This window comes from Polypterus senegalus, chromosome 8, assembly GCF_016835505.1.
Source record: "Polypterus senegalus isolate Bchr_013 chromosome 8, ASM1683550v1, whole genome shotgun sequence".
In the NCBI taxonomy this organism is placed as follows: Eukaryota; Metazoa; Chordata; class Cladistia; order Polypteriformes; family Polypteridae; genus Polypterus; species Polypterus senegalus.
The window spans coordinates 152,467,747-152,526,718 of NC_053161.1; the positions used below are offsets into that span (position 1 = coordinate 152,467,747).

Sequence of the window (58,972 nt, forward strand, 5' to 3'; positions counted from 1 at the left end):
CTGGAAAATAATGATTCACTTAATTAGGGTAGGAGCCCAATGAAAATAGGAAGTTGGTTTGAACAAAAACCTGCAGCCACAGGGGGGGTCACCACACTGTAAAAAATAATGTTAAATTTACGGTAAAAAACTGCCAGCTGCTGGTCGCCAGGATTTTACCGCAAAAAAGAAGGTAACAATATTTTTTGGTCAACGGTACACTTTAAAAAATAATGTTAAATTTACGGTAAAATACTGGCAGCTGGGTTGCCAAAATTTTACTGTAATAAATAAGGTAACAATATTTTTAGGTCTGCAGTATAATTTTATAGCAAAAACTATGTGGTCCTTGCAACAAACTCAAACAGAAGGGAATGTTTAACTCTAACCAGAAATTCATGTTGTGTAATAACTATGACAATCAATAAACAAAATGTATTAGCAGAGTCAAACCCCAGTACACAGTTTGCATCAGTTACTTAACAACCAACCAATAACAAGCATGTACTATTGAATTATACACATTGAAAACAATTCAATGTTTAAGGAAATTAAGGCGCGTTGCCTGGTGGGGAAGTAAAGTTTTATCTTTTGTGGTGTATGGTGTCCTACTTATTAAATACAACCCACCATAAATCAGCTTCCATAACCTCAAAAAACCTTCAGCACGTGGGGAAAAATAATTCTGTTAACTTAGGTTAAGTTTTTTTCCCTACTATTCAAAGGTATGCGGTTCACCAGGAACAATATTGCAAAAAGGGGCGTGTCCTTATGCAAATATCGTAACCAGTTTTACTGAAACAGTGATTTACAGTTTTACATTTTACGGTTGTTTGCCTTCGTTGTTTAACGGTTTTACACTGTAAATTTAACAGATTTTTTTCAGTATAACTGTAATGCATTAATAAACGGTATTTAGCATATTTTGAAGGTAGAAAAATGTTGATTTTACAGAACTTGGCTGTAAAAAATGATGAAATTTACTGTTTAAGATATACAGGTAATTTTCAGTAGAACATAAGGTAACTTTCCCTTTTTTCAGAAAAGGTCTTTTACCTTCACCATTTACAGTATTTGTACCATTAAATTTACTGACATTTTTTACAGTGCAGGACCGAGTCTGGAAAAACACTGCTTTAGAGGATTATAGTGGTTTGCTTGTAGCAGTGCTACTTTGAGTTAAAACTGCATCTCCCAGCAGTCCCTGCTGGGGTCAAAAGTGGTCAGAGGGGTTTAAAAGGAGGGCAGGCGGCCAAGGTAAAAAAAAAGTTGGGTGGTTGTTGTTGTTGTATTTTGTGTTTCATTTACCTGTCGGACTGCCTTCTGTCAATTAAGCCATATTTAGTCGCTGTGTCCTGGATTGTATTCGTTGTTGGGGTCTGGGTCGTCTGTCTACCTGTTTGCTGAGGACGGATTGTGGATTCACGGCTTTCCTGCAAGTATAGGAGCGCTCCTGAACCATCCATTCGTCTTCACCCTTACAGTGTCTACTGGTAGGACTGGTTTTTTTTTCATTCCCTTACAACATGCCAATCTCTGGTCTTACTCTCGTTATCTCTCATTACATCCGGTGTGGTATTACATGGACTTTGCTGTGTGGAGTTGTGTTTTTGTGTTTAATGTAATATCGCCGTAGGGGTACTGGGATGGTATGTGGTATAGCGGGTCCGCGGCTTCCGAAAAAAAGTCAGTTTTTTTTTTGTTTAATCCGTATAGCCGTGTCGTTCTCAGTGGGCGCGATTGCACGACCGCGGGGAGTTAATGATGTGATTGGAGTGAGTCGCACCTGCACGTGTGGGTGCGGTCGTTCTTGTTTGCCTCATTGGCTTCCTGCGGTGTGTAATTAAGACGCTGTGCCCACGGAGGCAGAGGTGTATATATAAATCATGGGAAAAGAGAAAGGGATAAATCGTGGAAAAAAGAGAAATGGAAGGAGGTTAAAGGATAGCAATGTCAATCTAAGCTGGATGATCTGGCAACCTGCAAAGAGAGAGACGGAACGAGCGGGTGCCCCGCGAAGGAGTGTTAGATGGAGGCGCTCTTGGGGGCTAGTTCGCCCCACTGACAATTAGCGAGTGGGGTGAGCAGGAGAGGTCATCCCGTTGGATCTGAGGAGCGACTACCAGTGCGCGAAATATCACGGGAGAAGAGCCAGCCTCGTCGGTCTGGCAGTGACGTCCGTTTGGAGGCCAAGACGGAGGTTGACAGAAGGAGCTCGTGACTGTTGGGTCTCCGCGGCTGCGAGTAATGGTGAGACGGGGAGAGAGTGATGGAGGTGGGCCAGAGAACAAGAAGGGAATGAGAGACTGCATTTTTAACTCCTACATTTTTAACTTCAGATTTTAAAGGATTTATTGTTGGTTTTAACCCCACTGGACAGTTGATTTTATGGATTTATTTATGGAACTTTGACACTGCACTTTTTCCTTTTTTGTTTTGATTGTTTTTAAATAAAAGCACTTAATGGGGTATATCCCCTGGCCTTGAAAGATTTGTCCCTATTTGTCCGTTCATCTCGGTGACATTATCGACGGTGTTGGGTTCAGGATTCCCGAACAGACGAGGAGAACATGGAAGAGAACCCACATCGTCACATGGTGGTATTGTTTTCATTTATATTATTTAAATTCATTTTATTTAATTGTTGTTAGTTCCCTGTGTGCTTTATTTTGTCTCTGTTTGCGAGTGTGAGCGGGTCGGGCCAAGGCTGGGAGTGTCCCTGGGATCCTCTATAAAAATAAATAAATCCGCTTGAAGGTGTGAATCTTAGCAGCACCGGAGCACTACATGCTTACAATGATGAACAAGTCAAAGTATCTCAGTTTGTCACTACAACGCTTTAATAAGAGCAAAAGCAAATTAAGAAATGAAGGGAGAAGAAAGGATCATACTGCCTGAAACTGGAATGTGGACACAAACCAACAAGCAGAGCTTAACATAAAATGTGGATTAGCCAGATAAACAAAGGACAAAACAGCCCAAGCTAACTCTGCTCACATTTCATTACTCTTTTGCTCTGTATTTTCGTATCTACTCTCATTTATATTTTTAATAATGTCCTCTTTGAAAAAGAACTTTTTATTCCTGATGGGGACATTTTGTTTTATGAAAAATATTACTATTTAAATCATTCTGTCTTATCAAGTTGCACTTTTAGAATTCAACTTGCAAAGCACATTAAGTTGATTTCATGTATGCCTAAAGAAAGGCACCAAAAAAGTGGAAAAAATAAATTGATAAAAAAAAAAGTATTTTTGGACCATTGCTCTCTGGAACAGGACATTCACTTCAGTGCATCATGAAAAGCTGTTCCTCAAGATTGGAGTAGTCGCCTGGGCTAGTATTCCTCCTCTTCTAGCTGTACATCTGTAGCTTTGAAGAGTAATCTTTAATGCTAGATTTCTTTGCTGCACACCAAACAGAAATACAGCTTTGGTGCCAGAGTCCAATCTTGCTATTGGCATTTTATTAAAATGACCGCCGAATTGATTTCCACATTCAGGATGGAAGTGAATGCGTGTGCATTCTTGAGTGCTTCTGAAGATTGCTGCTACGGGAGAATCTCTTGCCACAGTCCGAACAGCAATATGGCTTATCACCAGTGTGACTTCTTTTGTGGCACTGAAGGTGACTTATTTGCGAGAACTGCTTGCCACACTCAGGACAACTATATGGCTTCTCTCCAGTGTGAATTCTTATGTGAGTGCGAAGGGTGCTGCTATCAGAAAATTGTTTGCCGCATTCAGAACAGCAGTGTGGCTTCTCTCCGGTGTGAATTCTTGAGTGACTCTTGAGGAGGCTGCTGAGAGCAAATTGTTTGCCACATTCTAAGCAGCTATATGGCTTCACAGTGGAATGAGAGCGGGCATGTTTATTAAGGCTACGATGACTGGAGAACTGTTTGCTGCATTCAGCACAGCAATATGGCTTCTCCCCAGTGTGAATTCTTTTATGTTCCAGAAGACGATAGCTGCAGGAGAATTGCATGCCACATTCGGGACAGCAATATGGCTTCTCTCCAGTGTGAATTCTTTTGTGATTCTTAAAATTGCTATGATTGGAGAATTGTCTGCCACATTCGGAACAGGTATACGGTTTCTCTCCAGTGTGAATTCTGGAGTGCTCCTGAAGATGGCCACTACGGGAGAATCGTTTTCCACATTCAGCGCAGCCATAAGGCTTCTCGCCAGTGTGAATTCTTGCATGTCTCTGAAGAAGGCTTACTTCGGAAAACTGCATGCCACATTCAAGACAGCCGTGAGGTTTTTCTCCAGTGTGAAACCGCCTGTGCTTCTGAAGAGCCTGGCTGTATGCGAAACGTTTTCCACATTCAGAACAGCAATGAGGTTTCTCCCCAGTGTGAACTTTCATGTGGTCCTGAAGAGTACTGTTGCGGGAGAATCGCTTGCCACATTCCAAACAGAAATGTGGCTTCTCACCGGTGTGAATTCTGGTGTGGTTGTGAAGACAGCTGTGATCAGAGAATCGTTTCCCACAGTCTGAACAGGAGTACGGTTTCTCTCCAGTGTGAATTCTTCTGTGGGTCTGAAGACTGCCACGCTGGGAGAATCGTTTGCCACAGTCGGGACAGATGTATGGCTTCTCTCCAGTGTGAATTCTTAAGTGGATCTGAAGAGTGCTATTGCTGGAGCATGCTTTACCACATTCAGAACAGCAATGAGGCTGCTCTCCACTGTGGATTCTCATGTGTACCTGAAGGGTGCTACTGTACAAGAATCGGGCACCACATTCTGGACAAGAATACGGCTTTTCTCCAGTGTGAATTCTTTGGTGCTTCTTAAGAGTTGTTTTGTATAGGAATTGTTTGCTGCATTCAGAGCAGTCATATAGTTTCCTGCCACTGTGCAGCCTCATGTGTAGACGAAAGGTGCCATTGCTGGAAAATCGCTCGCCACATTCAGAACAGCAAAAGGGGTGAACACATGAATGATCTTTACCAGTAGAACTATCCTTGCACTCTTGGCGGGCATTTGCAGCTACAGGGCTTTTATTCTGCACTTGTTGAGGAGCACTTGCAGCATCTGTCTTTGTTATATTCTCAGCAGGCAGAGACGTATTTGGCAAACAAGTCATTATTAAACCCTCCAATCTGGATGTCTGTTTCTTCACATTCTCATCTTGCTCTTTTTGTGGTGTTCTGTACTTGGGCGAGGTCTGGAAAAATGAAGTGGCCAAGCTGTTGCCGTCTTGTAAATCTGCAGCAAAACACAGACACACATACAGTTATTCAAGCCACGTAAAAACAAAGATAAAACTTTAGAAAGAAATTAGACAAAAGGCAGTAAATTAGTGTTCAAAAGCTTCATTGTGTTCACCCTAACCCATCTGACAGAGTTCCAATCTGGATACTAACCTGGCATGGGTGCTCGGATTAATGTTATAATTTAGTGAGCAAGTCAAGCAAAATGACCCCTTCAATTGGCGAACTACAAATATTACAATATGCAAGCTTGAGGCAATTCAGGCAAGATGCAATTATAGGATGTAATTGTTATATTCTACAAAGACAGTTATTGGGATGACGTCACACCTCACACAAAAGGATAGACAAAGTATCGTATTAGTGTTCATACATCACACAGTTTGCAAATATACAAAGAAAAGGAATTTTAATATTTAGTTGGAAGTGCCCCCCCCCCAAAACTAATGACACATCAGATGCTTTTCTTTTGTATTCATCAAGAAAAGTGCAGGTCTTCTCAGAGACAAGGTATTGTACATCAAACTTGTGGTGGATTAGAATTTTTATCTTCTGCTTTTTAAAGTAACATTTCTGGAAACTTGTTGGCACTGATTTGTTGCATTTTGCACATTTTTATAGCTATGATGGATGTATGTTACTAGCTCTCCAGTTTCACTTTGGTTATTGCAGCCAGGCTGTTTACATCTATGATATTATGTTGCAACCACATACTATAAATGCTAGTGTCACCATCCATGACAATACCGGATACTCTATTGAAATTAACTCACCAATAAAAGAAGTGTTTCTCAAATTACAGTGAGCAGAATGATAAAGGTGAATTTGGCACTAAATGCAAGTTCTCTGACTGTTGAGGGCACGTTTATATGTTGTGCGCCCTAAAGTATGTACAGCTTAGGAGTTCCAGCCGACTGTATGGAGCAATTACCCTGCTAAAAACATAGGGTTAGAATAGGTGGGGAAAATGCATGCATCGGGGGACTGCAATAGGAACCGGAGAGTGATTAGATAAAATTAAACTGGATCAAGACAGGTTGTTTAGACAATCTGGCCATTTCAGATTTGCCTACATTCTATCTACAGCAGTTAGTGCATGAGCAAAATTAGCACCTTAGTATTTGAAGAGAAAGTCTATTTTTTTATGTAAAGTGCCAAGTCAAAAACCTATTCAAGGTCAAAACGGAGTCAAACTGATCCATCAGCGAGGACACAACAAGCTTACAATCAAAAGGTCAGGAACAAGAGCAAAGAACTGGGAAACCAAAAACAAAAAGGTCTTGAAAGTCAATTTTTTTCTGTAAACTCTAAATACAAAATGTCATTCAAGATGACCTGTTAACCTCACACCAACTGACCACTCTGTTTCAAGACCCTAGAAGCCACGCACCTGGCAACTACGATCCACATTATGATGATAGAATCTACAAGATGGTGGCACTCAAAGGATAATCCAAATTGCTTTGCAAGAAAACACTTCCTCAAAATGCATTAAATGCATCACACCTCAGAATTAGCAACCAGTTTTGTTAAACTTGAGTTGCATGTATGGAATGTTTTGATTTTAGTAAAAAAAAAAACAAAAACGAACATCTCCAATTACCAAAACTCAAATGACACACAACCTATCCAAAACTCAAGGAGGAAATGGAACAAAAATAAAAAAAAGATGAAAAGTACCAGTTATAACCAGCCACATTTAGTCCCATGGCACCCAGATCACCAATTCTGACCTAGATCAAATACTTAGCAGAACTTCTGTTGAGGCGGAGAACAACGTGTTCATAGCTGATGACTCCATAGTTTGGAATTCTAACATTGCAGTACTATGTTAATCCAGCTGTTAAAGTTAAATGCCTTCCAGTGTTCTGGGATTAAAACTAGCTAGAGCTATTTGAAGAGAAACCAGGAGAAAAGATGTAGCAAAAGCCAGGAAGGGTTGAAAAACTACAAAAGCAGTTGTGCAGTTGCCAGATTGTAAGCCAAAAATACCAGCAAGAGTCGAGATCACAGAAAATGTAAAAAAGCGATTTTTATTTTTTTTTTGGGAAAAAAAAAAGATACATTTGACAAAAAGGGTTTTGGAATGTGTTACTTGGATAAGGAAGTGAAGTTTGACTAACAATTTAACAGGTTTAAAAGTCTATAAAGGCATACCTCTGACAACATGAGAGCTACCCTAAAGACAAATGAACAAAATGGCGATGATGGCAATAAAAACAAAAATGGAAGTAAGCTTCTGATTGAAAAAACTAATGACAGATTCAGAATCCACTTCCAAAATAAACCTCAAAATTAAAAATATTAGAACTGTCAAAATAAAAAAATATATATATATATATATATATATATGCGCGCTACCGTGGCTGTTTGTTTGTCTGTCCAGGATTTTAAATCACCTGTAGCTAAAACTGTTTGACCTGTTGACCTGAAATTTGATGCACATATACTACATGATATCTACTGTCTGCTTTCGGGGTGATGATTTTTATTACTTTTTTTTTTTAATTTTAATTTATTGTAGAATCAACTCTCGGCAGCGGGCAGCCATGCGGCACAAGCGTACATGCACCATTCTCATCCCTACCACCTTCGCCGTCACTTCCCCTACCCCTTCATATCTTTAATCATTCTTGAGGCAGATTGAAGACTTAAGTGCCAGCTTAAGTGAAAAATTAAACTATAATAATATAGATATAATTTTAATAAATAAATAAATGTGCTGACAGCACTCCATTATACTCTGAAGTTAAATATGGTGTCCCGCAGGGCTCAGTAATAGGAAATTTAATGTTCTCACTTTACATACTTCCATTGGGGTCTATCGTTAGAAAACTGAACGGTAATTTCCACTCATATGCAACCAACACCCTGCTGTACTTTTAATTTGGACCAAATAACATTTCTCCATGTTGTCCTTAATTGTGTCAATGAGTTAAAGCAGTGGATAAATGAGAACTACTTGTCTCTGAATACAGGAAAACAAAAAGGTCTTTTACTGGTAGTAATGAGGGTGACCACCACAATATTCTGTCACTAACCATTAATTCAATCTTAATTTTACTAGAACAGCATGCAGTTTAGAAGTTACCTTTAATATCTGTATCTCTTTTAAAACACACATTACAAAACTATCCAAGACATTTTTTTCTTCATCATAAAGCAGGGACAATAATATTTTCTACATATGAAAGATAATGAAAACATAATTCACTCATTTACTTCCAGCAGGACGGACTACTGCAATGCACTATTCACTGGCTGTTCAAATAATCCTTTATGCAGCTTTCAATTTATTCAAAATGTGGCTGCAAAAACGACACAAACCAAAAAGAATGAACACACAACTCCAGTTCTCAAGTCCTTACACTGGCTTTAGTTAAGCTCAGGCCCGACTCCAAAATCCTCCTTTTAACTTATAAAGCCTTACATGGTCAAGGCCCGGCTTGCTTATATGAACTTACCATTACTTACCAACCAGAGTACAAAATAAGATCAAGATGCTGGCCTATTAAAGATTCTAAGAATTAATAAAATAACAGTGGAGGTCATACTTTTTATTGACAGATCCCTGAAGCTGTGGAATGATCTGCCTGCTTCTATAAGACACGCCCCTTCAGTCTCAGCTTTCAAATCCAGGCTGAAGACTCACTTCTTTATCCAAGTATACCCTGAATAGACCTGCTGACTAACTGTGCATGCTGCATCGGTTTGTTAATCATTACCTTAAACATACAAGTAATACAATAATTATAAAACTGTAAGTAACTCTCCTCTGCTCTGTTTCTCTTCTTGCTGTCTTGATGTTGCAGTGGTGCCACAGCTCTACCAAACACGCTGTCTTCCTGACCATGGAAAAATGCCTGCAGGATTGGAAACCTTGGAATCAAAGGACAGAAAGATTCGGTCATCAGATTGCACCGCCCAGCTTCGACTCTACTACAGACTCCCCAGAAGAGGTGGATAACCATGACCATTACTGTGTCAGTGATACAGTAAGTGAACTCTGATACCCCGGAGGTTTGTTGTTCCCATTGATGCTCTACTGTCAACTGGCCAGAGAACAATAATTATTAATGGACAGATATATCTTTGGCCTCCACTTACTATCAGTTTTAAAGTGCTTTGTCTTTGAGTGTACTCATTCTGCAATTTTGTACCTTTTTTGTCCGGTCACAATTCAAGGAGTGGATGTAGAGGTGGTCCTCTTTTACAAGTACTTGGTTGGGGGACTCCACATCAATGACAGGCTGGACTGGTCTCAGGACACAGAGGAACCAGATCAGAACAGGCTCTTTTTTTTTTTTTTTCCTTAGGAGACTGTGCTCCTTTAATGAGGGTAATGACATGCTTCACATCTTCTATAACTCTGTGATGGCTAGTGGGATTTTCTACACTCTGTTGTGCTGGGGTGGTAGCATCACTTCAAGAAAGGTCCACCGAATCAACAAGCTAATGAAAAGGGCAAACTCAATTATAAGACGCACTGTGGAGCCCTGGAGGAGAGAATTGAAACAAAATGGAGTGCCATCATGAACAATACTGCACATCCTCTCTCTTCGACACTCTAACACTGAGGACTTTCAGACAGTGCATTATTCAGTAGAAGTGTGTCAAAAAACACGACGGGCGCTCCTTTATACCAACGGCAATACGCCTGCATAATGAACACCTCACTGGGACTGGGATAGATAAGTCAGAAGTTTTCCTTCTGTTAAAATTTCTCATTTGTCCAGACCAATGTGTGCATACGTACATTTATTTATTAACTTACTAAATATACCCATTTATGCATTGTTATTTATAGAGCTTCTATAAAAATGCAAATTACTCCCGGGGACAAAAAGTTCTGTAAGTAAAGTTTGCAGTTGCATTTTACCTCAGAATGTCACAGCACTCTGCGGCTGCACTTAGCGAAGAGTGCCATTCAAAAATAAGCTGTTGGCAGCAGAACAGCAAAAACGTCCGAGCGCTGGATCAGTTTACCTTTATTTTGACTTTTAGTAGAGTATATGAAACTAAAAGGCACTTGCAGTAACATATTAATATTATTGGTTTTTGTTCTTTGACTAGGATTTTGTCAAGGAAACCCATTTTCACATTTGCTTATACTTCAGTGATTAAGTGTTGTGTCAACACCACCTCTGAAAAATCACGTGCTCGAGGAGATCAGTGGAAATTAAGAGGAAGTCAAGACTGAAGCCTGGAAGCACTTCTTTAACAGACAGACTTTAGAACAAACTACTAAGACATGGAGTTGAAGCAGAAACCTTGACACCATGAAGAAGAATCTGGATGAGATATTGGGCCAGCTGAGCTATTAGTTAAACAGGCTGGATGGACTGAATGGTCTGTTCTGCCCCACATGCTGTTAACTATAACTGCTTTGTTGAGCTGTGCGCCCCCTTTATCTTGTCACTTATTAACTCACCCGTCAGTCACATCCCACACGCACAGTGGTGTTATACATGTCTATGAAACTCCTGTAAAGTATGAAGGTCCCATAATACACATTTAATTACAATACACCCCATGTGTCTCACGTAGGCACCCTTTGATGTCTTGTTTCGGTCACATCCGAAACGTATCTCTAAAGGTGTCCAAACTTTTCACTAAAAAACATATGAAATAGCTGGGTCACCCACTAGATGGGTTGCTTCACCTCCAGTGTATTAAGTTAGTTAAATCAATCAATCAATCAAATGTAGGTAAATTATGCTTCATAACTGAATATGCTTAAAGAAAAAACAGCATCATAGCTCTCCATTAATTGGTTTTGATGTATTGTATTACAAAAAGTGTTGGTAGGTTATAACAGCAAACTGTTTCTTAGTGAGGATGGCGATCCCCTTTTACACCACTCGGGGGAGAGAGAATAAGGGGGAAAGGGATCTGTATATTTCAACCTTGCTATGCAAATAAGTTATTGAAGTTGTTAACATATCAACTAATGCCCGTTAGAAAAATTTATCAACTTTATACTGGTTTAATTATGTAAGTAATTTGGCTTAATAAACACGTGATCAGTAAGATCAACTGAAAAAGCTAGGTCTGCCAGCCATAGAGGGTCACTCAGCTCATGAAAAGGTCGGTCCTTCTCTTTAAAAAAAAAAAAAAAAAACGGGTCGATTTCCGGTTGCAGGGAATAAAACCGCTGCAGCACAGGGCCACACACGTCAGAATGGTAGAGGAGGTTCCCATATTCAGCATCGATATCAGATAGGATAGCTAGCGTGAACGTCTCTGTGGTAGAGCCCTCATACTCAAATGATGTTGACAGTTTTCACAACAGTGTTCATCATATCGCCAAGATGGACTGTCTTTGCACATCGGCCTTCTTGGTGCATTTTAACAGCCTTGCCTCCACTCTCTTGCACCTTAGTGCACACCCATAGATGCCATTCCTTTGCGCTTGGCAGTCATTGCTGGAGCCCCATCTGTTCTAATGCCACATAGCTTGTCCCATTTGCTGTATATACTCGCGAAGAAGTCGTGACAGTATAATTTCCAGTATTGTATAATGTCACTCGAATAAGTCGAAAGCGGGAAACTCACGCTATTAGTCTAAGAGATCATGATATGCTAATGCCTACCTGAGAGTAACCACGAAGCACACGGCCTTTTTTTCTATGTGGGTGTGGCAATGCGCTGTATCAGCATGTGCTCCTAACCTCTCTCACTCTATTGTGCCTACGTCACCACGCGGGAATACCTGAACTATTCCGAAGCGACGTTTGCACTGATTTCTACCTCACGCCCTCATACAGAGCAACCCTTATCTACGATGGAGCGTTCAATCAGAATATAAAGCTGGTTTTGAATTAAACGTCGTTGAAGTAGCTAAAGAAATTTTGTAACTGCGCTGCTGCAACAAAATTCGATGCGCCTGAGAAACTGGTGAGATTGGAGGAGGCAAGAAGATGTTAAAAAAAAAAAAATTAAGTGTCATATTTTATGATCGATGTTTCGGGTTTCAAGATCCGACTTATATGCGAGTATAAACGGTAAGTCCCATCTTGTCAAGTGCATTTGACACAGCTTCAAAAATGTCTTTACCCGATGTTGCTACCTTTAGACACCAAAGATCAAGTAGCTACTCTGTAAAAGTTATCGTCAACTCCGCACAAAAAAAAATTAATAATAATCAAACAGCTGTGTGGTGTCTGTGGCATCTGTGCTCTCATCACATGCTATCGAGTAAAAATCAAAAGCACAGGCTATATCTGACACTTGATGTTTAAGTATAGCTGACAAATCTTTTCGTTTCTGGACAAGCGAACGCTGTTGAATTCCTGCATTTTCTCCGGGCTAATTATTCCTGCGATTTTATGAAATCACCAAATGAGAAAGGTTTCCCGTGACGGGCAATGAGCTGCGCTACCTCATAACTGGCTAATGTGCCATTTTCTTGTGTTTTGTTGGCACGAAAAAATCCTGTTGTTGAGCTAGCAGACTAGCTGCCATTTGCTTAAATTTCTGTTCTTGCTCTGCACCAGTGTAGGTCGGATGTTTGGTTTCGTAGTGTCGTCACACATTATACTCTTTCATCACTGCAATAGTTTCATTGCAAATCAAACAGACACACTTCCCCTTGACTTCTGGGAGGAAATATTAATGTTCCCACCTTGTCTGAAATTTTCTGCATTCAGTTGTTATTGTGTGTTTCTTTGGTTCTGCCATTTTTGATCACCCGTTTTGTGAAGACGCTGCCTTGATCAAGACAGTAGCTCCACCTTGTGTTAAACCTAAGAAGTACAATATAGTTGAGAACAAGTTTCGTGTGTGGGCCATATTTCATGATATTTTTAGAATTTGCTGCGGGCCAATTAAAAATGGACCACAGTTTGTCCCACATGCCATAGTTTGAACACCGCTGCTCTAAGGTATACAAACCCCTGGGTCTGGTTAGTGGTGGTAACGCAGCAATTTGGACCTCTGTCTGTCTACACGCTTCTCTTTGTCTCGATCCGACCATGGAAATCAGTCGCCTTGTGTCTTTTAAAGCTTTATTGTTTAATGTATACTGTCTGCTATGTATTGCTTTGTAAATCTTATGCATTGTCTTTAGTTCTACACCTGTAAATACCCGTAGGTTTCTTTTGTATATACAGTATTTCAGTTTACGACGAGGTACGTCCAGTAAAACCCTTCAAGAAAACTCACCCTTGTCATTTTTATGTGGATGTGCTGAGCTGTTTAAGCTCCCTGTGGCCACGTTGCATAGACAGCATGTAGTGAGGTAGAAAAGCAAATAAAAATACAAAAAAAGAACAAGGAACGAGAAATGCAAAGTAATTCACACAAAAATAAAAAAAAGAGTAAGCTAAACTTGAAAGGCTCTACTTGGAAAGAAGCTGTCTATACTAATGTTCAAGGACTGTACCCGGAGGATTGTAAGGCGAGCTCAAGAACGGATAAAACGCATGCCTAAAGAAATCTGTCACTCTAAAAGTTTGTTTAAAAATATTTAGTGAAAATTTAAAGCAAACAATCCACACAAGAATAAAGAAAAAAGTTGTTATACATGTAGAATAAAAGGCAAAAAAAAAAAATGTATCTTTTCTAAACTTAGCTTTTCTTGTAAAACTTTAGTTGTTTCTACAGGGTGGTCCAGATCTAATTACACAGATCCAGATCGTCTGGATGATTTTGATTTATGCGGGGATGATTCCAGTTCAGCACAAAGATGATTCTTCAGGTCGTCAGTTCCCACACTTCGATGGTCCGGGATTTTTCAGGCGATTTTCTATGTAATAAACTTAAGTTATAACATAATGAAAATTGTATAATTAGATCTGGACCACCCTATATACTTAAAAATTCGTAACTTCTTCTGTACGCTTTAAAACGTACCGTGCAGCACTTTCAATTAAGTGCTTTGTCTTGCATGTTACTTGGCACACAAAACACGCACACAAGGCAGAGTTTAAAACCATGTGCCCTCTACGCCTTACACAGCAGGGCAAAGCTGATCACAAACTGAGACTAATGTTTAGTCAGAGAAGCTACAAATGGCTAGACTATAACAATTCAATTCAACTTATGGGGGTTATAGGAACCTCCCACAGATTATGCACTAACATTGAGTAAAACATTTATGTATCTTATGTAACTAGGAAATGTAACGTTTATCCACTGGAGAACGGCGCATGAAGCGAAAGTCACCGTATTTGTAGATGAGATACTGTGACTTTACTAACGCAACCAAAATTGTCATAACGAAATAACGAAAACAAGACACAAATAAAATTCTTATAAATTAAGTTGACATAAAGAAAAAATAGAAATTCAATTTCCATATAAAAATGTACAGAATAGAAAAATTATACAGGTACTTAACCCCAACAACCCTACATTAAGGTTTCAGCCCTGACGGAGTCGCAGTACTTGTATTTTATTATGACCTATTTCTATATTTACCACTTACAGTAAATACCAGTTGTAAGCCTATGAAGCTTACAGGCACCCTATAATGGTGCCAGTTTCCTGTGGCAATTGGAGGAATAATAAAAACCACCTCATTTGTTACGGTGTAAGGAATGAACTTAAATATGTTTATTTTAGAACAATGTGGACCAGTTTCCGATTCATTTAAAATACCTTTATGGCAATTCAGGAGAATGTTATGATAAAGAATACCAAAAGCAGCAGTAAGTAATGGAGAAAGGTCACAGCAAGTTATTCTGTGTTGGCATTCATGTCAAGGCCTTCTGTTGAAGCAAAGCAGAGTACAGCCATTTAACAATCACGTCATTTGTTTGGTTGTAATGTAGGAATAACGGTATACCCTCTAAGGAGAAAACATTTTGAGATGAGCGAACACTTTATGGAGCGTTACTTAGCAGAGACTAGGCGTGTGCAATATATATCATTTACAATTAAATCTTAATTGCTGTTTTAACGATGTCCGAGATTAAATTATTGAGTATGTAACTCGCTTTGCAAAAAAAAGAAATGGAGTTCATTCACTAATGCAACAGTATAGACTACTGCACGTGTACAAAGTGAGTTGCGTAGGCGTGCACGTCCAGCAAGCCGCAAGTTAGCGTCACTCCCTGCCTCAAAATGAGTGAGCAAACAGCGCCAGATGATAAAACAACCTCGCCATCTACGTCAGAGTTAATTACCAGATGTGGTTCATTCTCACTCGTATGGCAGTGGTTTGGTTTTGAAAAGACTGATGTTGCTCAAAAGACAGCAATCTGCAAACTATGTGGTCAATTGGTTGCCGTTAACTCTTTTAGGGCGGATGTCGACTTTTGTCGACAGGAGGGGTTGAGGGCGAATGTCGACTAAAGTCGACACCCAGGGATAGAGGGTGATAATCAGCTGTTAATGGCGACAAATCTCACTGTCACGTCACAGGCATTCTCTCTGTGCTTGGAGGAATGCTAGACTCGTTGACTCAGCAACTAATCCTAGCGTGTGCGTGAGTTGCGAAATATAAACAATGGCAAGATGGCATCGACATGTGACAAGGGAGCGAAGTGAGTGCAGAAAAGAAAACACTCGGCAAACAATGTTTTGCGCATTATCGTGGAGTCGGACTCTGATTTTTCAGAATCGGATTTTATTGACAGTGATCAGGAGATCGAGCAAGAGAGTGAGAAGCCGGCATCAGCTGATCAAACACCAGCCGATGCCGCGCCAGCGGATCTGCTGCCAGTTGAGCGCTTCGCGCAGCCGATGCATCTACAGCAAGGTTCGCGTGGGATAAATACACAGACATCGATCCGTTGAGAGCCGATCTGTCTGCTGGACTTCAGAAGACGGCATGGCTTGCTGTTGGACATGACAGATCACCAGCTGCTGTACTTCAGGCTGCTCTCTCCTGATGCTGCTTTTCAGCTACCATCAGACGAGATACAGGTAGGCAGAGAAATTTTTTGAATCGCGGGCTGCATTTGCATCGTATTCTTGTTTTTCAAAATGTTAACCCACAACAAAAGACGAGATGAAGCGTGCTGTGGTATTACAAATAGAGATGGGACAGAACTGGTGATATAACTTCAGGGAGCATTGGTCCAAACGTGCTTTGTCCACTGGTGACTTTGGACAGGTTATGCAGCATGGTGATAGGTACGTGCTGCTGTAAAGTTTTATTCACTTCTGTAATAAACAGAAGCAAATCCCATGGGGTGTGCCAGGCTATAATGCCATGCATAAAGTTCATAAAGTTTCAGAAGATGCAAATGAGGTGACAATACAGTTTTCATGCGGGCAGAAAACTTGGTGGCAGTGGAATGGCACAATGGCAAAAGGGTGACTTGTCTCTCTACAGTACACACTAACAATATATGTGAGAAAGTGCAGCAACAGACAATTGAAAAGTAGGCACCACGTATTGTAAGCAGTGCAATGTGGCAATGACTGAAAAAGGCTGCTTTGAGAGAGATCAGACTTTGCAGGACTTTGCTGTGTAAAATGTATGTGATATGTATGTGAAATCATAGAGTATGCAGGCTCATACAACATGCAAGATAGTAATGTTTGTCAAAAGTAAATATTTTTTTGTTGATTTGATATGTTAAACAATTGCTTTGTGTTCTTTTTTAAAAAATGTTAATTTTTGGAAAAATATTCAACCCTGGGAGATAAAAAAAAAAAAATAGCCCTAAAAGAGTTAAAGACAGCTCGACAACTAACTTGTTCCACCATTTGCGAACTAACCACCGCATAGAATACGAAGAATACGAAAAGTTTGAGTCAATTGTCCAGCACAAGTCTAAAGTAACCAAGGTACAAGCTCAAAAACACACTCAGCAAACTTAAGCAGACTCATTCTGCAAAAAAAGTGCCTTACGACAAGAAAAGCAACAGATGGCATGACATAACAAATGCTGTCACCAATTACATCGCAAAAGATATGGTGCCAATTCAAGTGGTTGAGAGAGATGGTTTTAAAGAACTTTTGAATACTTTAGACCCAAGGTACACACTGCCTGGCCGAAAATATTTCAGTCAAACAGCTCTGCCCAAGTTGTATGATTCGTGTCGCCAAACTCTGACGCATAAACTGCAAAAGGTTTCGCTTTTTGCCACAACAATGGATTTATGGTCAAGCCGAACATCCGAGCCATACCTTTCCCTGACAGTGCATTTCATTGAAGAAAACTGGCAACTGCAAAGCTTCTGTTTGCAAACATCCTACTCCCAACAAGATCACACTGGCGACATCACTGCACAAGGTCTGAAAGATGTGCTGGCATCATGGTCACTGCGAGAAGACCGCATGGTTTGCATGACAACAGACAGCGGGGCTAACGTTGTCAGTGCACTACGGATTAATAACTGGAAGAGGCTACCTTGTTTTGGGCATAGGCTTCATATTGTGATTGGTGAGTAATTTGTGGTTCCTCTAAATTGATCTTCTTTATTATGACGTTTAAAAATACAAAAAGACCTGATAAGTAAAGCTATAGATGACAAAAATATAATTCAATATAATTTCAAATAATACATTATCTTGGAATTATCGTTATCGTCAAAGTCCCAGAAAATATCGAGACAGCAGAGACCCGTTTTACTAGGAAGGCAGAGGACACATTTCAGGCGCCGGACACTCCTTGCATATGAAGAGGCTGGGTTTTATCTTGAGATACCGCACTGCATGCACAGTCACCCTGAGTAAAATCAAACCATTTGCCAAACACTTTGTACAATAATTAATTTCTTTTGTATTCATTTTATTTGGCTTGCTCTTGAAGACTCAGACCCCTTAATTGTTTCTTCTTCCTTAATTAGCAGCCAAACAATAATGATACACAAAACAAGCCAAAACATGACCAGCAAACTGTGTCCATCATACAATATCTGAAAATAACAAAGGGGAAGTTCTCAGGCATGTTGATCTTCTCAGGTCCCCTAAACATTTTAACAGAGCTCTTAGAAAAGAGAAAAATCAACAGTTTCAGAAATGTCTGCTATTGCATAATGAGAGCAGCCATGGAATTAAAGAACGGGTTTAATTAATGACAAGACTCAGCAACTAGTTAAGCAACTGGTTGGAGTTTGAGGCCCTGACATAGATGGTCTTCTGTTGGCTCACTCACTTCACGTTTCATTTTGGTTTAAGGAAAGAAATGAAGCAATTAGAACGATGAAGAAATTCAGGGGAACAAATCTTTAAAAACAAGTCAATTAAAATGAAAGGAAAAAGGAGTTAATTAGCAGCTAAAACTAGTCACCAAAAATGAAAACCTGCAGCTACTGTGGCCCTCTAGGACTGGAGTTTGAGACCACGGTTATAAGTAATGACTAATGAGGACTAAATTACCTCTCTAACACTAGAATTTCCAGAGCCTATGAAAAAAATTCGTAGATCCGTCCCACCTTTAAACGCTTCACACCTCTCCGTCAGCTTCTTTTGTCCTTTAAACAGTGTTCTATAACAGAGGTGAACTGAGATCGGAGAAAACAGAAGCCCTCCCTGCAAGAAACGGCCACTCACACGTAAGAACAACGCAGCTGCTCCAGGCGTAAAGGTGAAAGTCCGGCGTCATCCTGCCAATCACTTGTCCTTCAAAGAAACAGCATGGCTTACAGAGCTCGCCAACGCTACACCGTCCAGATCTAAACACTAGCGTGGTGTATATGCCCAAAAAAGTCTAACTGCTTTCTTGTACCATTGCTCGCGTACTAAAGTGTCAGCAGGTATTTTTCGTGGCATTACACATGTAATTTGTGAGCATGCCCTTGATGATCAAACAGAGGAAGTTCTGCAGTATACTTTACTTACTTATCTTCCTACAGCATAAAGTAAAACTAGTAAAAAGACACTAACTTTGACAAGTACTATACATTTACAGTGGCTGTTACAGACGCAAATCAAATGTATGTTTTTATTGTAGAATATTAACAATAAGAACAGCTCACTACTCAAAATGTTTATTTTGGGAGACATTAAGACTCGAACCCACAACCTTTTGAATTGGAGTCGGCAGCTCTAACCAGTATACTACCCGAGAAGTCAGGACAACAAGCAACACTAACCAGATTTCTTTTTGTTCGGTTATAGTCTTGGAAAAAAGCGCATTTGTTGTGTTATATTTGTATCTTTTGTGACAGTATTTCTTTGACATTTGGAATTCAGGCTTCACACATTATACACTTCATGTCTACATTTTGTCAATTATAACTAAGACATGAAAAGCGTTTCTGTTTTAATGATGTGTTTACTGTGCACAGATCGTTGTAGACACAGAACACTCATGAAATGCAAGTGTTCCAAATAATGATATAGTATTTGTAAAAGGTGTCATTTTGCTTGACTTCTCACTCTGTACAACTCTAAGCAACGACACGCAGGTAAACAGACTTGAGCTGAGAAAAATGTGCGCCGGTGGGGGATGTGATAGCAGACTTCTTGCCATTTGCTGCTTATCAACACATTTAAAGGACAAAAGAAGCTGACGGAGTGGTGAGAAGCGTTTTAAGGTGGGACAGATCTACGAGTTTTTTCGTAGGCTCTGGTAATTCTAGTGTTAAAAAGAGAACTAGGAATCCAGATGTGTACACTACTGATGCAGTCAGTCAGAAGGCCGTCATCAGTCTGCGCAGATAGGACGCCTGCTAATCCTCCGTTCTTTCAGTTAACGCATCGCCCGAATTGACTTGATGCTCTTTTTCCTTAGCTAATCAGAAGTGCAGAAAAGTATTACATCAGGACAGCAAAGAGAACACCCTTATCCAATTAGCCCACAAAATTCAGAAGTGACACATCAATTTGGTAAATCTACACTCACCTAAAGGATTATTAGGGCCACCCTACTAATACGGTCCCCTTTCGCCTTCAGAACTGCCTTAATTCTACATGGCATTGATTCAGCAAGGTGCTGAAAGCATTCTTTAGAAATGTTGGCCCATATTGATAGGATAGCATCTTGCAGTTGATGGAGATTTGTGGGATGCACATTCAGGGCATGAAGTTCCCGTTCCACCACATCCCAAAGATGCTCTATCGGGTTGAGATCTGGTGACTGTGGGGGCCATTTTAGCACAGTGAACTCATTGTCATGTTCAAGAAACCAATTTGAAATGATTCGAGCTTTGTGACATGGTGCATTATCCTGCTGGAAGTAGCCGTCAGGGGATGGGTACATGGTGGTCATGAAGGGATGGACATGGTCAGAAACAATGCTCAGGTAGCCCGTGGTATTTAAACGATGCCCAATTGGCACTAAGGGGCCTAAAGTGTGCCAAGAAAACATCGCCCACACCATTACACCACCACTGCCAGCCTGCACAGTGGTAACAATTCATGATGGATCCATGTTCTCATTCTGTTTACACCAAATTCTGACTCTACCATTTGAATGTCTCAACAGAAATCGAGACTCATCAGACCAGGCAACATTTTTCCAGTCTTCAACTGTCCAATTTTGGTGAGCTCGTGCAAATTGTAGCCTCTTTTTCCTATTTGTAGTGGAGATGAGTGGTACCCGATGGGGTCTTCTGCTGTTGTAGCCCATCCGCCTCAAGGTTGTGCGTGTTGTGGCTTCACAAATGATTTGCTGCATACCTCGGTTGTAACGAGTGGTTATTTCAGTCAAAATTGCTCTTCTATCAGCTTGAATCAGTCGGCCCATTCTCCTCTGACCTCTAGCATCAACAAGGCATTTTCGCCCACAGGATTGCCGCATACTGGATGTTTTTCCCTTTTCACACCATTCTTTGTAAACCCTAGAAATGGTTGTGCGTGAAAATCCCAGTAACTGAGCAGATTGTGAAATACACAGACCGGCCCGTCTGGCACCAACAACCATGCCACGCTCAAAATTGCTTAAATCACCTTTCTTTCCCATTCTGACATTCAGTTTGGAGTTCAGGAGATTGTCTTGACCAGGACCACACCCCTAAATGCATTGAAGCAACTGCCATGTGATTGGTTGATTAGATAATTGCATTAATGAGAAATTGAACAGGTGTTCCTAATAATCCTTTAGGTGAGTGTATTTCTGTTAATCAGCCAGCAATGGATTAAGTTTAGTCCTTTCCTCTCCTTTCATTTTCAATAACCTATTTATGTCACTAGTATTGTTGAAAAGCGCACACATTTTTAGTGGGTGAATTGCTCCACATGGCACATGTTGCAGGAAATCCAAGGCATCACAGAATATGAGACCACACCACCCATTTTTCCGTGGCAGTGCCTCTCCTTCCAGATGTCCTAAAGAACTTGTACGTGTGGTTTGATGCCCTGAAAGATTTACCAGAAGAAGTCCATCCCTCCTCAGGGAGAACAGGAATTGTGCTTGGCCACTGCTGACATAAGAAGAACTTCACTGAATGTAAACCCCCACCAAACTGCTGGGCCAGACAACATACTAAGCTAAGTGTAAACCAGCTGGTGTACATCTGCACAGAAAAGAAATGCCAGAACAGACTGGACTTCATGAGGAGAATCAGGTCTTTTGATATGTGCAGCGAGCGGCTGGAAATGTTCTACCAGCCCATAGTGGCCAGTGTGGTGTTCTACACTGCAGTCTCCTGGGGAAAGCAACTTGAGCTCAGAGGAAGCCCAATGCCTGGTCAGTCTCATCAGGAATGCCTGCACCATCACTGGGTTAAACCTGGACACACCGGAAGCTGTTGTGTAAAAGAGGAAGATGGCAAAATTAAATACCATCATGAAAAGTACCCACCACGAGGCGCTTTATTGAAGCACTTTGAGCCACCGGCTCATTCTGCCACAGTGTGCTAAGAGGAGCCTCTGGAAGTCTTTTCTGCCATCTGCTATCAGGCATTCCAATTCTTCCCAGAGCACTCATTTAGTTTAATTTTGAAATATCCAAACAATGTACAATTATTTTTATTTACATATCAATTGGCTGCATTTTGTGTCCTGCGAGTCTGTCTTTTTTTTCCCCCCCGTTTCTGCTGCTGTATGCCTGCAAATTTCCCCTTGGGATTAACCAAGTTTATCTAATCTTTCAACACCATCATCTCTCAGAAGCTTATAGAAAAGTCAAGTCTGCCAGGCTGCCATATTTCTCTATGTAACTTGATGCTAGACTTTTTTTTTTTTAAATTAAGTTTTATTCTCTCAGTCAAGTTCACGCTCTCTCTGATCTGACACTGTTAGTTTTCAAATAAAGATGTGCTATGACAGAGGTGAACTCGGATGAGGATGATGCTTCTACAGCAGATAAAGAGTACAGAAGCCCTCACCATAAGAAATGTCCACTCACGCTTAAGAACGACACAGCTGCACCAACCGTAAACGTGAAAGATGGCACTGACTGGCCTGCCACACCCATCCTTCAAAGAAAAAGCAGGGCTTACAGAGCTCGTCAAGGTTCCATTTGTGATTATGTTTTGCGATGGTCTTTACATAAAAACATTTAAAATGTTACTTATATAAAAGCCAGATCAAATGTTATTTACCTTGATTTATTTCCTTATCTTTCTACAGTGTAAAGTCACAAGTAGACTGCAGAGCTTTCGGTGTTTGATCGACACAGGCATACGGACACAGTACATGTGCACTGAAGTGACTTTAGCTGCAGGTGAAAGCTCCTGTCGCACCCTACGCAACTGTGTTTGATCTGTGAAAAGATCCCAATCGCCCCACGGGAGAAAGACTTTCTGAGACTAAGGTCAAAAAGCTTATGAAACCGTTTTTGGACAAAGGCAGAACCATAAAGACCGTTGCATAGGGTGCGACAGGAGCTTCCACCTGCAGCTAAAGTCACTTCCGTGCACATGTACTTTGTCAGCATGCCCGGGTCAAACAAACACAGGAAGCTCTGTAGTCTACTTGTGACTGTACACCGAGTGTGAATGTGACAGAGAATAAAAGTGAATATATAAAAAAATAAATAAAACGCTAACCTTTACAAGTACCATACATTTACAGCGGCTGTTAGACTCAAATCAAATGTATGTTTTCATTGTACAATAGTAGCAATAACAGCCGCTCACTACTCAAAATGGTAATTCTGGAGAGCGTCCAGATTCAACTCCGGTACCTCTTGATTATGAGTCAGCAGTTCTTACCGCTACACCACCCAAGCAGTTGTGTCGGCATCATACATGAACCTGATTTCTTTATATTCTTAAATAAAAGCGCACTTCTTCTATTTGTACTTTTTGTGAAAGTGCTTATGTGATATTTGGACTTCAGTCTTCACACATTATACACTCCATGTCAAAATTTTGTTGTTAGTACTAAAACATGGAAAAAGTTTCTATTTTAGGAATTTGTTCAACATTTCTTGTGTTTCTCACAGTTCTTGGCTTCTGATTTTTGTAGACACGAAACACACATGAAATGCATGTGTTCCAAAGAATAATATATTATTTACCCTATGCAACTCACAGAACCTCATACGCAGATAAACAAGACTTGAGCCGGGAGAACTTCCATCAGTGGGGTGATGGTATAGCAGGCTGCTTGTGCTGATCAACACATTTACAACACAAAAGACGCTGATGGAGAGGTGACAACAGATTTACGGTGGGCTGAAATTACAAATTTTTTCATAGGCTTCAGGGATTCTAGTGTTAATATCCCAAGGCTCCTGGAGTTTGAGCCCTGCCACTGCTTATCTCTGGAAGGAGAAGCAGCCGAGAGGAAACCTCACACTGACTGAGTTTCTAAGCAGAGACCGAGGTGTTTCTGATGGCTGAGGATTTCTTACAGCCATTCAGACTACTAGCATAGTGGTCCAATACAGCATGGGACATGTGTGAAGGTATACCCAATCTGAAGTGAGCTACTAAAATGTACCCATGTCAAAACAGGTGAGCATCTAAGAAAGACAAATTAAAAATAACCATGTATTAAGAGAGCAGTGTAGCAATGCAGCATGTTCTGGCACTGCTTTTTTCCAGAATCAGAGGGCGTGTTAGTAATCGTACACGTTAGAACAATTGCTACCATGTGTTCCATCAACTTTCAAGACTTCTTTAAACTTTCACTGCTACAGAAAAGCTGTAGGTTGTTAACCCATGACTTGTTCCCAGAAAAAAAAAAAATGTCATAGAACAAGCTAGAAGCTGGATGTTGAACCAGAATAATGAAAAACCTTGGGGTAGAGAAACCCAACAAATTACCCTCAATATGTTAACACACTTTGAGAGACTCTCCTCTACCCCCCCTATTAGGGTTCAGAGTTAAAAATATAGCTGTAGAGTAGAAATAACTTTACAGTTCTCTTATTAAACCATTCCAACTACAAAGAGACGATAGCAGTAAGAAACATAACTTAAGAATGATGCACTTTTGGAGCTGGGGATTGATCAGATTCTGTTCATTCAAGAATGAAGGATTTTCAACATTTGTCAGCTTTTTCTGCCCCTTTAATAGAGCAGCTGGAATCGGCACTTCTGCTAGGACTTTTACAGCTTTTCATCTTCTAATTTGATGGTTTCACCTAAAATTTGCAGCCTTGCAGCATTATTCCTTCATGTTAAACCAGTTCATTTGCACATTACTTTCAGAGCATTGGATGTCACAAAACCGAGTCAAATTTCATCAAATCTTTCTTTCTGGAAACAGGAAAATGTTGAAAATATTTCAAAGAACAAGTCATCTGTATCTTTGAGCTCGCGCATCACGTAACTAAGGCTTAATTTACATCGGAAATGCAAGTTTTGCTAAATCCAGGTTTTCTGGATTGGAATTAGCCGGATTTTCCCCATGAAACACAATTCCGATTTCACACAAATCCTGTTTTCTGGAACAGACTCCAAGAATTGACAAGAATATAAGAAGGATCCCTCACTCAACATTTCGGAACAGGAATAAAGTCAGCAAGGCACAGAATTCACTTGAGCTCCATATGCACAAAGCATACAATCATTCAACTTAATCTTTAATCAAGCGCATCTCTCTCATTTAAAATTGTCCAAAATTTTTCCAGGGCAAGATCCAACCTGCGAAAGCTGCAATCAAGCTCCAGCCTCACTGGGTCACAGGTTTTGGGCCTGCACCAAATTAACATCATTCTGAACCAAAATCTTTACATACCTATCAGATAGCCTTGGTGTCACAATCACTCCTAACCCATTAACAGCGATGTTTGGGGTACTTCTAGGTGGGCTTAAAGTGGAGAAGGACAAACAAACTGTAATGGCCTTTACTACACTATTGGCACGTAGACTTATTTTGCTCATTTGGAAGAATCTTAACTCTCCTATTCTAAGTCAGTGGGTAACTGATGTTATATACTACTTGAAATTGGGGAAAAAAAATTAAATACTCAGAGGATCTAATAAATAACATTTTAGAGTAAGCATTTAAACTGAAGAAGCAGATTCTCTTCCTCTTTTTATTGTATTCATTTACTTACTTATCTTTTCTACTGTTAAAGTCGTTCTCTGCTGGCCTAGTTCTCTTTCTCATGGGTGGGGATTTACTTGACCCGAGCCTAGTTTTGTAAAATTTGACTTGTTTGTACGGAATGTTTGATTTAATAAATTCAATAAAATGTTTTCATATTATATACATATATGCGCAAATGTACATACAGTGATCCCTCCTCAATCACGGAGGTTGCATTCCAGAACCCCCGCGAAAGGTGAAAATCTGAAGTAAAAACCATATGTTCATTTTTATATATTTTAAGTCCTTATAAACCCTCCCACACTCTTATAAACATTTCCCGCACAGTTATACAGCATAAACCCTTTGTATTCTCTTAGATATTAGGTAAGATTCGTTGAAATTATGTAAACACACCATGTATATACAGTAAAAACTCAACAGATATTGAGTGTCTCCGATATCACATATGTTACAGCCATTACGATAGACAGGCCACCAGCAATAAATCCGTACAATGCAAGAAAAATTGTATACAGTAAATGTGTGTACAGTGACACTAAACGTACGTACATGTACTAAGTACTGTACATAGAAAATTAATTATGGTTACTCACCAACAATGACACGACAACTTGTCTGATAATGATGAGTTTAGTTTTACTGCACAACAAAGGAGAGCGTTACAGCTCTTCTAAAGGAGCCTCTTCAGGCGACTGTGTAACACCACCGTTGTTGTTCTTCCAGCAGACTTCAATCCAAATCCCTAAAGCAGATTCCATCCAGACTACTGCCTTATTACGTCCACTTACAACTCATTTTGCGCCATGGTTAAAGGACACTGCGGTCGTAGATCACGATTCTTTTTATTCAAAAAGGAGGAAAAGAATAGAAGGACTCATTGATGCCGTAATGGCGTCCTGCAGCGGTGTAGCTGTTCCCTTCCTTCAACATATCCAAAACTTTTACCTTTTCGGCAATCGTTAGCATTTGGGCACGGCCCCAGAAGCAGTAGCAGATCGCTTTGGAGGCATAACGAATGGCTTGACTATGCACAAAGATACACACAAAAGAGCACAAAAGTTAACTCTTTACACAGGAAAACACGTTGACGCTGAATGAGCGAGACGAGACTTCCTGGTTAACGCAGCGGAATCGAATTCTGCGCTCCATCACTGAGCCAATCAGCACACAGGAACTTAACTGCATGCTCTGATTGGGTAGCTTCTCAGCCATCTGCCAATAGCGTCCCTTGTATGAAATCAACTGGGCAAACCAACTGAGGAAGCATGTACAGGAAGTAAAAAGACCCAATGTCCGCAAAAACCCACAAAGCAGCAAAAAATCTGCTTTATATATTTAGATATGCCTACATATAAAATCTGTGATAGAGTGAAGCCGCGAAAGTCAAAGCGCAATATAGCGAGGGATTACTGTACATAACAAAATAAAACAGAGACCGGGCACAGCACTGCCTGAACCATAGTAAATATCCAGTGTGGGCCTGCCTCTTTACTTTTAACATCTCACTGCAAGGCTGAACTCGTGCTGCCATTTTTTGTCTGCCTAATACTGAAGACTGATAGTTTGCTTAATGATTAAGAAAGTAAAACTTATGAATTGGGCCGTTTGCTTAAATGGTTTAATACAGATGTTTAAGTTTGTGTGTCGGTTCCATTTTCAGCATTAAAATTATACATAAGAATTCTAATTTCAGACCTTTAAAAGAAAAAGAGGAAGACCCAAGAGAAGGTTTATGGATGTGGTGGGAGAGGACATGCAGGTGATGGCTGTGACAGAGAAAGATGGAGAGGACAGAAAGATATGATGCAATATGATCCGCGGAGGCGACCCTTGACAGAAGCAGCCGAAAGAAGAAGAGGAGAAAACACCCAGACAAATCGGGCCTAAGCAGTTTTCCTTAAAACTTTAGTACCTACCTTCACCAGAACAGCATTCATCTCTCTTAGTCACTTTCTCACCAGCCTCCAATTCCAACTTCACATGAACAGAATGACCCTGTAGGCAGCCCAGTCCAGGCGGAGTGGAGTTTAATCCACTCACCTCTTCATCTGAAGACGTATAATGAAAGGCCGACTCCGATTTAAGCTCTTCTTCCTTAACCCAGTTTATAATTTCCACTTTCTGTATATCAGTGCTAACAGATTTCAGGGCAAAGTCTTCTGTAAAGGAGTCCGATTCCCACTGACATTCCTCTTGTTTGATGCTCGCAATTCTTTTCTCCATGGTATCCATCAAACCGTTGACCTGATAAATTGTACAGTTCTTTGTGCTAATCGCTAATCCTCTCCTTCACATGTATATTCCAGATCTCCTATTTTGTACCTCAGAGAGTTACTGGCAGCTTTTTGATTTTCCTGTAGAGTGAAAGGAAAAAAAAAGTACAAAGTTTTCAAAAATGTGCAGCATGTAGATGATGTTTCATTTGTTTACTTTTGAAGAAAGCCAAATCAATAATTTTATAACCTTAAAAAGAGAACAAATTATGAAATATAATTTCAAATATTAGTGAGAATTTTAAGAAATGATGATGATGATGATGCTTTCGGGTCTTGTTCAAAAAGGGGACACCATTTGTTTTCCTTCCCCAAACCCTTATCTTAAGGTTTGTGGGGTGTGGGTCGATTTATTTCATGGTCCCTAATGTTAAAAATTAGATTGGGGGCCCGATCTTAAATTTTAAAAAGGCGCCCAATCTTAAAATTGTCCTTCCTGTTGTTTGTTTTAGACTGGCCTGCCCTTACTATAAACCCTGAACTTAAGGTTCGTGGGGGGTAAGTATGAACAAGATGGCGTCTGCTTTTTGAACAAGACCCGTGCTTTCGTCATAAAGAGTTTGTTCCCTGTGGACTGACTGTTAATCAGCAACATTACACTGACACCCCTGATGCATCAACCGGAAAAAAGGTGGCCTACTCAAAACTGGACTTTGCACCACGACAGCATACACTGTGTTGTCAGTCAAAGAGTTTTTTTATTTATTTATTAATTTAACTACAATCCACACAAAGCAATCGCATTTTTACAAAAAGACAAATTTAGTTAAGAACAGATCGATCCCCACCCCTGAGTCAAAGAGTTTTTGACCAAAAATGTAATTGTCTCATACCACCATTTTCGCCTCCCCATACTCATCTCTAATTCCTGGCGATTTTTTTTCCTCAAAATTAAATCTGGAGACTGAAAGGAAGAAGATTTGCTACCATTTAAGAAACCCACAAAAAACAGTCGAGTAGTTGCTTTGATACTCCAAGCTAAATAACTGTGAAGAAGCAAAGTCAGACCGTGTGAACTCAAAAGGGCAACACAAAATAGGATATTATAAAAAGCATGTAGGCTGCACTCAAACTAGGATACTGTTAACATGAAGATCGGACATTTGCCACCACCACAGAACAGGAATAAGAAGATCGTTTCCAACTATTGCATGAGAAACATCTTCACAGTTTTATCTCCAATTTTTTTCACGATTACATTAACCGTTTGGTGAGGTTGGATTTTTTTTCTTGAGATTGAGGAATTGGTGAATGTCAATCGATGACTTGCAGCTTTTTTTTTTTTTTTTTTGTTTAAATGTGTAGCCCCACCAAATATTAGTGTTGTTACTGTCTAAAATTAACAAATCTGTGCCTTTAAGAAGGATTTAATCTTCATGGTTTGCTAGCCATGCAGTCAAGAGTGCAGTTGTGGACTGTAAGTGAAATGAGGCTGGTTGGGCAACTGCAACCAAATCACCTTCTGTCACGGGGAATGAAGCTGATTAAAGGGTTAACAAGGGGAAAAGGGCGGGGGGGCAGTGCAAGAGAAGATGGTGTAGTTGTAGAGCATGAATACCTTAGAGAGAAAAACAAAAAAGCCAAGAGGTAAAAGTGATTTTAAGCCAAGCTAGTAAAATGTATTTCAGCATACACGTTATTCATTTGCTAACTCGAAAACTATTCTCAAAAGTCCAGTCAAAAATAAGCTCACTTGCTAGTGTTTCTCCTTTGGAATGCCGGTGCACTTTCATTTGCCATTGTTAACTCATTATGAAGTCTTCATGCGGGTTTATAAAACACTACAGCATGGGGTGTGGAACCAAAAGTTTACTAAAGAATTGGGGGGGGAATAAAGCCTGACCCGACTCTGCACCGGGGAGATCTTCAGAGTCCTCCATGATACTCTGGAGAGGCCACAGAAATGTTTTGGACTGCGTTCTTCATAACATCCCGACAGACGTAATGTTTGTTTTATTTTCTACTCCACTGAGTGATGTGGCCATTTGTTTGGTTTTCTGGCCACACTGCTCAAGAGCAACCGGACAGGCCTGCAACCTCTGTGTGTGTGTGTGTGTGTGTGTGACCAAGACTGTGACCAAGTTTCTAATGTATGTGTTGTACTACTGAAATTGTTCACCAGAAACATTTGTAAAGTTAATCTGGTAAAATAGTTATGCCGATAAGCGTAATTTCTTCAGTTGTATGTACTCTGTAAGAGTTGTTTCCTATTAAAAACAGTGTTTTTCCCATTTTGAAAACTAAAATTAAATCTGATGTTATCAATAAAAAAAAAGTCCATTAACTAAAACAAAAAAAGGTCTGAAAATTAGGAAACTACATTTTGCAATTTTGATTTGTGTATGCACTTGCGAGTATGCTCATTAAATCTGCACAGTAGTAATTTTACTTTACACATATACATTTAGTTATCATCAGGTTATTAGTATGGATTCATTAAAAGTGGGAAGAGCAGTGGTGCACAGCTGGTGTACCTGTCACACAGTGCAATAAGCTCAGGGTTTGTATGGAGTCCGCCTGTTCTTCCCTTGCATATGTGGGCCGAGTGTGCAAAACTGCAGAAGGAGGCCTAATTTACAAGAAGCCCTCTCAATTGCCAAAATCCATTTATTCTTGCATGTGATACTGTTGAATTAAATCCACCCGGTTCAGACTCACAGGGAGCTACTCAGGTTTTGCAGATTGTTAAAATAGTTGTTTAGTATATGAACTAAATATGCTTGTAGAAATGCACTACAGACATTGAAAATTGTCATCATCATGCCTGGTATTACTATTAACACAGTTTAAGTGCTGACTTCAATACTACAGGATTAACCAAAGTAAGAATTGCCTGAGAAAAACGCACTCTCAAAGTCCATAAAAGGGTAGGTGACAGTCACACACGTATCTCTCTCTCTCTCTATCTATATATACTGTATATATTATACACACACACTATTTTATATATACATTTTTGAAATGAAATAACTTTTGCATGTTAAAGTACAAACTATTTATTTGACTTGATTAAACTGCAAGGCTTGAACTGCTGCGTTATGTGGAGAAAATGGACTTCTGTCAGATGGTAAAGTTGTAGGCATCAAGTGGACAGGTATGACAAGAGTACTATAGAGTTGACAACTTTGGAGAAAATCTTTTCAGACTTTTTGAACAGTGCCTGTGTGAGAATGTGTGGTGCACTACAGCTAAATTAAAAAGCTAAAACTAGAACATGGTTAAAAAAAAATCAAAATTAAGAAGTAAACAGAAAATTTAAGAAAATTATACAAATGCTGAACAGAGACAAGTGGATAAGTAACGTATTAAGTTTCTCTTAAATTTCGGATTTAGTACTTCTGTAAGCTTAAAAAAAATCAAGACAAACTTTACTCAAAATTCGTCATCATTGAATTTTTGTGCAATACGTTCTTCTGTGGTCCCCGTTTTCGTTAGTAGCAGCCTAGGCTTAAATGAATATCTGAATGATCTATTTCAACTGATGAAAACCTTAGACAGATTTGAAAGTTACCAAGTAGTTATTAGAAATAAGAGAGAATCCGTTTATTTCATTTTATTTACTTATTTATTTTTATTTATTTTATTTTTTGTGTTTTACTTAAATTACTTGGATTTTAAAGAGATCACACAACACTTTCGGGTAGAAGTGACAGGAGCATTTAGCGTTTTCTTAGCTCTTTTTTTGCGTCAAATTCCGCGCTTTACAGACAGAAGCCCCGAAGTCAATTTAAACAAAGTACCTGCGAAGAGCTCAGCTCATGGGCGAATCTGGACGGTCACTGCCGCACTGGCCTGAACATCGGGTGTGGAATAGTCGGGAAAGGCGACATGACAGTGCTCGTTCAAGCCGAACTGAGAAGCAGCCATACAGGCGGTGACCGCAGTGGGGCTATGGAGACAAACAAGGTCACTAGAACAGCACCCTCTGCTTCTAAAATACTCTGCACCCTTTCAGCTTTTCCATGCCACGCGAGTCCATCCATTCATCCATTTTCTAACCCGCTGAATCCGAATACAGGGTCACGGGGGTCTGCTGGAGCCAATTCTAGCCAACACAAGGCACAAGGCAGGAACCAATCCAGGGCAGGGTGCCAACCCACCGCAGTGCTACACGAGTCACCTCACTGAATGAATACACGAAAGAAACCCAGAAATCGGCGCACGTTCTGCTAGATGAAAAGCCGCTACCGCCTCCCCGAGTGCAGTGATTTCACGACAGAACTGAGAGGCCGAAGGAGAGCAGATTCAGGAGGAGCAGCAGCCGGGCGCTTGGCGGTTTAAAGGAGATATTGGGCCTGCCAGTATAAAATTAAGTAAATTATTGAGACACTCAGTCTAGACTGGAACAAAGGTGGAGGCCGGGTGTTCTTTTTCCATGATGGTCAACTCTAGTCTGTTTTCACTTATACGCTTCAAAGTCACTCTAGCGCTGTAAAGGCACATACCTTCCTCTCTGGCCAAAAAAATCACAAGATGACTTCACACAGCTCCACTTACAAATTCATGATTTCTATTGGCCCGGCGTCTTCTGGAATCTTTCGTTGGCGAGTTTCCGCACTTAATTATATCACAGCCATCTTCTTTTTCTTTTTTCTTCTTCCTCTTTGTGTTTATGGCGGTCCGCATCCCACTTTGAAGGTGCATTACCGCCACCTATTGCACTGGAGTGTTAGATTGAAATGAACGTGAGTGGATTTTGCCTAAAAGAGGGTGGGAACCATTAGACGGTTGACTGAGTGCCACAATTCTAGGCCAATCCAACGCCTCATGAAGGCGGCGCTCAAAGTAGTGCGGTGATTTTTGAACTGCAAAGAGCGGAGGTGCACTTCTTATTAACATGGGGGTACTCTACGAAATCGGGGCTCTGCTGGTTACACAAACGGCAATTGTTTCTTGTTAACGTGAGACGCAGTGATGGGAAAAAGCCTCGTGAACCTTCGACGCTTTCTATTTGTGCCGAAAAAGATTCGAAGCTTTGAAGCGTCAGCTCCAGTATGAACAGCGACATCTGGTGGTTAACTGAGGCCAAAGCAAGCTCTCAAGAGCGCAAGAGAAGCAGTACTCAGTTTCAGTCTCGTGTCACCAGTAAAGGTCAGAAAAGTCTGTGTTCGTTTCCCGCTTTTAGTCCCCCTCTCCTCACAACCCAACATTGTTGAATGAGAATAACGCATTTTATATAGGCTATACCTGTTAATTTGGCGCCAACGCTGTCAAACCAATGAAGCGCGCTGTGAAACACGGATGACGTTCACAGCTTCAGACGTCACGAGTCATGTGACACCGGTGTTTTAGACACAAGCTCCGACACAGTGATTTGACTCTCAATGCTTCGACGCTTCATTTTCTCATCACTAGTAAGACGGGCTTCGGTAACCCACGATTATACGTGCACTCGTGAGAAGCACAGAGGAATGTGTAATATCAACCGTTTTTAAGCGTGAAACTGATGCGATGTATGGCGTATTAAGGGACAGTTTAGAAAAGTTAAGTTTTATTCAGTTCTCATTAAATAGAAAACGTGTAACAGAGATAGTTGTGGCCGCTTCGACAGTTGATAAAAAGTAATACTTGATAAATAATAACACATGTTCTCCTGCCAGAAGTGAGTTGCAGTAGTCCAGATGTGACACGACCAAAGCTTGGACCAGAAGTTGTGTTGCACACAATTCTGATCTTGCGGACGTTGTACAGCATGAATCTGCATGAACGAGAGACAGTAGACATGTGATCAGAAAAAGACAGCCGTTCATCAGTCACCACCCCAAGGCTGCGTACTGACTTGGTAGGCGTTAGCCACATTGAGCCAAGATCTACAGAGATGGGGAGTTGAACAGACTGGCTGGCCAGGATCACAAGAAACTCGGTTTTTGCCAGGTTGAGCTGTAGAAGGTGGTCCTTGATTTAGGCGGATATATCAGTAAGCCATACAGAGACTCAAGTTGTTGTCTTCCAGAGGGAATGACAGGTACAGCTGTGTATCATCCATGTAGCACTAATAAGAGAACCCATCAGATTGGATGATGGAAGTGTACAGAGTGAAAAGAAGAGGACACAGCACCGATCCTTGGGGGACCCCTGTGCATAGCATAATGCTCCTTTGACAGCTCTCCTCGCCAGGACACACTGTAGGATCTGCACATGATGTAGGATTCACACTGTCTGAGAGCAGTTTCAGTGATGCCAGCATCAGAGAGGGTGGCAAGATCCAAAGGCAGAAGAGAGATCCAGTAGGATGTGGACTGATTACATGTTCTTTGCTCTAGAAACGCGTAGCTGGTCGACCGCAATCAGTAGACCCATTTCAGTTGAATGGTTCCTCTTGAAGTCAGACTGTTTGGTATTGAGCAATTTATTCTGTACAAGGAAGTAAGAGATCTGGTTAGAAACAGCATGTTCAAGTGTTTTGGAGAGAAAGGTCAGGAGACACAGGTCTGTAGTTGCTAACTTGGGATGGATCGAGTGTTGGCGTTTTTAGAAGTGGGGTTATCAGAACATGTTTGGAGATGGTAGGAAATGTGTCTGAGGTGTGTGACATGTTAATGATGTGTGTAATTGCAGAGATGAGGAAGACAGAGATGGCCTGAAGGAGATGTGAGGGGGTATTGTCATGTGGTCACGTAGTGGGGTGATTGGAAACATCAGTGGCAGACAGTCGAGAGAATGTGGAGAATGTTGGGTGTTGTTTGAAAGGAGGCATAATAGGTGGCAGCAAGGGTGAGAAGTGATGCTGATAGTGGCCACCCTATCCTGAAAAAAGGTGGCAAAGTTATCAGCAGACAAGGATGGTGGTGGAGGAGGGTTAAGAAGGGAAGTGAAAGTAGAGAACAGAAAGCGTGTGTCAGTGGTGCTGTCAATTCCGGTCTGGTGGAACTTTACCATAGCATTGATGGTGGCAGAAGAAAAGGATACAAGAAGGGATTGATACACAGCCAGGTCTGCCTAAGCTTTGGACTTCCTCCATTTCCTGAGCGCAGTCTGTTGATTGAGGTGTGCTTCAGAAAGCCAGAGACAGGAAGGTCTTCTGCATGAAGGCCTGGAAGAGAGAGGGCAGACATTGTCAAAACAGGATGAGAAAATGGAGCATAAGGTGTCTGTGGTAGTGTTGGTTTCAAGAGAGGAGACGTGGTCAGGAGGAGAGCAGAGGAGACCATGGAAGAGAAATTGGTGGGAGAGAGGGAGCAGATGTGATGGTGGAAGGATTACAGTGGGGGGAGGAAAAGAGTGAGAAGAGGGAAGCAGCAGAGAGAACTGAATGAACAAGTGACCATACATGTGTAGAGCAGTGACAGTTCCATGACAGAACGAGATCAAGCAGATTGCCAGCCTTGTGAGTCGGTGGGGTGCGGAGCTGTTTGGTGTTGAAAGTGGAAAGAAGAGTGAGAAAGTCAGCAGCAGGAGGGCTGTGCAGGAGAATGTTCATGTCCCTGAGAATTAGAAGTGGGCTTCTGCTATCATTGTGGGAAGAGAGCAGTCCATGCAGCTCATCAGGGATGATCCTGAGCAAAGTTGGGGTGCAATAAACAACAACAGTCATGTTAATTGAATTGCATGGAATTCAAAGGTAGTGAAATTGCATACATTGCTCAGAAGGGTTAATTTCCATATCTTAGATGTAAGAATACCTACACCCAAAACTCCTGGTATGAATGGGAGAAGCAGAAAGCAGTGGAGAGTTCTGTCAGTGTTACTGTGTTTTCTGGTTGAATCCAGGTCAGAGTCAGCACCTGGAGACCCCTTTGGGTGGTGAAATGGAATAAAGTCTTCTTTGTTGACTGCAGATTGGCATTTCCACAACTCAGAGTAGTAGAGGGTGTCTGAAATGGTGGCTTGACAGGAATGTATTGTTGACCAATGCTGAAGATGGCATTGAGAGGAAAGCAAAATGCAGTATCTTGGTCAAGTAGACATGTCCGTTGTTCTTTCCAGTGGACTTGCTCAGGTAGACACATGGTCTTTACATGAATAGGTCTGCACACGAGGAGGGCTGACACTTGTATGACAGCGCCTTTAGTCACCTTAAGTAAAGAGTAGCAGATTGAACCCAACTGCAAGTCTCACAGCAATTAACAACACAAACCAAGGGGTGCCACTCATTAAACAGATCTAAACAATGCAGTAAACAGGCAAACAAACAGAGATATGGGTCAATCAATATACTTAAAGCACAATGGTAAACAGTAAAATCAACCTAATAATGATGATGATAACTCATTTTCAATGCATAAGTCCAAGTCACTAATAGAAACCCAAACCTGAAGATACTTACCTATACACCTAGAAGTTGCTCGCCTTAAGTTGTATCCATGCATCTCAAAAAAGGATATTTCAACTTCTACTTTTTCATTTTTAATAAGACCAAATAGCCATTTATGGGGGCAAAATGAATTCTCCATGCAAGCCACTGAAAGGCCAGCAAAGTCACGCGTGCGTCCAAAAATTCAATATGATGTCAGCTGTTTGTACACGTATATGGACTTCACCATAGATTTTAACTCTCCATTGGATACTTCTTTCAAAAACTTTCTGTTGAAGAAATCTGACTTACAATCAGTCATATGGTCTCCACAACAATAAAACACCAATTGACACATCCATCCATTTTCTAACCCACTGAATCCGAACACAGGGTCACGGGGGTCTGCTGGAGCCAATCCCAGCCAACACAGGGCACAAGGCAGGAACCAAACCAGGGCAGGATGCCAACCCACCACAGGACACACACAAACACACCAGGGCCAATTTAGAATCGCCAATCCACCCGGGTCTCCTAACTGCGAGGCAGCAGTGCTACCACTGCACCACCATGCCGCCCCAATTGACACAATACAATACAATTATTTTTGTATAGTCCAAAATCACACAAAAAGTGCCGCAATGGGCTTTAACAGGCCCTGCCTCTTGACAGCCCCCCAGCCTTGACTCTCTAAGAACACAAGGAGAAACTCCCAAAAAAGCTTTGTAGGGGAAAAAATGGAAGAAACCTTGGGAAAGGCAGTTCAAAGACAGACCCCTTTCCAGGTAGGATGGGTGTGCGGTCGGTGTCAAAAAAAGGGGTCAATACAATACAATACACAGAACAAAACAGACATGATCCTCAATATAACAGTACAATAGAAATATTACATGTACAGAGCAGATATTCAACAGTAGATGATATCACATAATATGATTTGGATTTGTTTAGAGTCCTGGAGACCTCGGCCATCAGGCTGCCGCCCCCATTGGCTATTCCACAGCCGAGACAGTGCTGGGCCTGTCAATCTGATGAAAGGACCCCTCTACCTGACAATTCCTGCAATCTTCCATCAGAGATGACTTTACCTTAGGCAGGCAGAACAACTTGGCAGGTGGGCAGTAGCACCAAGTGCCACATTTGAGTACAGAGAAGAGAAACAGAATAGGTGAGGGTTAGTAACAAATTATGACCAACATATTACTTATGTTTTAGTGCTGATGACTAACAACAGAGATGCAGTCTGTACAGTTAATCAGCAGCTCTAGTCAGGATATGCTAAACTGTCTTACAGTAGCAGGCAGACCATTCCACAGTTTAGGGGCCCTGTAACTAAACACTCAACCTCCCACTGTTATTTTATTAATCATTGGAATCATAAGCAGACCAGCATCTTGATATCTTAATGTGCACTCTGGTTTGTAAGTCATGATAAGTTCAAATAAGTAAGCCAGACCTTGGCCATTTAAGGCTTTATATGTTAAAAGGAGGATTTTGAAATTTGCCCTAAACTTAACTGGGAGCCAGTGTAAGGATTTAAGAACCGGAGTTATGTGTTCGTATTTTCATATTGCAATGTTGACCTTGCTTAAGTTTCCACCACAGGTGAACTATTTCAGCCACCACATGCATATTTGAGGGTTGATTTTTAACATTTGATATGACACCATAAATAACTGATCTACCTCAAAGCTTCCATCTGTCTTACCTGAACACATTTCTTAGAAGGATTTCAAGGATGTACTGGAGTCTTGGCAGCATGTTTTTTTGGATGTTTGTGCACTCGCATAAATGAACAGCCATTGATTACTCAAAGTTGAAACAAAATTTGGATCTATCATGATCTCTTTCCTCATCAAAAGCACTCGATTTACGGCCTTAATACAGTATCATCCATTCAATGTCCAAACCCATTTATTCAGAGCATCGGAACATAGGCGACCACTCAAACTCCTGTATGATGTCCTCTTGTAGATCTTCAAATGATTAAAGAGGCCAATTCTAGAAGTTTCTCACAGTATGGGTGTTTTCAGGTGGTGCAAAAATTGGAATGTGGGATAGCCCTCCTGGTAGGCACTTTCTTTTATTTGCTGCTGTTTGAGTCTGGCAGCCTGTCAGGGATCATTTTCATGGAGCATGGCTCCTTCACATAACCTATTTCTCCATGTGATTCTGTTTTGTGGAAGGTCTTCCCAATGAACCCTTTTTGTGTGGATTTTTTTTTTTTTGAGATTGTCCCTGATGTTATCCTTGAAATGCTTTTTCTGACCTCCACGAGCCTGTTCAGCAACATTTAGTTCTGGACCTGTTTTGGGAGGCATGTGTCAGGCATCCATATTACATGGCATGTCCATCTCAGCTGGTGTTTGATGATGGTGGTGGCCATACTGTCAATATTTCTTGCCTCAAGAACATTACAATTAGTGCACTTTTCTTTCAGAATTTTTTCACAGGCATTTCTGGTGGTTGGACTCCAGGACTCTTATATTCCTGCTGTAGGTAGCCCACATCTCTGCGCCATGCACGAAGGTGGGCAAGATAACTGTCTTGTAGACCAGTTGCTTGGTCTTTGCAAGTAAGTCCAAGTTTTGAAAAACTCTTCCACAGAGCTTTGCAAAAACTCAGAGGCAGAAAAAAAGTGGCCTGCATTTTCTAGGCTTTCATTGTTAATTGTCATTGTGGGCGGGGCTATGAGGGAAGTCGGTTTTGGGCTGATAGAGGACCTTGGTCTTTTTATGTTCATGGGAAAACCAAGGAGTATTCCCTGTGTGGGAAACGATTCCATTATCATCTGTGTATTGCAGCTCCACAATGGATGTATGAAAGATTTTGGATTTGGCCTTGAAATGGTTTAAGTTGAACAGCTTCCCTTCTGTTCTGTAAGAGATCTGGACACTGATGGGTAAACTGTGATGATTAGATGGAGTGTTGCTGCAGTGTAGCCTGTGAAAAGGATGGGGGCAATGATGCATTCTTGTTTTATGACTGTTTGGTCTCAATGCCATTGCAGAGAACTTTCACAGGCTTTACATTTATTTGTCTGGCTGATGACTTTATCCGAAGCAACTTACAACATCTATGATTCAATTGGTTCTATTTCTTTTGGTTTTCCATTTGGAGCACACACATGTCAAGTGACTTGCTCAGGGTCACCCAGCATCAGTGGTGAGATTTGAACCCACAACCTCAGGATTTGAAGTCCAAAGCCTTAACTACTACACCACACTGCCTGCCTTATTGTCATGAAGGAGCATTAGAATCCAAGTGTACTTTTCTGGACATCCACACTTTGAGGGGATTGTTCAGAGGGCCTGACAGTTCATGGAGTCAAATGCTCTGGTAAGGTCAATGAAAACAGTTTACAATGGTTGTTTTTGTTCCTTAAACTTTTCTTGTAATTGTCCCACTGTAAAGATCATATCAGATGTACCTCAGGCAGGGTGGAATCTGAACTGGGGTTCAGGGAGGAATTATTCAGATGGGATGAGTTTCTTGAATAGAATATTCAGAGCTGGGTGAACACACACAAAATGCATCAGGTGCGAATTTAGCATCACCACCCACTGTATACGTCTTTGAAATATGCAAGGAAACTGGAGCAACTGAGGAAACCCACAAGGACTTAGGGAGAACATGCAAGCGCCACACAGGATCAGTGGCGGCCGCTCGGGGAGGGGCGGTGCTTCAATTTGCCGCCCTCCAACATATCTGAATATGTTAAACTATTTAAATAGAAAATTAAAATGACGTATAGAGAAAAATTAAGATACATTTTGCATAGATTTATTCATGTATAAACAGCAATATTTTTTTATATACATTTATAAGCATCAACTAGACAAAAATATAGCATAGACGCACTGATATGCCATGTTCTAATTATTAGTTTAATATAATTACGCTACGAAAACCAGAACCAAAGTAGGCTACAAGTGATAGGTGGGGATGTTTTCTGCGCAGAGCAAGAACGCATTCGGATTAATAACGAAACGAAATTATAAATTGTAAATTAGTTGTTTATAAATTTCAACTGCTGTATCTGATGCAGAAGGACAGTCTGAACATTATTTTTCAAGCATTTGTGGTTAAAAATCAGAGAATTTTACTTTTTTCATACATGAGTGATATTTTTCCGGACCCTGCTGCTTACACACGAATTGTACTGAGCCCTTTGGCCAATAATGCCGTCCCCAAAAATGTGCCGATCGGGCGGACCGCCCCCTCCTCCCACCCCTAGCTACGCCACTGCACAGGATAAAAACCCTGATCTCTTCATTGTGAGCATTAACACTGCGCCGCCACTGAAACAGTATATCACTGGCTTAGAATAACAGCATGTTGCCATTTTATCCACTAGATGGCAGCAGAATACTGTCCTGAAAGTTATTTGGCCTGAAAGCGGGGTGGCTCTGACGGCAGGGATCTGCGCCGTTTGAATCCCGTAAACGCCAGAAGTGTCTCTACTCCATTGAGCCCTTGAGCAAATGCAAAAGTAAGGCCCATAGTTTGCAACTATTTCGTTCTGGGTATGACGTTAATCTGCATCCAGTCCTGCAAGTCAGTCCTCCAAATTACAGGGGAAACTTTGCGGTTGATGGCAGCATTTGAACACCAGATACCGTAAAAAAAAAAAAAAACTCACAAAAAATCTACCGAGTTATATCATCCGTTACACTCGGGTCCCAATCCAGGTGGTTCATCACGGGGTGGGTACGAAAACGCGCTGTAAACAGCGCATGCTCCCAACTATAAAAGCTGACGTAATAACATCACGCCGAGTCTGACGCGGGAAAATTTTAGTACGACCGTTATTGCATGATTACAGAATGGCTCGGGATTAACTCCAAGGAGGTTAAGTAAATAGAAGTTAAGGGGGGACATCACAGAAGTGTTCAAAAGTATGATTTGCATCCGTAAGATGGAGACCAGTTGCTATCTCAAAATTAAGTACGTTAACAAGAGCACAAGGGCGCAGAAGGGTGAAAGTGTGAGAGCAAGCAGCTTCTTGCAGAAGTAGCTGCAGATTTTTGGCAGATTTTCCTAAAATGGCTATTATATACAGTCTATGACTTTTATGCTCATACCTTCCAACTTTAGAATATCAATCAATCGGTAGTCCTGCATCCACACTTCACAAAGGTATGGCGTCAAATACGATCTTTGACTGATATTGGAAGCCTATATTTTTCTGAAAAGGCCGTTATAATGAACTAATTGTATTATGAATAAAACGTCACCTTTCTGAAGAAAGCTGTTTTATCTATATACCTATTTTATATGTACAGGTCCATTAGAAAGCAAACCAGCACGTAGACTTATGCTCAGCTGTAAGACTCTTTTAAGTCAGTGGGTCACCGATGTTATATTCTATTTGAAATCAGAAAAAAAAATCAAATTCTCACTTAGAGAATCAGTTCAAAACTTTTTAAAAACCTGGAAGGATCGAGTCAATAACATTTTAGAATAAGCATTTATGTTCGGGAGAATACTACTACTACCCTCAAAGGTTTTACTTCCTCTCTTTCTCATGGGTGAGGGTCGAGTTTGAATGCGCAATAACGGCCAGGAAATGGGTAATTAATCAGGGAAGGAGGCTTAGACATGGTCTGCGACAAAAAACTAAAAATAAAATAAAGATCAAAGCACCAAGCAGAAGTTACAAGAGCAACAGTCAAGTCTCTGGAAATTGAAGTCAAAATAGTAATCGTAAGTAGAACCATTCTGATCAATTAGCCAGATCTCATTTTAAAAAGTTTATTGGAGAAGCTTCGTTTTAGGTAAAAACCAGGGATTAAGAGCCTTATGAGGCATCATTTTATATGACATAGTACGTTCACAGTCAGTCAGTCAACATCCAACCCACTATATCCTAACACAGGGTCACGGGGTCTGCTGGAGCCAATCCCAGCCAGCACAGGACGCAGGGCAGGAACAAACCACGGGCAGGGCGCCAGCCCACCGCCATATTATGTTCACATGAACGGTTTATTATGGGAGCAGCATTGTCGTATTAGTAAACAAGAGGACTGCTGCTATGAAAAACACACACAGAATGGCAGCATCCAGAAAAGAAAATGGCACCAAACGCTAGGATGATTTTATGGTCAAAATATAAAAAAACATAAAGGTAGAGGGGGGTCACTGCAAGGGGATTGGGGAGCTATAAAATCCCCAGCCCATTAATGACAAGCCATCATTTAAGATTTTGTGTTTAAGTAAAAGTCCACGTTTGTATAAATATAAAAAAAAAAAAAAAAACATTCAGAAGAAGAAACACAGAAGCCAGCATAACAGTTTTGTTCTTTTGGCGAGTTATACCTTAACTTCCTGGTTTTTTTTTCCTTTTTACTAAATAATTTTTCAAACTTCGTTTTAATTATTTTAAATCTTGCTTTGAATATCATGAAAACAGCCTTTTTCACCTCACTGGCACCTGCGGCCATGGGCAGTTGTTGTTATTTGTTTTTAATACATTTGCACAAATTCTTAAAAGCCTGTGTTTGCTTTATCATTCTGAAATATAGAGTGTTGCTTAAAGAAGGACAAAAAAATACATTTAAACGATTTTAGCACAAGGTTGCAACATAAGAAATGTAAAAAACTGAAGTGTTCTGATATTGTAACTTTTTGAAGGCACTGTACCTCCTCTTTGAAGATGAAAAATCATTTTTATAACTGAAGTCCATCAAATTGTGGTCAATTCAAAAATAAAAAAAATATCTAAATATATAAAAATATATAAATAATAAAGTATAAATCAAAAGTGAAATTGATTTAATATAGGCATTATGCAATGACACAACCACAACGGTGCAAAAACAACAACAAATACACACGCAGTCTGAAAATCTGCTTAGTGTTGCTGAAATTTGGTTCCAGCCAAGAATATTCATTTTTGTTCATCCCAAGGGTAACAATCACATTCTCTTGATTTTATTACAGAAACAACTCCTTCCTGTAAAGGTTTGGGGGAAGAAAAAAAAAAAAAAAAAAACGGGTGAAATGATGCTGCCATTTTCATATAAATCACTGGAAATAAAGTGGACCAGTCACACCAGTGGTCTGGTATTAAACTACCATAAGAAAGAATACTTCTCAACTCAATTTTTCTTTTTGTAAAAACTTGATTGCTTTGTATGGATTGAAATAAAATAATAAAAAAAGATAGATAGATAGATTACTTCTCGCTATGGAAAGATAGAAAAAATGTGAAGGTTCTCATTTAATTTTACTGTATAGTAAATAAATTAAAAGGACATTAATCTAAACTGCACATCTTTGGAATCTGGGAGGGAAACTATGTCTTATACAATTGTATACAGTTAGGTCTGTAAGTATTTGGACGGTGATAATTTTCATAATTTTGGCTCTGTATGTCAGGACATTGGACTTGAAATAAAGCAATCATTATGTGAAGGATGTATAGAATTTCAGAGGTTTACCAAACTCTTGTACTAGAGGTTTAGGAATGACAGTCATTTTTATACCTGCTCCCTCAAAACCCCATTTCCAGGGGCTCAAAAGTATTTGGACAATTGACTGACAAGCTGTTCCATAGCCAGGTGTGAGCAGGTCCCTCATTATTTCATTTACTATTAAGCAGGTAGAATGTCTGCAGTTGATTTCAAGTGTGGAATTTGCATTAAGAAGCTGTCACTGTGAACTCTCAATATATGAGGTCCAAAGAGCTGTCCATGCAAATAAAAACAGGCCATCATTAGGCTGAGCAAATAAAACAAACCCTTTAGAGAGACAGCAGAAACACCAGGAGTGGTCAAATCAACCATTTGGTACATTCTTAAAGAGAACGAACATGCTGGTGAACTAGAGGGTTTACTAGAACCTGCAAACTATTGTTGAGGCTCAAGCATAGGAAGGACAGGTTAGACCTTGCCAGAAATATTTAAAAAAAAAAAAAAAGTCTAGTTTTGGAACAATTGTCTTTGGACAAATTAAATTTAGATTAATATGTACCTGAATGCTGGAAACAGAAGAATATGGAGAAAAAAAGGGTTGGTTCATGACCTGATGAATACCACTTCATCTGTGAAATATAGAGGCAATGTTATGCCGGATTATGCATGGCTGTAAATGGCAGATAGTCATTTGTGTTTATTGATGATGTGACTGGTGACAGGAGTAGCAGGATGAGCTCTGAAGTGTGCAGGGTGCTGTACTGTCTTCTCAGATTCACACAAACGCTGCAATACTGATAGGACGACACTTCACAGTACAGATGGACAATGAGCTAAAACATACTGAGACAACAAACAAACAAGTGCTTCTAAAGGCAAAGAAGTAGAATATTCAACTGACCTCAACCCAAGTAGACATGCAGTTCACCAGCTGAAGACAAAACTGAAGGTAGAAAGTCCAATAAACAAGCAGCCCCTGAAGACAGCAGCAGTGAAGGCCTGGCACAGCATCACTAGGGTGGAAACCCAGCACTTGGAGAAGGCCAGGGGTTCAGAGTTCAGGCAGTCATTGACTGGAAAGGATTATCAACCAAATACTGAAAATGACTGTTATATTTATGATTATGTTAATCTTTCCAAATACTTTTGAGGTCCTGTAAATAGGGGGGTTTTATGCAGAAAAAATGGCTGTCATTACTAAACACCTCATAGAATATTTTTGTTAAACACTTTAACTCTTTCAGGGCTGATGTCGACTTTTGTCAAAAGGAGGATTGACGATGGTAATCAACTGTAAACTGTGACAAAACCAACTGATATTTTGGACTCTCGTTGCTAGAAGGAAAGCTAGATTTGACCGAGCTTCCCTGCACTCACGTGAGTAGCAAGGCACACACAATGGCAGTAATGGCACTAACATCTGGCGAGAGATCAAAGCGAATGCAAGAAGCAAAATAATGCTTTGATGACGTCTTGTCTGTTATTTATGAACTGGACTAGAACTTGTCGGACTCAGATTTTGATACAAGCGATCGAAAACGAATGTGAGGTTCCAGCTTGAGCTGATCGGTCCCCAGCTAGTCGTGGTACTGACAATGTTCGCCAGGGTGGATAGCCACTTAACAACGAGAGGAGGTAGAAACCAGATTGTAATGCACTGTGACCGTCATCGCTGCTGTACCAGCCATGTGAAGACAGCCTGACAGCAAGCCTGCCACTCATTCTTGGCAAACTTGCAGCCACAGCATGGAGCAACAGATGTTTTATGTTGGTTTCTGTGTGAAACCATCCTTTAATTGGAAAAAATATTCAGCCCTCAAAGAGTTAAATTAAAAGTACAAATCATGTAATTATTTCTTCATTTCAAATCCATTGTAGTGGAGTACAGAGCCAAAATTATGAAAATTGTGTCACCATACAAATACTTGTGGACCCAACTGTAGATTTATTTTTTTGTTACTTATTCATTGACATTCTTATCGAATTTTTATTCATTTTTTCTTTCCTTGTAAGTTTCTCTTTGAAATCTTGTAAAGCACTTTGAGCTGCATTAGAAATAAATGTTGTTGATTCCACTACGACATGCCAACTCCACAGGGAAACAGAATAGAAATGGGATTGGAATGCAGGATGTTGGAACAGTTGCACCACCATGTCGCACTAGAGAAGATTGATGCTTTACACCGACAGCCATTGTTTTACTCCATGAAGGAGCATTAGTCACAGTAATATTGTAAACTTCTGAGAGAAAAACATACTCAAAATCATCTTTTAGTGCAGAAGTAACAAATATGTTGGATTGCACAGTCTGACTGTTTTCTCTTTATATAAAAGAACAGACAGACATCTGCATCGGAAACCCAAACTTTACATACCCATGTTTATATATGCCGTCCATGGTAGGTGAGCCCAGTGGTTTTCCACCCCGAAACTCGAGTCGTCCAAGTTACTTACTGCTGGTGTTTGTTTCAGTCAATTTACAAATTTGAAGGCAACTAATGCAGTTAACTGTACAAATCATTTCTCTAAAATATTTTGTGGAGAACTAAGCTTTTTTTTAAAAAAAAATGCAAATCCAAGGTAAGGTGCAACTCAGAAGTAAGCAGCAAAATCAAACCTTGCAACATCTAAAAGAATGGAAACAAGACTAATTAGAACATTGGCATAATCATCCAACATATAGAGATCATACTTCAGGTAAAGTTCCAGCTAATAAAAGGAAAAGAGAAAGAATTTTCATAAACAGCTCCTTCTTCATCATCATCATCTCAAAATGGTCAGCTTTACTTCAACCAGTTATTTCTATTTTAAACGAGATTCTCATTTAGTCTTTTTAAACTGCAGTACAGTCATTACCTGTCTCACACTACTTCAATTCCCCCCATCTTTTCGACGGACAAGGTTCCATTATTTGATGTCATTTTCACCAGCCCCAGTGCAGAGGAAGGATGGGAATTTTTCAGCCTGGAAAACAACTACATCATTATGGGGTTTTGCTTCCATTCTCTTTCACGCAGTTGGATTTGTACCAATGCTTACGCTTACGGCAAATCCCAAGACGAAGATACACAGCAAGGGCTGAATTGTGAAGTGTAGTGTTGCCAAGGCTTTCCTAGTCCTAATCCTTCTCTCCACTGTGAGTTCTTCCATGTGCTTCAAGGCTGCGGCGCTTGGAGAACTGTTTGCCACAATCAGGACAGCAATGTGGCTTCTCTCCTGTGTGAACTCTCGAGTGAGTCTGAAGATGGCTCAGCTGGTAGAACTGTTTGCCACATTCAGAACAGCCGTACGGTTTCTCTCCAGTGTGAATTCTGGTGTGTCTCCGAAGGCTGGTGTGATCAGAGAATCGTTTGGAACATTCCAGACAGCAGTACGGCTTCTCTCCTGTGTGAATTCTTGTGTGGGTCTGAAGATGACGGAAAGTGGAGAATTGTTTGCCACATTCAGGACAGCAGTATGGTTTCTCCCCAGTGTGAATTCTTGAGTGTGCCTGAAGATTGCTGCTGCTGGAGAAGCGTTTGCCACATTCTGAACAGCAATAGGGCCTCTCACCCGTGTGGATTCTATTGTGTCTCTGAAGATGGCTACTGTTAGAGAATCGCTTGCCACATTCTGCACAGCAATAGGGTTTCTCTCCAGAGTGAACTCTTGTGTGTAGCCGAAGACTGCTACTGCGGCAGAACTGTTTTCCACACTCCGAGCAGTAATATGGCTTCTCTTTCACATGATTCCAGTGATGATCTTTATAACTAGATTTATTCTTAAACCTTTTCCCACATTCTTGGCAGACATACAATGCCACCGAATTGGTCTTGTCAACCTGCTGATTGTTGGGACCATCTTCCTCAATGGATTGAGAGTTATACTGTACAGAGTCTGGCAACAAAGTCTCTGAGCCACTCCTCACGGTTTCAACATGTACTGTAAGTTGTGGTGTGTCCTGACAAGAAGTCTGAACAAATGAAGATGGAGGGAAGCTGCCATCATCTTGAAACTCTGAAGAGGGAAAAAAAAAAAAAACAACACATACAGTTGTAAATAAATAGCATAGTGATGTTAAGAAAAACATGACAAGAGATAACCATGTAGAGTAAAGCAATTCATTATACAGCAAACCACTACAACCCTAGTGCTCATTTTGAGGTTGGGGATGAAAGATTCTTCACCTCTTTACTCGATTGTTTGAGAGGAGTGCCAAATTGTATTAGAAAAGTACTACTTAGGAGAGAATGGTGAGACAATAAAGATTAAAAGGATATATATGCTCTCTCTGCTCCATTTAAATTTATTTGCATTTAGAATTTCAGAGTTCAGTGAAATTCTTACTTGCACATACTAATCGACATGCAGTCTGTCGCCAAATCTCTGGGTTCAAGATTAGCATGTATCACCAGCTTCCCTCAGAACATCTGTGTTAAGAGAAACAACAGTTTATCTGCTAAACTGATAACATTTTCACCTGCAAGTGCATCAGCATTAAGTAGATAACTAAAGAAAAAGAAAAAAAAAAAATCTTAAAAAGGGTCCTAATCTGTCCCTGTCAAGTTAACTATAAGCTGGAAGTAAATTCTAACACAGCAAAATAACAGGCACAAGGAGTACAATATCTGATTAAACAGCATGGTCTATAATCGAAAGCCACTGGCATCTAAGAAACTGTTTGGGATAAAGGCCTGCAGCCAGGACTGGCCATCACTGGGATAATCACACCATTAAGTCACAACAGCAAGCAGACCAAGCAAGAGCCAAGATGGTGTCCTGGTTAAAAGTCCAGAGAAAGATTCTAAAAATGATACACTGTTCTTAAAAGGTGCTGGATAGATTAACTTAATAAAGAAGGGCAGTCCTGCTGCTCTTTCAAGACAAGAACAATTAAAATAAAAAGTCTAATTTTAAATTTCATACAATTATACTGCAAGGTCCAAAGAATAAAAACAACACCTGGGTTTGTACGTGTGATGAGAGCGCAATATGACCTGTCAAGACAGCGCCGATTTTTAGCCCTAGGGCCTTATGGTTGACAGCATTGATGATTTCATTGGAATGAAAGAAACTAGAAAGAGGTGGATCACAGGCTAATACAAATACTACAGAACGTCCCAGTATGCAAACAGGGCCTTTGCACTTACCTTGTGACCATACAGGTTTCTATAGCTGAGGCAAATAAAAAAACCAAGACACGTTTTAAACCAGTTGACTATTTGTAATCTGGTAGCTACTCTTCACACTGACAAAGTGAACCAAATGTATTGATTAAACATTATAAAAGTAATGTAGTAGACAGTAACACCATGGGAGCCTTCAAATGCAGACTCAACAATATTTTTAAAAATCAAAGTAAAAGGAATTTGACATCTTTGTTGGAATGAATAGCCTGACCAGTTTCAAAACTTATTTCAGACAATTTCCCTAAGCCTTATAATTTTACACTTACTTTCTTCAGACGATGGTTGAACTTCCATTCTTTTCCAAGATAACTCCTCGGTCCTCCTTGTGTTAGATGTTAAGGATTCAGATTTCACAGAACACTCTTCAAAAGAACAGGGTTCGCTCTGAGAGGAAAGTAATCCCGTTATGGCGCCATTGTAAAAAGCGTACTGAAAGACAGACTGCGGATGAAGATAGTCCTCCTTAATGCCACCTACTGTTTCACGTTTCGGAATTTCAATGCCGGCAGACACTTCTTCCGAGTCTTCTTTAATATCACCTGGCAACCAGTCACAAGTTTCCTCCTTAATGCAAAGACTCTCCTGATTATGGAAAACAGATTCCCATTCACAGTCCTCCTCTTTAATGTTCACCGACTTTTTCTTCATGGTGTATCTGTCAGGCTGGTGCATTTCTTCCATTACTAGAAATGACAGCTTCTTCCTCTGTGAAAAGAAAGATTTCAGAGTTTTATTCAAAAAGGATATGCTATGCTATGGTACTCCTTTGTTTAATCAAGTTAAAAAAGTTTGCAGAAAATTACATAACAGCATTTACAGAGCGTTTTGTCATGCATCACTTTCTTACATAATCCCTTAATTCCTCTCTGTCCAGTTTGACAGTGACATCAAGGTTCATTAAATTGACATTAAGGTTCATCTTTTGAGGTAATACAGCAGAAATGTTTGCCAACTTTTCTAGATATTCTTCAAATTAAATTACAAGGCATAAAAACAGAACAATTTTATGAGAACAAAAGAGTCTGCATGGAGGCCATCTTCCCCAGCTACAGTATATGCCAATAGCATCCAGCCTCTTAGTACGGTATATCACAATGTTTATGAGTAAAGACCCCCCACCCCCATATTCATTTGATGTGAGATTTAAACAACATTAAGTAAAGAACTCAATCTAACTGCCGAGATTAATATCACGTCTCGGGTACTGGCAGGCAGATATAGGCATGTCACAGTAGCCAAATTTTGATAGTCAATACCAATACCAAGAAATTTCACTATACTTGATGCCATAGCAAAAACACAAATCCATTCCATTTCTCACAACATCCACCATTTCATTAAAAAAAAAAAAAGTCTTCAAGAAACAAAGCAGTTACTTATTAGTACAGGTACCTCCATTATTCAATATAACATAATGTAACAGAAGCTTCAAAATGGCGATATCGCCTTCACGTAATTATGCAAGTATTATTTAAGTAGACTAGTATGGACATTCATAATTATCGAAATGCAATAAGCTTTATTGATCGCAGATTTCCACACAGAACCCTAGGAATGCCATTAAAACAATAAACATACGGATCTAAAGAAGAACACCAGCTAACCGATCATGTTATGGACTGTCACAATCACCACCATGATCATGCTGCATGTTCACAGTAGCCTATATTGTTTACTACTGTGAACACATCACATTCTTAAAAACTTGACTTCAATTTTTACGTTCAAGATAATAGTTTGAAATGACAGAACTGAGATCTGAATAAGATATTTTAACAGCACTTCGTGTTATAAGCATTCTGTCGAGGGTCGTATGCATGCACGATTAAAAAAATAAAAAAATAACTTTGTGAAAAAAAAGTACATTATGTGACAGAGCTAAGCATGCTGAAACAGAATGAAGTGCCACAAATCAATTACCGATTTATCTGTTGGGGGAAAAATAATACTTCCCCAATCCCCGTACCTTTAAAGATTGATATTGCTGTGCACACTTCAAAAGGTCGCGAGCAAGGAAACTATAGGGATACTGCAGCAAGAAAAAAAATTGAATACGTCTCTCTGAACATACGACTGACAGCTTTATACGCATTTATGTGCGAGTTTTATTTTACGTAGATATACTGTATTATATATAACCATAATAGAGGGCCATTTGCCTGCTTCTCTGGGCATCCCTTGGTATGAGGAGGAGTTTAGCCGTTCTCCCCAAGACAGCTGGGTTTTACTTAACGTTGAATTATGCGTACCTCAGTGCGTGTGGCAAAATGACTAATTTATATTTTGCCATAATGGGGGGGCACGCTGGTTAAGTTAGCGAGCCTTTTAGGGATGTTTCAAATCGGCTGTGAACATAAAGACTCCAAGCCTATCCAGTATAAGATAGTGCTGGTTAAAATGTAAATTCTCAGACATCAATGGGTCGTATCAAGAAAGAGAAACTGCCACGAGCTCAAAAGATTGTGCGTTCCAAGGCGCAGTCTGTTCAATATTTATAAGCGGTGAAGATGACGCATTTTCTTAAATAGAATATATGGCCAAAAAAAAAACAGAACGGGCGAAAAAGGAGACCATTAAAGTATAACATAATAAGGCCATAATGAAACTGTGACTAGAGAAATCTGGAAGATTCTACATCCAAAAAGTGAAATGCCCAAACACTTACCCCGCGTCACTCGAGTTTCTTTAAAGCTGCTTGTACTTCAGACCTAAGTCGTCAGTGTGCCAAATGGTGGTATCCAGTCAGACATTATCCAGCACTCGATGAACACAGCCCGCTGTTTCTTGTTGTTTTTTGTTTTTTTCGTTGTGTGTGTTGTTTTGTTTTTAAACTTGTGCGTCTTAAACAGCCCGCTGCTCCTCACTGACTTGGTTAAGCGCACTTTAAAGCGCGTCGCTCTTCATTACGTCAACGGCGAACGTTTTCAAATGGGCGGTGTCAAAAATGACGTAAGAGCCCCTCGATGTCGTGATTGGCTGTAATTGAAAATGATTGGAAGTTGTCGGCCTATTCTGTCCACTGCGCTCCGAAATACAGCAAATTCTATTAAATTGCGGATACTGTGATGTTCGTGTGTACGCCGCCATCAATCCATTTTTTCTAACATTTGAAGAATAGCTCAAGACAGGATGTAGTTTTTCCTTTTTGGTGTTGAAACGCTTGCGTTAACTTTACTCATTCAATGTATTCTGTTTTTAGGTTAGAGAAGTAGGCGAATAGGTAACACTCGTGTAAGAATTGCAGCTTTACACTTGGATTTTTACATACCTTTTTACATTTTAGAACATGAATTTATCTTTGTTTCCTTATACGCAGTGAGGTTTACTTTATTCATTCAAAAAGAGGTTAAAACGTTAGGTTACAACATAGATAATAAAAATGTAATTTTGTAAAAAGTTAAAATTTATTTCCATGCTAAAACGAAGGAAGGTGAAAAACACAACATTTAGGCTTATAACTTTAACTTATTTTATTTTCTCCTCCTTGTCAGAGTGGACATAACCTTTCAAGTTTGTTTTTTTACAGCCCTATTTACTCTGTTTATTTTGGTCGAATTCTACACCTTTGCATTGACGATATTTATTGCTTCGGAGTTGGTATCGAGCCATTCATCAGAAGAGCACTGCACTAATGTTGTTATTTAAAGTAAACTTTTAAAACACCAACAAATCTGGGAAGCCTGGTCTTTGATGCAAGATAGTCCATCACCAGCGGAACGGAGGTTCTGAATACTTAATTCAAAACTTATTGCAGGTTGACTTTGGAGTTGCTGTTTTTGAGTCTCTGTTTTTCTTCCCTCAACATTTTTGATTTAGAATTGAAATTAATAACACGATTAATGCAAATTCCTCCCTTGATATTTGTTATTTTTAGCGTTCATTTTTCATAAACAACAACAACAACAATAATAATAATAATAATCTACCAAACAAGAGACTTGAAACCACTTTTGGAATTTAAGCCTTTTTGATTTAATAATGGTTTGAGTGCTACAGAAAACATATTTCAGTATTGGTGATAGGTGTTGTTTATTGGCTGGAGATCACCATGTAGCCAAGCAAAGTCCTTACTGACAACAACATTTCTTTTGACATACAGTACATGATATGACCACTGTGCATGTTGTGTGGCACAATTGTTTGTCTTGCATTTGGCAAAACTGGAGGCCCATCTAGTTGTCCAACCTGATGATGAAGCAACTTTAAAGTTCTTAATATGGGGTAGTACATGAACTGACAGAACTGAATTCAGAATAGGGTAGGGTGGATAAGATGGGGTTGGATATCATGGAGTTGCATTTGCAGTTATGCTCAGCCAAAAAATAAATAAATAAAAAAAATAAAAACAACAATCACGCAGTGTTGAAATGTGAGATTCACTAATAAAAGTTCTGTGATGCCCTTAGATGTATCAATGTGTATCTACCCAGTGCTGAGGAATGTGAGTAAGCCATTCATGATGGGGACCAGTGCTTGCAACTGTTCCCCATGAACAAGGAACTCCCAGTAACTGCAGGTTATAAGGCGATGAAGCCCCTTCCCTTTGCACACACTGCCTAATACTAGTACATTTGGATGGTGTAGCAAGGTCCTCAGATTTTTCCCACTGCTCATGGTCTCGGCAGAGAGCCAAGAAGACGATTGAATTTAACTATAGAATGGTGTTACATAAGTAAAATGTATTATTATTATTATCATTATTATTATTACAGAGGAAGTAAAAGTCATAACTAGGTTTCCATAGCTGAACAGGCAAAAAGATCATTGCAAAACAAGAGAGCAAAGCCAGCATGTCTGCCAAACCATCTCTCCCCACACTGGTCCTCGATCTTGAGCCTGTGTTCCACCATAACCTAACTCCATTTTTTCCATTGGATCAATGCTTCAGTATGTGCAGTTTCTGTATCCAAATGATTTTAGGAAACTAATCCCTGCAGATAATGACAACTGACTGTAAAGCTTTGCAATGCTGACCTTAAGTCAATACTAAAAATAGGATTATGAAAGAAGAAAATAGTTCCATGGTGGATGGATGCTTGTATGGACCCAAGAAAATAAAATAGAAATAAAATTTTCTGCAAAAAATGTTTATATTGTCACATACATGTACCTTGGGGACAGCTTATAGGCTCTGGTATTGGTGTTCTTCTCTTCCTCCCTCTACAGCCTGGATAATTGACAATTATCCACCTCTGATGTCATAACCCCTGGAGCTGCCTCTTCCTGCCTGGCCTGTGATTAACAGGAAGTGTTGCCATCTTTGCCAGTTTAACTGAGACTCATGTCAATAAGGACATTCTTTTTTGCTGAAAAGCCTTAGAACATTTGCTTTAATAATATACAGGGTAGTGGTGTTACCAAAATTGTTTGTCTTTTGTCTTGTCAACTTTTACAATATATATTTTGTAGCCTACGGCCGGGGCTCTTGCCCGGTCAGGATGCCTCCACGCTGGGAGGACCGGGGGAGCAAGCGTGGACAGAGCGTTACTCCCCTCAGGATGCTAGATGGTAACGTAACCCCGGGTTGTAGTGGTGCCTTGAACTCCCACAGGGCTTCATGGGAGTTGGAGTTCGACACATCCCTGCTAGGATCTGCTGCAGCAAGAGTTGCTGAGCCCTTATGGGCAGTTCTTCTGCCACACTCGGAAGTGCTGCTGGAAATGTGTAATCAAAGACCTGGAGCACTTCCGGGTGAACTATATAAGGGACTGGCAGACACCACTCCGGGACCCAAAAATTGTTTTCTTTGCCTCCACTTTGCATTTGCTGAAGTTTTTTTTTTTTTTTAACACTTTTGTCATTGTCTTTTCATAAAATTCTGAATTTAAAGGGAATATTTATGTTAATTTGCATAATCAAAGGGGCATCATTTTTGGAGGAGTCAGAGTGGGGGGACAGTCGCGTACACGAGCGTTACATTTCACGCTGACTGGGATTCATGGAGATGAATTGCGTTAAACTTGGCTTATGCACGGTTTTGTTCAGCTGAATTTTTTTGTGTGTACGTACATTTCCACTTTTGCTCCATACGCCACATTTTAGTGTGAATTCTATGCGTTTCTATGAGTTTTACATGAGGCCCCTGGTCATTATAAAAATTGTGATTCATTACAAATGTCCTCCTACTTTTGTATGTTTTTTTTAGCGTTATTCATGTCTTTTTTGTTTGTTTCTTTATCAAAGACCATTTTGCATTGGTTATTTACTTTATAAGTTTAGTTATTGAACAAGTTCATTTTATTTGCCATATGTTTTCTATAAATAACACATCATTTTTTGGTAGCCATTGCCTTAATGCCATGTCTGGTTGTTAGACACACGCTTTTGAAGATCATGCAACACTGTACTCCAGCACTGCAGACATGTCAACATCCAAAATCTTGGATTTCTCCTTAAAAACTATTAAAACTTAAAGAGTTTTATGCAACGCCCCAACTCCTCCCAGAATTACGCCTCTTTGAATATGCAAATCAATATAAATCGCCCTTAAACTCAGCCTTCTGTGAAAAGACAATGGGGAAAGCACGGGGGAAAATATAAGAATTTCAGCGAATACCAAGTGGAGGCAAAGGAAAAACATACTATTTGTTCAAATAAACCGTGGTATAATCAACAAAAGATGAGTTGATCGAGTGACATAGCGTGTTGGAGAAACTTGAAAGCTCACATTCACAAATCGCACAGTGCCGGAAATAAAAAAGAAGTCACATATCAAAGTCGCTGTGAAAAGAAGAGTTGTAGCCCACTGTCTGAGTGTCATATGAAAGCTTATTAGGGTACAGAGAAAAAAGCCACACGGTGGGGAAAAAGCACGAAATGTCAACTTCAATCTCGACATTTCCACTTTAATCACGTAGTTTATTTTGTCATTAAAGTAGATCATAAACTTCATCTTAAAATTGTTTAATTAACCAGTTTCTCAAATCACATCGTAATTAAAGTAGCACGTTAAATGCTTTGTTTTGTATTTGATCTTCTACTCGTATGTGCTCTATGTGTGTGAATCACTACTTGCTTACTTACTGCCCAGAGGTGACTGGGCGGTCTCTTGGTCTGGAATCCCTACAGATTTTATTATTGTTTCTCCAGCCTCTGGAGATTTTTTTTTTTTGTTTTTTCTGTCCACCCTGGCCATCGGACCTTACTTATTCTATGTTAATTAATGTTGACTTATGTTTATTTTTTATTGTGTCTTCTATTTTTCTATTCATTTTGTAAAGCACTTTGAGCTACATTTTTTTTGTATGAAAATGTGCTATATAAATAAATGTTGTTGTGGTTGTTGTTGTTGCTTCTTAAACCGGCTCTCTTCCTCCAACTGGACACAGAGTCCATTACATTCGTGATATTACAGCTATTTGAATAACTAAAATACTGAGATGTATACGTGATATCATTTTTATGATGATAGGAGTTAAAGCACGTTATTAAACATTTGTTTCACTTCGATGAAATAATTTATTGCAGCAGTACTCAGGGGCAGCTCTAGGCTTGTGGTGGCACTGGGCAGAGGAAGAATCGGTGGCTCCTTCGCCCGCCAATGTCAGTAAGGTAGCTTATGCACGGTGGATGGCCACGTCCATTGCAGACACTGCATAGCCGCCTTGTGCTCATTACACAAGCATTTAACTTTTGCCTAAATTTGTCACTGTGTTTTTAGCTGTGTTGTTATTTTCTCTTTCTGTTTTATATTCAATATATATTGGCGTAGCCGTCACTGCAGTCAGTGCTTTTCTTTTCCCAAGTAACCAATCGCCATACAATCAGCTCTGTAATAGAAGTTAAGCCATCTGTAAGCTTAGCACGCTGAGTCTTCAAAACATTTAAGGAACATTGAAATATCTTCGTAGTACATGTTTAATTATTCTATCCTTTACGCCAGTCCCAGTGAAGAATATAGATTATTTAAATGAAGTTAAAGTTTTATCTGTATAATTTAATAAACATATTTTGCTGCATTTCACCTTAAAAATGATATCATCATCATATGTAAATACACGTCCGTACATGAAAGGCTTTGAAACATTTTGCCGTGGCTGAGACAGCGTGTCCTTGAAGCTGTATACCAATAATTCCCTTTCCGATCAGCTGCTGCTGTGATTCACACTCAGATACAGTGATATAAATACTCCGAGTCGTGCAGTGAGAGAAATATTGAAAAAGATGATCCGCTGTGGCAACTCCTAACGGGAGCAGCTGAAAGAAGAAGGAGAAGTGAGAGTAACAACGCTAAATCAGTTATGGTATTTGGAATACTATGGCTGTTCCCTCTACCATTATATTGTTACAAGTTAATTACAATAAGATGCGTTACACTAATAAACAATATGCAGTTAGTTATACGTGAGGCCCCAGATGTTGATGTTACATGTACAAGATAAAGATGGTGGCACACAAACCTGGTCCAAGTTTTGGATTAATTGAAATAAAAACAAACCTTGGAAATCTTCACATATTGTTAGAGTTAGGTAAGGGACTTGTTGTCTATGGTTAGGACCGTGTTTAGTTACATGACTTTGACTTTTGGAACTTCTTTTTAGTATTTATATTTGTTAATATTTTGTTTATCAGGTTCACTGACTGCCTCTTCTCATAGAATTCTAGTCACACCTCCTAAAGGCTTTGGGCTTTTGCCCTGAATAATTTCCATCTAGCCAGAATGCTAGGCAGGACCTGTGCTGTGGGACAACTCCAGAGTTAAACCCCCAAACTGAGAAAATACTCTGTGTGTAAAGGTTATTATGCCAACATCTACTGGGAAATTCTCAACAACTGCATGAGGTGGACATCCCAATTATGGATGTTTGGATCTGTTCCTCAACATTGCTATCACTTGAGCGGGGTCATGCCCTGGCTTTTGAAATGAAAGTGGCTAGGCTGTGGATGTCAAAGGCCTGACTTTAGGAGCAAGCTGAAGTCTGAGTTATTGAAGTTGCAGACAGGTTTGAGTATTCTTATTGTAAAACACCATTACAGTCAAATAGAACCTGCCCAAGGTAACCCTAACAAGAATATGGAGATCTAAATAACTAAACATCTAAGGATCGCTGGAGCACACAAGCCCCTCCATCACACCAAGGCTTCAATCCTCATTTTGTATCTGGATTGAAATAAATGGTGGACCAAAGTGAAGTTTTGAAGACTGATGTTCAGTTCTTGCCAAAGCCCTAAAATTCAGTCAAATGGATTCCATATTTGCCATAATTTATTTTTATATAGTGTGATAGACGGCCGGCAGCTCAATCCGGCCGGGACGTCCCTGAATTGGAAGAATGGAGGAAGGCAGCTTTTCCAAGACTCTGCCTCCCCCAAAACGCTAGATGGCAGCTCCCCTGGATGGCAGCTGTGCCCCGGATTCCTTCAGAGCATCCTGGGATGAGGAGTCCTCTTTCTCAGCCGTGTTGGGTACCGTGGGTGCCAACAGGGGGAGCTCATAAAGGACCTGGGGACTCATACTTCCCCTACAGCCCAGAAGTGCTACGGAGTCAGGAGGATGGAAGTCCACAGTATTTCCAGGCTGCCTAAGGACTGAGGATTCGCCAATTGACAGGAGCAGGAGCACTTCCGGGTCAAGGAATATATAAAGTACTGGTGGAGACCCAGCAAGGAAGCTGGAGTTGGGAGGAGTGTAACAGAGCTTGTTGGGAGGTGTAGTGGAGAAAAGAGATTTATTACTGTGTATTGTACTGTTTGTTTGTTGTGGCTGTGATGCTTTAAAAGGCACACTAATAAAGTGCAAAAGAATTAAAATACCTTTGGTGATTTTACCCTGTGTCCGGCATACTGTCTGTTGGGGAAAAAAGAGGGCGTTAGTGCCACTGACTGTCCACCCTTTTACAGTAGTATTATCTAACACTTAAATTGCGGGGTTTTGAGTTTAAGGAATCTGCTCCTGTCATTTTATAGTCAGAATTATTTATGGTTTAAGCACTGTAGTTTGTTATTGCAACGTCTTGTTTGCCATTTCAGGTTCTTATAGCTGCCATTTTGAGTTCCTGTTGTTAGGTCTGCTTCCCCATGTTTCTGGGGGTGTGGCTTCAGAGGTCATGACCTTTTCATAATCAACATAATGGCATAAAAGGACAGTTAGGGGTTCGTCTCCTTATCTAGTCTGCTGAGGCCAAAACTCTGTCAAAAAGCCTTGCTCTAAATATTCTCACGCGTTTCGTTCAGATTTAACGTCTTGCTTGTTGTTTGTCTCACTTCTTGGCTGCATGTTCTAATTGGGGCTTCCTAGCTTGTTGTTTTCTTTTGATTATTTTCTTATGTACATCTCCTGGTGCTACTCAAAATGTGTACCTGTTAGTTCATTGTCAAGACAACAATGGATGGAAGGCTGAATCCTGACTTTAAAGCTATGGACGATGACAAATCACTCAAGGAAAATAAGCTG

At 40.2% G+C, this 58,972-nt stretch overlaps 1 protein-coding gene across 1 annotated transcript; it reads right to left on the reverse strand.

Moving 5' to 3' along the window:
- Positions 1-2,797: 2,797 nt before the first annotated feature.
- LOC120534621 (zinc finger protein 420-like) lies at positions 2,798-51,457 on the reverse strand. Its single transcript, XM_039762210.1, has 6 exons — positions 51,245-51,457; positions 48,846-49,284; positions 46,533-47,407; positions 46,029-46,120; positions 27,407-27,780; positions 2,798-5,195 (listed from the first exon to the last, which is right to left on the reverse strand). Exons 2-6 carry the CDS (start codon positions 49,258-49,260, stop codon positions 3,478-3,480), a joined length of 3,474 nt encoding a protein of 1,157 aa, XP_039618144.1. The 5' UTR covers positions 49,261-49,284; positions 51,245-51,457; the 3' UTR covers positions 2,798-3,477.
- Positions 51,458-58,972: the final 7,515 nt, after the last annotated feature.

Bases quoted from the DNA above. Each gene is read 5' to 3' on its own strand.
- LOC120534621 (XM_039762210.1), bottom strand. From the start codon at position 49,260: ATGGAAGAAATGCACCAGCCTGACAGATACACCATGAAGAAAAAGTCG. The intron at 46,121-46,532 runs TAGGACTAGGAA...TCCTTTTATTAG, and splicing joins CTCACAGTGGAGAGAAGGAT to CTGGAACTTTACCTGAAGTA. The intron at 27,781-46,028 runs GTTTGATTTTGC...AATATACATGTG, and splicing joins ATTCTTTTAGATGTTGCAAG to AAGGAGAGGATTAGCGATTA.